We start from the raw sequence: 72089 nt of genomic DNA on the forward strand, positions 1-72089 counted from the left end.
CGCTTCAGGCTCGGCAAGCAAGCCCAGTACCAGCCTGGAGGGCCCGGGGGTGCCAGCCCCTCCCCCGCAGCTGCCCTGCAGGAACTGGCCCTGCCTGCCCGTCCCGCCGCAGGCCCCGGGCCGAGCCTGCCGCCTGCAAACACCAGCGCAGGACGGACACAGACGCCTCCCGCCTCAGGGGTCCACCCTGTTTCCAGGGGCCCTCAGGGAGGCCAGGGCAGGCGAAGCTCTCAGCCTTCATCCCAGCCAGAACATCACAGGCATGTCACACGGAGTGCAGTGTGACACGCAAGGTGTCTGCTTGGGGACCACCCACTGAGGAGAGCCCTCCACCTCCGGCCCCAGGGGAGGGTGGCCGTCCTGCTTGCCAGAGGAGACACCTCCAAGACAGCGCGGTCTCCCCTTCGGGGACTCACAGACTCTGCTGCAGACGTGTGACACAGAGCAGCAAATCCTACACCAGAAATCCGTGTGAGTGGGGCTGCTTCCAAACAATGAGGTCAGGGAGGTGGTACTCCATAGAGACTTGTTTTATAAGTTATAGAAACCTTGTCTTACTCTGTGAGTCACAATTTTAAAATGTAAAAAAAAAATCATTTAAGGGCGCAAACTATATAAATCCTTGAAAAACTGCTTTACTTAACAATAGTACTTGAAAAAGCTATTAAAAACATTTTTCTGTTACTTTTTATGTACATCTAAGTGTATATGTGTTTTAATTCTCCATGATACATCTGTTTCTCAATGCCTCCTTTTGGTGACTACCCCACCCAGCAGTTCATGGGGATTTCTTCTGTGTATCAATCTCTTTGGACTTGTGAGGACAGCATATTTTAAAATGACTTGGGACACACTGATGACCCTGAGGGATGGGATGGGAGGGAGGTGGGAGGGGGATTCAGAATGGGGGACACTTGTACACCCGTGGCTGATTCATGTCAATGGATGGAAAAACCCACTGCAATTGTAAAGTAATCAGCCTCCAATTAAAATAAATAAATTAAAAAAAAAAGCTTTGGGATTGTGAACCCAATTACAGGGAAGGAGGAAAAAATGATACAATTTAAAAGAAAGCTTGAAAAGAAGAAGCAGTGTTCATTTACGTCAAATTATTTTCCCACCTTCTCATTTTCATTCTTTCACTTTTTTGGCAACCGAAGATTTATGTTTTCTCTCAGTAAATTCTTTTCTCTTTTCTTGATTTCTACCAAGAATTTTCTCTTTTGTGGCTAAAACAGATAGGACTACTCATGATTTCTTTTCAAAGTACACACGATTTTGACTTTTAAAGGTAAACAGGCTGGAAAGAAAGCCTTTCCACCATCAGGCAGCTGAGCGGAACCGAGGCGCTTGTGGTCCCCTGGGACCCCTGACTCGTTCAAGCTGGGGGTGCGTGTGCACTGGAATCTGCTCCAGGAAGTATCACTCGACTTGCTCACAGTGTCCTTTAACCACCACCGAGTTATTTCTGTGCATTTTTAATGCCATTGCCTTGGGGACCACTCTAACAGCGGCTCGGAGCTCCGTGGGCCCAGGGGGCTTAAGCACCGGGTTCACTCACTCAACCCATTTCCCACCAGCCAAACCCCAAGGAAATAAGGCCACACTGGACCAGCTCCTGGAGCTGGGACGCCTGCTCTGTCCACGCTGTAGGAACAAGTCCCTGCCAACTCACTGTCCTCAAGTTCAGGGGGAAACTTGGGGCTGGGAGGGCTCCTCCACGAGAGTCAGTTGTGGTGCCCCAGTTCACTCACTCACTCACTCACTCAATCGTTAATTCACTCACTCACTCACTCATTAATTCACTCACTCAATCATTAATTCACTCACTCACGCAACCATTAATTCACTCACTCACTCAATCGTTAATTCACTCACTCACTCACTCACTCATTAATTCACTCACTCACTCATTCACTCACTCACGCAATCATTAATTCACTCAATCACTCAATCATTAATTCACTCACTCACTCATTCACTCACTCAATCAATCGTTAATTCACTCACTCACTCACTCAATCATTAATTGACTCACTCAATTGTTAATTCACTTACTCACTCACTCAATCATTAATTCACTCACTCACTCACTCATTCACTCACTCACGCAATCGTTAATTCACTCACTCACTCACTCAATCATTAATTCACTCACTCACTCATTCACTCACTCAATCGTTAATTCACTCACTCAATCATTAATTCACTCACTCAATTGTTAATTCACTCACTCACTCAATCATTAATTCACTCACTCACTCATTCACTCACTCACGCAATCATTAATTCACTCACTCACTCACTCATTCACTCACTCACGCAATCATTAATTCACTCAATCACTCAATCATTAATTCACTCACTCACTCACTCACTCAATCGCTAATTCACTCACTCACTCATTAATTCGCTCAATCATTAAGTCACTCAATCATTCATTCACTCACTCATTCAATCATTAATTCACTCATTCAATCATTCATTCACTCACTCAATCATTCATTCACTCACTCAATCAGTAATTCACTCAATCAGTAATTCACTCACTCACTCAATCGTTAATTCACTCACTCACTCAATCGTTAATTCACTCACTCACTCCCTCATTAATTCACTCCCTCCCTCACTCAATCATTAATTCACTCATTCACTCACTCACCCAATCATTAATTCACTCACTCACTCACTCATTTATTCACTCATTCACTCATTCATTCACTCACTCACTCATTCAGTCACTCACTCATTATCTTTCACTCATTCATTCATTCATTCACACACCCATTCATACATTCGCACAGCCATTCATTCACTCACCAACTCATTCATTCTAAGCATGTGTCAAACCCTACTTTGTTTAAGCTGTTGTAAATTCTGACTAGAAAACATTTTTCTTATCCTCCTAAGAGCTTAAATTCATTCAATAACTCTTAAGAGAACTTTTTTCTGGGGTGAGAATAAACATGTTGCAGGACCAAGGAGAACATATTTTGTAATGATTCAGGTTTTCTCTCACCATTGCTTTGTGGTCTGCCCACGTAGATACCTGTAGCTCTAGTTCATTCATTAGCAGCTGAATGCTGCAAGTTCAGCACCGTTTAGGTTATTTCTGTTATCTCACTGCAATCAACTGTGTAAGTACTGACTGGGGAGTGCATGAAAAGTGCACTGTTAATAAAAATGATCACAGTCTCTTAATTAGGAGCAACCCATGAGCAAAGCGAGTAGCAGGAAGATGTGCAGCAGCAAGAACGTTGCAGGAGGAGCCGGAATGAAGCCCTGCAGCCCCGGGCAGCGTGAGAGGCATGGACGTCGGCCCAGCGGGCTCACCTGTCTCCCTGCACGAGCCGGGCAGTGATGCTGTTCGTCAGGGAGGGGGCCCGCAGCACAGACCCTTAGGGCATGGGGTGAGGTCGGCTCCGAAGGAGGGCAGGAGCCCCTCGACCCTGAATGCAGAGTGTGGGTCGGGCCCCAGTGTCACAGGCTTCTTGGGAGAGAACATGCTTGTCAAGATAAAGTGCCTACTGAGGTGTTTCCACTGTTATTCCACCCAGGGAGAACTCAGGTTACTTGCCCAAATCGCGTGGATACACACGTGGGTGGCGGTAGCCCGTGCAGGGATGGGCTGGATGTTGGCAATGAGCCGCAGGATGAAGGCCTCATCACAGTCTTGTGCAGGTAAACCACATGGTCTAATGGGGGTCTGTGCCCTCAGAGCCCAGAGCAGACATCAGAGAGGATGTAACGTTGCTTCAGCCCCATTTTCAGAACTGTGTTTCGTGTCAGGAGAAACAGACTGGACGAAGGCAGAAGAGCCAAAATGGGATCACCTCCTCACTGAGGCCACAAAGCTGCATGTGTTTTGTGCCTGGAGAGTTAGGATTAATGGGATTCTTATGAGAGTGGCTGGTTCTCGCTGAGAACTTGGCAGCCGATGCAAAGTCTTTCTACAGTCAGTTCCTTTCTTTGTGTAGGTCTGTGGGGTGAGACCTGTAGGAATTGCTGATTTTGGGCTCCAGTTTGATAACTAAGCAGGTGACTTGAAGGAATAGCCCTAATTCACTGAGGCCTCTGGCTTTCATCCAAATTCTGAGTATCATCTGCTGTGTAACAAATATTTCATTTCCCGTTTCTTCTTCCCATTGAAAGAAAACTCAGAAATTACATTAATTCATTGTGACAATTTTTTAATGAAAGGAAAAAAGCCTTTAGTAGAAAATAAAATTATTCATATAAACGAGGCTGGTATGACCTGGGAAAATAAGCTAAAGAATTAGCCAGACAGATGCCTTCCAAAAACTCATGCACTTTCCCTGAGAGTGAGCCATCAGCTGGAAGCAGCATAGACACAGAGGGGCGGGGTGGCCTCCTGCTGGTCCTGGGGCTCGTGGAGGGGGCTGACCCACAGAGATGCCGCTATTTACAGGGCAAACACCTCACACAGGGGCCAGACAACCCAAACTGCAGAACCAGGCAGGTCTCAGGAGAACACTTTTTTTAAAGGTTTTTAAAGTATATTTTGGCCATGCTGGGTCTTTGTTGCTGTGTGCGGGCTTTCTCTAGTTGTGGTAAGTGGGCTTCTCATTGCGGTGGCTTCTCCTGCTGCAGAGCACAGGCCCCAGACCACAGGCTTCAGCAGTTGGAGCTCAGGCTCAGTAGTCATGGCTCCCAGGCTCTAAAGCACGGGTTCAGCAGTTGTGATGCCTGGTCTTAGCTGCCCCATGCACATGGCATCTTCCTAGACCAGGAGTCAAACTGGTGTCCCCTGCATCAGCAAGTGGATTCTTAACCACTGGGCCACCAGGGAAGCCCCAGGAGGAGATTTTAAACTTGACTCTGAGGAATCCCTCTGCGTAACTTCAGTGCAAATGTGTGTGTCGACTGTTATATTTGGAAAGACCCCTCCAGGTGGGAGAATGACATGTTTGGGCACCCCAGCGTCATTACTTTAAGAAAATCAGGCAGGACAAACACTAAGGCAAGCTGATGGCAGCGTGTGTTGGACAAAGCGGATGTGCAGTCAAAACGCGCTGCTGTGACTGGCTGAAAACACGGTGTCCAGTAAGTAAAGTGACCTGTGCGAAACAGAAATGTGACTGAGTCCATACTAGAAAGCAGAATTTGGGCAAAAACAGGAACAAGGCAAAAATGTAGGAAATTAGCATGAACAGGTTTCGCTAGGAAATAAGCCACTCCGGGAAGTGTCCCTGCCCCTAAATCTATGCCAAGCCCTGCTCCCCAGCCACTCAGGATATCCCCCACCCCGAGTGTGTTTCACACAATCACACAGAGACATGTCTTCTCCCCACCCCCTCCTTTTTTTTTTAACACATTTTGGCCCACTTAGTGACACTCCCTTTCTGTCTCATAACTCAGAGTATCCTCCTATGTGGACACAATTTGTTGGACTTGCCTCCGATATACGGACACGCAGGTTACTGTCAGTATTATGTGGATTCAGCGAGACAGTCAGTAACTCCACGTGTTTGCATTCTCTGTCATTGGAGAGTCATCCTCAGGGGAAGTTCCCGAAAGAGGGATTGTCCAATCGGAACACAAATGCACATGTAATGTTGACAAATGTTGCTGAACGCTACTTTGAAAGGGGGTAGCAGCTTTCTTTCCGCGGGTCTCTTCCCCATGGCCTCACACATCGGGGCAGCCGAGACAGGAGACCAGCGGCAGCCCCCCTCGCACGACCCTCATTTCTCAGTGATGAGCAGCCTCGTATCCTGTGTCTTCAGTGCCACGTCCTCTTGTTAATAGCAGCTTTGTTGAGATACAACTCACACACCACGAAATCCACCCTTTGGGCTGCTCGATCCAGCTGTGGGGTTCTGTTTGCTTTGAGTGTGCTCACGGCTGTGCCTCCCTCACTGGTGAGGGTGTGTCCATCACCCCACCAGCAAGCACTCCTTACCCCCGCCCTGCCAAGGTCCCAGCCACACCGAGGCACCTCTCTGTCTACGGAGGGGCCTGATCTGATGGTTAACATCAGTGGGCTCATACATCTCTGTGACAGGCCTCTTTGCATGGTTCATCCATGCTGTAGCTGGCAGGAACACTCCATGCTTTTTATTGTGGGATGATGCCCCCTTGGACAGAATAACGCAGGAACACTCCATGCTTTTTATTGTGGGATGATGCCCCCTTGGACAGAATAACGCAGGAACACTCCATGCTTTTTATTGTGGGATGATGCCCCCTTGGACAGAATAATGGAGGAGCACTCCATGCTTTTTATTGTGGGATGAAACCCCCGTGGACAGAATAACACAGGAACACTCCGTGCTTTTTATTGTGGGATGATGCCCCCTTGGACAGAACAGCATGTGTTACTGGCCGTTAGTCGTCTGTTGAGCATTTAGGCTGTTTTCCCGTTTTAGGTGCTCTGAATAATGCTTGTGTGCTTTTGTGGACATGTGATTTTAATTCTCTTGAACATACACCTAGGAACGGAATTATTGAATCATACGGCAACAAGTTGACGGTTTTTAGAAAAAGCCAAAGCTGAGCTGTTTTTCCAAACTGGCTGCCTTTCGCATCCTCACGAGCAGGGATGAGGAGTCCAGTCTCTCTGCATCTTTGCCGGCGGGCACTTTCGTCTTTTTGTTTTAGCCTCCTAGTGTTCTGATGTGCATTCCCCTGATGCCTGATAACATTGAGCAGCTCTTCATATGTTCACCGAATAGTTATACATCATCTTTGGAGCAATGTCCACTCACATCCTTTGCCCATTTTAAAGAAAATGTATTACTTGTTTTTTCATTTTTATTTGCAGCTGTTATTCATGTATCCTGGATAAAATCCCCTTATTAACTATGTACTCTGCAAATATGTTGTCTCATTCTCTAAATTTTTACTTTTTTAGGTGAAGAACAGATTTTAAGTTTTTTTAAATTAATTAATTTTAATTGGAGGCTAATTACTTTACAACATTGTAGTGGTTTTTGCCATACATTGACATGAATCAGCCATGGGTATCCATATGTCCCCAGTCCTGAACCCCCCTCCCACCTCCCTCCCCATCCCATCCCTCAGGGTCGTCCCAGCGCACCAGCCCTGAGCACCCTGTCTCATGCATCAGCCCTGGACTGGCAATTCGTTTCACAAATGATAATATACATGTTTCAATGCTATTCTCCCAAATCATCCCACCCTCACCTTCTCCCACAGAGTCCAGAAGTCTGTTCTTTACTTCTGTGTCTCTTTTGCTGTCTCGCATACAGGTCAATGTTACCATCTTTCTAAATTCCATGTATATGCATTATTATACTGTATTGGTGTTTTTCTTTCTGGCTTACTTCACTCTGTATAATAGGTTCCAGTTTCATCCACCTCATTAGAACTGATTCAAATGTATTCTTTTTAATGGCTGAGTAATACTCCATTGTGTATATGTACCACTGCTTTCTTATCCATTCGTCTGCTGATGGACATCTAGGTTGCTTCCGTGTCCTGGCTATTATAAACAGTGCTGCGATGAACATTGGGGTACACGTGTCTCTTTCAATTCTGGTTTCCTCCGTGTGTATGCCCAGCAGTGGGATTGCTGGATCATAAGGCAGTTCTATTTCCAGTTTTTTAAGGAATCTCCACACTGTTCTCCATAGTGGCTGTACTAGTTTGCATTCCCACCAACAGTGTAAGAGGGTTCCCTTTTCTCCACACCCTCTCCAGCATTTATTGCTTGTAGACTTTTGGATCGCAGCCATTCTGACCTGCGTGAGATGGTACCTCATAGTGGTTTTGATTTGCATTTCTCTGATACTGAGTGATGTTGAGCATCTTTTCATGTGTCTGTTAGCCATCTGTATGTCTTCTTTGGAGAAATGTCTGTTTAGTTCTTTGGCCCATTTTTTGATTGGGTCGTTTATTTTTCTGGAATTGAGCTGCAGGAGCTGCTTGTATATTTTTGAGATTAATTCTTTGTCAGTTGCTTCATTTGCTATTATTTTCTCCCATTCTGAAGGCTGTCTTTTCACCTTGCTTATAGTTTCCTTTGTTGTGCAAAAGCTTTTAATTTTAATTGGGTCCCATTTGTTTATTTTTGCTTTTATTTCCATTACTCTGGGAGGTGGGTCATAGAAGATACTGCTATGATTTATGTCAGAGAGTGTTTTGCCTATGTTTTCCTCTAGGAGTTTTAGATTTTTAAGTTTTTCATGAAATTCTGTTTAAAGGCCACAAAAGCCACTCAGCCTTTTAAATCTTTTCTTTGTGTATATACGGTGTATTATATATTGTTATTGTTTAGTTCCTAAGTTGTGCCCAAGTCTTTGTGACCCCACGGGTGGTAACCTACCAGGTCCCTCTGTCCGTGGCATTCTCCAGGCAAGAGTACTGGAGTGGGCTGTCATTTCCTTCTCCAGGGGACCTTCCTGACCCAGGGATGGAACCTGAGTCCTCTGCATTGGCAGGAGGATTCTTTACCACTGAACCACCTGGGAAGCCCTACATTATATATTATATTATCATATATATATCTGTGGCCTTCCCTGGTGGCTCAGATGGTAAAGCGCCTGCCTACAATGTGGGGGGCCCGGGTTCGATCCCTGGGTCAGGAAGATCCCTTGGAGAAGGTAATGGCAACCCACTCCAGTATTCTTGCCTGGAAAATCCCATGGACGGGGGAGCTTGGCTGGCTACTGTCCATGGGGTCGCAAAGAGTTGGACACGACTGAGCAACTTCACTGTACGTATCTGTGCATGGATTCTGGCTTTTTCGTCGGCTCACAGTGCAGACCTCTCCTTCCTCCCGTGTGCCCAGGTTTGATGCCCTTCCCTTCCTTCCTCCTTCCTTCCTTCTTTCTTTCATGGTATGAGGGGTACTCTGGGGACACAGTCTCCAGTCTTCTCACATTTCTAGGACTTGTCCTCTCAGATATCAGCATGTTCAGGGTGAGGGGCCTTCTTGTTGGCGATCATTGTTTATCTGGGTTTAAGGGAAATGGATGTGGACAGGCGTGAGTCACCTGTTTGCTGTGCCCCTGACGCCACGAGCGTTTCCCTCACCCCCGAGGCTCCCGTCTGCACTGGCGGCAGAGGCATCGCGTCTGGAGGGACCCAGTAGACGCTGCTGTTAGTGCAAATGTCTGCTGGCGTGAGGGTGGCATTTGCTCGCCCTCACTGAGCAGCTCCTGACGGGCCGTGGGTGCACGGGCTGCCAGCTTTGTCCCTGGATGCTCCAGAACTGGGTTCAGCATCTCTGGAGACAGCCAATGGCCACAGACCAACAGTTGCTCCTGTGAGCAGCTTCGATCACCACACATCCTGAATTCAAGCAAGGAGATTCACCTTGAGCCCCACAGACATGGCCCAAGGCTCCTTTGAGGGAGACTCCAACCCCAGTCCATAAATGCAGTTACTGAAATTCATGGCACAGGCAGCTAAGTCTGCAGCAGAGTCTCAGGAAGGCTCAGCAAGTGCAGCATTAAGGGGGCTCTCCTGCAGCAGCAGCAAAGCTGGAGAGGCTTTGTTTTTCATCCACTGAAAAGACCATGTCTTCTGTACTGTACTCAGCCCCTACAGTATGCTATGCTGATTGAGTCTGGGGTGTTAAACCAAACTTGCATTCCTGGAATAAATCCCACTTAGATATTGCGTTTAATTATTTTCATGTAACTTATTAAATTGCAATACAAATTGAATATTTTTAGTTGTAAAAAATTGTCAAAGAGATAAAGAGACCCTTCATCAAAGAAGAAATACAAATAACCAGTAAGCATGAAAACTGCATTATCATAAGTAACCTCTGATATCAGATACAATGGCAGAACATTATACATATTTATAAAGTTCTTAAAAAATACATATAATCACTGTTGATCAATGGCTGTTGGTAGACGCAGTCCTAGGTACACTGCTGAAAGTTTTACTATATATTACAAATGTAAAAATATTCTCATTTTTCATTAATAAATTATACAATATATGTATCATCAGTTCAGTTCAGTCACTCAGTCATGTTTGACTCTTTGCAACCGCATGAATCACAGCACGCCAGGCCTCCCTGTCGATCACCAACTCCCGGAGTCCACCCAAACCCATGTCCATCGAGCTGGTGATGCCATCTAGCCATCTTATCCTCTGTCATCCCCTTCTCCTCCTTGCCCCCAATCCTTCCCAGCATCAGGGTCTTTTCAAATGAGTCAGTTCTCATCAGGTGGCCAAAGTATTGGAGTTTCAGCTTTAGCATCAGTTCTTCCAACGAACACCCTGGACTGATCTCCTTAAGGATGGACTGGTTGAATCTCCTTGCAGTCAAGGGACTCTCAAGAGTCTTCTCCAACACCACAGTTCAAAAGCATTGATTCTTCTGTGCTCAGCTTTCTTTATAGTCCAAGTCTCACATCCATACACGACCACTGGAAAGACCATAGCCTTGACTAGATGGACCTTTGTTGCCAAAGTGATGTCTCTGCTTTTTAATATGCTGTCTAGGTTGGTCATAGCTTTTCTTCCAAGGAGCAAGCATTAATGTGTAATACTGAATAATAATAATGGCTGAGTAATAAATGATAAACAGAAAGATTTATCTATAACAATGCTCTGAAATATTGTGTTTATTTGAAAAACATAGTTGGAAATAATGAGTTAGTTAAATACATTATGTTTCATACACAGCAACACCAGGTAGTCACTACAAATGATATGGTTTCATGACATGTAGCCACCCACTCCAGTACTCTTGCCTGGAAAATCCCATGGACGGAGGAGCCTGGTAGGCTGCAGTACATGGGGTCGCAAAGAGTTGGACACGACTGAGAGACTTCTTTCACTTTTCACTTTCATACATTGGAGAAGGAAATGGTGGCCCACTCCAGCGTTCTTGCCTGGAGAATCCCAGGGACGGGGGAGCCTGGTGGGCTGCCGTCTATGGGGTCACACGGAGTCAGACACGACTGAAGCGACTTAGCAGCACAGCAGCAGCAGTGTCATTCACATTATACTGCTAAGACATCACTTATAAAACAGTATGTATGACATTGTAGAGCGGATGTGACCCCAAACCCTTTGTTGAAGCCTTGAGCCCCAGGTCCCTGAACGTGCATGGGGGCCCATGAGCAGGCGGTGAAGGTTAAGTGAGGTCACAAGGGCAGAGGAGACCCAGCTGCCCTCACCCGTGTGAGGACACGGCGAGAAGATGGAAACCGCCGCCCTGCCTGACGGGGAACCAGCCTGGCTGGCACCTTGATCTTGGGCATCCAGTCTCCAGAACTGGGAGAAGTGAGTGTTGCTTGGTCTGTGGAGTTTCGTTAAGGAAGCCCAAGTGGATTGACCATATGGTGCCGTCCACGTTCCATCTTTCTAAAGTGAAATCTGTGTGTAGGAGAGGGAACAAGTGCTACCTGAAATTTTCTCACAGTTGTGGGATTCTTGCTAAGTTTTGTTTCAATGTTTCTCTTTATTTTAAATTGGATGCACAAATTTTTCAATGAAAGCACAATAGTTTTTAAACTAGAAGCATGGAATAAAAAAAAAATCAAAACTTGGCCAGTCATGAGTTCTGAATAAAAGAATCAAAGAATGCTCCTTCACAGTGTTCCTCAGTTCAGTTCAGTCGCTCAGTCGTGTCCAACTCTTTGCAACCCCATGAATAGCAGCACACCAGGCCTCCCTGTCCGTTACCAACTCTCAGAGTTCACTCAGACTCACATCCATCGAGTCAGTGATGCCATCCAGCCATCTCATCCTCTGTCGTCCCCTTCTCCTCCTGCCCCCAATCCCTCCCAGCATCAGAGTCTTTTCCAATGAGTCAACTCTTCGCCAAAGGTGAAGCCAAAGTACTGGAGTTTAGTGCTCTTGGGGACCGTATAAATCAGTTTCTGGGCCTCTGCAATCTAAATATTATAAAAGTAAATGTAACATTAATTTATTGGTGCCAGAATAAATATTAGAAAATTTAAATTTTATAGTATTTTATTTTTTTAAGACATATACACAAATATAGACATAATTAATAGAGGATTCTGAGAAAGTATTTTGTGAAGAGCAACAAAGAAATAAAACACTGTTAGAATCAGATTCTTAAAACATCTGATAAATCACTTGCATGTAAATTTCATCTGGTGAATTTCATTCTGGTGAATGGTGATACTGTAACTGAAAGGAAACATGAAAACACAGGGTTACAACCAAGAAAAATCTTCTGCTGCAATATTATAACCGCTGCTGAGTCGTTTCAGTCGTGTCCGACTCTGTGTGACCCCACAGACGGCAGCCACCAGGCTCCCCCGTCCCTGGGATTCTCCAGGCAAGAACACTGGAGTGGGTTGCCATTGCCTTCTCCATATATTATAACTACAGATATGTATTTACACGTATGCTTTTAAAGGGCTTCCCGGGCTGTGCTAGTGGTAAAGAACCCTCTTACCAAAGCAGGAGACGTGGAAACAGAAGTTCGGTCCCTGGGTCCCGGAGATCCTCTGGAGGAGGGTGTGGCAACCACCCCAGTATTCCTGCCTGGAGAATCCCGTGGACAGAGGGGCCTGGTGGGCTGCAGTCCATGGGGTTGCAAAGAGGCGGACACGACTGAAGCGACTTAGCATGTACACGTGTGCATTTGAAACTTACACGTACATTTCTATTTAGTGTTATTGCACAACATTAACCCTTCAGAAACAGCAGGACCGATGCTGCCGGTGACCCCAGAGGTGCCCCCGGGATGGAGGCTGCACACACAGGGTCATTGGGCTGGGGTCTCTCTTTCAACAGAGAAACACGGGTCATCAGCCGGAGCGAGATGCAAACGGCCATGAGAATGTTGCGTGTCCTGCAAGCTGCAGTGACTTTCAGTGTGTAGTCATGTTTCAATTGAAAAAACTTTCTGGTGGGCTCTTCCATTGATTTTTAAGGCAGAACAATGCAGATAATAACTGAGTTTTCACTTTTGTATTTTTAGCCAGGAAGTCCATACAGCAATCTCACAGCATTTAAAAATAATTTCCACATATTTCTGTAAAATGGAAGGTAGATGTAAAGCAAGTCATGTCTGCAGTCTGTCAACTGTTGTACGATGATTTCTGTGTCATTTTAGTCATAACATTTGCGCAAAAATCACTTAAGCTGCACAAACCACATGCTTCTGATGAATAAAGGCGTATTTGCCAAAATGCAAGTGAACTAATTAGGAATCCTTTACGTCCTGCTCTTCCAACCCAGCAGAGCCTACACATCACCTGTGGATCTTTTCAAACCACACCCCAGTGCCCCGCGCCTCCCGAGGCCCTCGGGGTGTGTTTTACGCTCTTCACCCACTCCCTGTCCTGGGCTCACCTCGCCACCTCTGCTGAGGGGTGCCCTCCCCATAGCTGCCGAGAGTCTGGGCCTCTGCTCACGCCTGCCTGGCCTGGTGGGGTTCTCCGGGCTGGGACAGCCCCACCTGCACAACACGCTTCCAGAAGCTTCCTTCTCTCTTCTGGAATTGGGGACTGAGTTGCTGAGCCCTCACTCTGGGGCTAAGCCGGTTCCCCATCCTCATCGCCCTGCTTTCTAGGTCCCCGGGGTGTGGCCGTCCTGGTTACAGAAATCAGACTTCACTGTAGCAGCTTAGGGGGCGTGCACCCGCCCGAGTCCCCCTCAGCCCGAGTCTGTCCGTCCGTCCGTCTGCACTTCCCTGTTTTAGCCCGGCTCCTGCCTCAGGGTGCTGGTGGCCTCAGGCGGTTCGATTAGACTCACCCTGTGCTCACCCAAAGCCTGCTCCCTCCTGCCTCTGTGTGACCTTGTTTAGTGTGCTGGCAGGGATTTCAGCGCCTCAACACAGGTAGGACTTTTCAAAAGGCATAAACTTGGCCAGTTAGCAGGAGGGGCACATGCAGATTCAGAATAAAGTAAAATACATCAGTTAGACAAGCGTAGAGCTGCTGGAAGAAACTAGAGGATCCCTCTATATCTAGAACACTGCTGCTGCTAAGTCACTTCAGTCGTGTCCGACTCTGTGCGACCCCATAGACGGCAGCCCACCAGGCTCCCCCGTGCCTGGGATTCTCCAAGCAAGAACACTGGAGTGGGTTGCCATTTCCTTCTCCAATGCATGAAAGTGGAAAGTGAAAGTGAAAATGAAGTCATTCAGTTGTGTCCAACCCTCAGCAACCCCATGGACTGCAGCTTTCCAGGCTCCTCCGTCCATGGGATTTTCCAGGCAAGAGTACTGGAGTGGGGTGCCATTGCCTTCTCCACTATACATCTATTTTCTCTGCTCAGGGGTTTATTACCACTTTGAAGAGTACAGGAAATAAATTAATACTCAAATGTCACTTCTTAGAAAAAGTCCGTAGCCAATGTGAAAAAATTCTAACACAGATGCAGCAGTTCTCTCAGATGCAACAAGGAGTGTGACCCTGAGCGCGGTTCCCCTGCCACCATGGCCTCCTGGGCTCCCCACGTCGGCTCAGCCCAGTCCGCAGCATCCTGTGCAGCTTTCCCTTCACTTTCTCTGTGGCTTAGTTCCATCATCTGCAAAATAATAACAATAGTATTTACCGCCCTGGAATTCTGGAAGAATTAAGCATCCCTGTGTGCCTGGAACAGAGACTGCACTGAATGCCCGTCACCATCTCTGCTCACCGCCCCCCTCAGACCCCTGACCCACTGCCCCCTGAACTCTCCGCCATCCTCTCAGCGGACAGTCTGCCTCCTCACGTGCAGACTAATCGGCTGGGCACCTTGGTGACCGGCTCCAGGCCTCCCACCCTCCCAGGTGAGGGACTGCCTAAGCTGAGTCTCATTGCCGTGGCTTTGCCTGCAGTTTCGCTCCGTCGGGCCCATGTCTGTTTTCTGTACGCCCCACTCTGTGGACAGACGCTCTTCCACGGCTGCAGGTCTGACCAAAGCTATTCTCCACGTTTCCTTCTCTGGACTTATCACAGGCCCCTGAGCATGTGGGGACCACGTGTCTCTTCGACTCCGGCTCCCAGGAGGATGAAGTGCAGGTTCTTTGTGGGACATCCCACATCTTTTCAGTATGTTCCTGACACTTAGGCCTGCAAAGCTTTTGTCGTCATAACTCTCAAAAGTCACACCACTAACTGAGTGAAAATCTCCCAGCTCTTGCCACGTGTCTTTAGGGATTAACAGAAATTCTATGTTACTTACCCGTGCATCAGTTCATTTCAGTTCAGTTTAGTCGCTCAGTTGTGTCCAACTCTTTGTGACTCCATGAACCGCAGCACGCCAGGCCTCCCTGTCCATCACCAACTCCCGGAGTTTACACAAACTCATGTCCATCGAGTTGGTGATGCCATCCAGCCGTCTCATCCTCTGTCATCCCCTTCTCCTCCTGCCCCCAATCCCTCCCAGCATCAGGGTCTTTTCCAATGAGTCAACTCTTGACTTGAGGTGGCCAAAGTATTGGAGTTTCAGCTTCAGCATCAGTCTTTCCAATGAACACCCAGGACTGATCTCCTTTAGGATGGCCTGGTTGGATCTCCTTGTATAACAGATAGCAAAATTGATACATAAAAAGAAACAGAATGCATTTCAACTAGCAATGAAGTGGGGGACAGCTGCAGACCTGGGTCGGGGCAGCCTCATCTCCCACTGCACCAGTGGGCTGTCCGCTGGCTTGTCCCTGCTCTGGGCTCCTGATCCAGGGCCTGTGTTCCTGGCGGCAACCAGTGGGCAATCCTGAGACACTTAGTCTGGGATCTTCCTGTCAGGGGCGTTGTCTGCTTGAAAATATCCCTCATTTGTTTTGGTAGTGTCAATTCAGGCAACGCCAACTTTTGGGGAACAAAATATTAGTTTTAACGTTGGTTTTAAAAATGCAGCTGCCACCTTTATTAGACAGTAATCAATTAGTAAGCTGAGGATTACCAGCTTGGCGGGTTTTATCTCCCTTAATTTTCTGAAACAGCAGCGGGTGGTGTGGAGTAGCAGCTGCACTGTGCTTCCAAGAGTCCAGGGGTGGTGCCGGGGGAGAAGCCCAGAAGGAAGGGGACACACAGGACATGCTCCAGGTTACAGCCACCGATTGAAATAATACTGCAGTTACTCAAGCATTTTATTTTGACCAAAACTGTCTTCTCCTAAGGTAAGAAAACAGGGAAAATAATTTAGGATAATTTTGTATGAAAAATGCTTAATACAAGAAGGTGATTATACTTAGAGTATTGCAATCATTCGAAGACTCTGCCCACCAGAAGCACTTTATCATGAATGATACGAGGTCAGGGTCTTGCTGTGCTTGGGCGCCTATTCTCAGAAGTGGGAGGCCAGTGGGCAGGTTCTGTTCCGAGCAAGTCTTTCTCTGCTTGCAAGACAGGTCATTCCTTTCAAGTGCACTTGGTGACTGTCATGTATTTTCACAAAGAAACACAAAAGTCTTTGAGAACTGGAAGAGTGTGCATCTATTCACAGCCGCATGCCCATAGAACCGAAAATACCCACAGTATCAACTTGATTAAGAAAGTGGAGCAGAAGCAAAACAACTTTAAACAGAATCATTTGACGCAGGAAGTCCCAGCTCGTGAGGCCTCTAATCAGTCTCCTGATTGAGCTTCTGCGTCGAGGCTCCAAGCTGCAACAGGAGCCAGAGTTAGACGTGGCAGCTGCTCCCGCTACACTCCATTCACGGGAAACCACACTTGGGCTGATTTTCGCTCTCGGTAACTGTGAGATCACTGTGGAACCAGCTTGAAAAAAATAGCAAAGGGAAATTTAGAAAAACTGTGCAGTAGCTATGGTATGCATTTTGGAGAAATTGTATACTATAACTAGAAATTTCACTATACCTATTAATAAGCCAAAAGCTAGAGATGCAAGCATAGCTTTTAAGAGACATTTAAATCCTGAAAGATGGACTACCGCTTTATTTTCTACTCTTTTAACTTCTTGAAAGATTTCATGGAAACTATTCATGCTTCTTATAAAAAGGAAAGAAAGTTAGAGTTCTTAGAAATCAAGTTTGAAATAGGACAAATGGGGTAATTAAAGACAGAGAAGAGAGTAATATTGATGTGGACTCATCACACAGAACGGAGAAGGCAATGGCACCCCACTCCAGTCCTCTTGCCTGGAAATCCCATGGACGGAGGAGCCTGGTGGGCTGCAGTCCATGGGGTCGCACAGAGTGGGACATGACTGAAGCGACTTAGCAGCAGCAGCAGCAGCAGCAGCAGCATCACACAGAAAAACGATAATTACGTGCGGACATGACAAGATGATTAGCTTGACTGTTGGAACTATCTCTCCATCAAATCTTCATATTGTACACCTTAAATACACACAATTTTTATTCAAAATCATACAAATACAGTTTTTAAAGCAAAAGAAGAGTGAACGTGTCAGAGAAAGACTGGGATTCATATCTGTCTACCCTACACAATTCACTTCTCTTGTGGTCAGATTCATTTCCTAATAAGAAAAATTTCACTCAGTAAATATATTAGCCATAGAATAAACATAGAGCAAAACCACCTATTTCTTACAGAGAATTCACTAAACACATTTTGAATATGTTATCCATTGACTATGCTGTGGTACCATTCTAATAAAGAGCACAGACATTACTTTGCAAACAAAGGCCCATCTAGTCAAAGCTATGGTTTTTCCAGTGGTCATATATGGGTGTGAGAGTTGGACCATAAGAAAGCTGAGCACCAAAGAATTGATGCTTTTGAACTGTGGTGTTGGAAGAGACTCTTGAGAGTCCCTTGGACTGCAAGGAGATCCAACCAGTCCATCCTAAAGGAAATCAATCCTGAATATTCATTGGTAGGACTGATGCTGAAACTGAAACTCTAATATTTTGGCCACCTGATGTGATAAGCTGACTCACTAGAAAAGACCCTGATGCTGGGAAAGATTGAGGGCAGGAGGAGAAGGGGATGACAGAGGATGAGATGGTTGGATAGCATCATTGACTCAATGGACATGAGTTTGAGTAAGCTCCAGGAGTTGGTGATGGACAGGGAAGCCTGGTGTGCTGCAGTCCATGGGGTCACAAAGAGTCCGACCCAACTGAGCAACTGAACAACAATAAGCATACTAACAGAGAACTGATACAGTATTATTAGCATCAGTCAGGGTTCTCCAGAGAAACAGAATCAATAGGATATATGCACATACCTATGTGTGCACATGTGTGTGCACACATATGCAACTGCATGTGGTATGGAGTCTGAGCATCCCCAGGTATTCAGTCTGCAGGCCTGAGAACCAGGAGAGTCGTGTTGGCTGCTGCCCAAGCCTGGAGCCGGAGAAGACCAAGTTGCAGCTCAGAGAGCATCGGGCCTCAGCACAGCATATCCTCACTTGCCTGTCTTCTGTCCCGTCAGGCAGCCATGAGGCTGGGGGATGCCACCGGCACAGTGGATGGCAGCATGCCCTACTTAGTCCACTGACGACACCCTCCCAGACGCACCCACAGTAGTACTGACCAAGTATCTTGGTGCCCTGGAGCCCAGTCAAGTTGACACGTAAATACTAACCATCACAGTCAACATGTAAGTTAGTACCTTCAACCAAAATTGCTAGTAAGTAATTTCCTTGGTTTTCCAAGCCTGCCGCTCTCTGCTCCATCACCCAGGCTGCTGTCCACCGACTGCCCCGACCTCCAGCAACACAGGCCACAGCAGGAGTCAGAGCACAGCTCCAGATGTGGCCGGTCAGACCCGAGGCCCTGCACTGGGCGCGGGCGCCCTCCCAGGAGGCAGAGGCTGGGAGGAGGAGCCCTGGCCCGCAGAGGGTGCACCCCAGCTGGCCAAAGCTGGGCGCTCTTCCCACCACAAATTCCTCACTTGCGTTGGGGTGGTAATAAGATGACCCCTAGGTTCCTTAAAACTTCACTATTTTAGTCTATTGGCTTTCTCATTACAGTCCTGGAATTGGGATCTTTTGTTATCTATACGGAAGGTCTTTTCCTCCCAGAGGGGCCTTGATTGACAGGCCATTCTTCTTCATGCTGGAGAATCACCAGGTGTCAGAAATCATACTTCCACTATTCCAGCAGATAGTGTGTTCCTTGAAAGCCACAGACAGATTCTACTCACCTCCACGTGTCCCGCTCTTGCATAGGTTCCTGGGAAGTAATGCATGTTTATCACATTTATTGCACTTATTACAAGTAATACATGTTTATTACATATATTATATTAATATAAATATAACATTTATATTGAGTTAATATGTGCTCCTTTGTCATTGAAACATTTTATATGTTTCAATATTTTCTAAATAGATATCATTTTTATTCAATGCAAATTAAATGCCAATATTTTCATAGAAGGTATATACTTTTGTCTTTCTTTGGGAGTATCTACAAGAGAGTCATGAAGAAGAATGTTTGAAATGGATAATCTGGCTTCTACAGATGTGGGAAGGACTGCTCAGAAGAGAATGAGTCCAACTTTTATCCTCTTCATTATTATTAGACTCAAAAGTCAGATTACCATGTGAAGATGCTTTTAGATGTCTGGGGCTTCCCTGGTGGCTCAGATAGTAAAGAGTCTGCCTGCAATACTGGGGACCTGGGTTTGATCCCCAGATGGGGAAGATCCCCTGGAGGAGGAAATGGCAATCCACTCCAGTAATCTTGCCTAGGAAATCGCATGGGCAGAGGAGCCTGATGGGCTACAGTCCACGAGGTCTCAAAGAGTCAGACACGACTGGGTAACTTAGACTAGAAATGTTTGGCAATATTAAGATTGTCACTGTAAGTTAGAACAAACAAACCAAAACATAGTAAATATACATGAAAATGGTTATGATCTTTCAGTTCAGTTCAGTTCAGTCACTCAGTCATGTCCGACTCTTTGTGACCCCATGGACTGCAATACACTAGGTCTCCCTGTTCATCACCAACTCCCGGAGTTTACTCAAACTCATGTCTGTTGAGTCAGTGATGATGTACAACCATCTCATCCTCTGTTGTCCCCTTCTCCTCCCACCTTCAATCTTTCCCAACATCAGGGTCTTTTCCATTGAGTCAGTTCTTCCCATCAGGTGGCCAAAGTATTGGAGTTTCAGCTTTAGCATCAGTCCTTCCAATGGATATTCAGGACTGATTTCCTTTAGGATGGACTGGTTTGATCTCCTTGCAGTCGAAGGGACTCTCAAGAGTCTTCTCTACAGTTCAAAAGCATCAATTCTTTGGTGCTCAGCTTTCTTTATAATCCAGCTCTCACATCCATACATGACTACTGGAAAAACCATAGCTTTGACTAGATGAACCTTTGTTGGCAAAGCAATGTCTGTTTTTTAATATGCCATCTAGGTTGGTCATAACTTTCCTTCCAAGGAATAAACATCTTTTAATTTCATGGCTGCAATCACCATCTGCAGTGATTTTGGAGCCCCCAAAACTAAAGTGTGTCACTGTTTCCACTGTTTCCCCATCTATTTCCCATGAAGTGATGGGACTGGATGCCATGATCTTAGTTTTCTGAATGTTGAGTTTTAAGCCAACTTTTTCACTCTCTTCTTTCACTTTCATCAAGAGGCTCTTTAGTTCTTCTTCGCTTTCTGCCGAAAGGGTGGTGTCATCTGCATATCTGAGTTATTGATATTTCTCACAGCAATCTTGATTCCAGCTTATGCTTCCTCCAGCCCAGCGTTTCTCATGATGTACTCTGCATATAAGTTAAACAAGCAGGGTGACAATATACAGCCTTGACGTACTCCTTTTCCTATTTGGAACCAGTCTGTTGTTCCATGTCCGGTTCTAACTGTTGCTTCCTGACCTGCATACAGATTTCTCAAAGAGGCAGGTCAGGTGGTCTGATATTTCCATGTCTTTCAGAATTTTCCACAGTTTGTTGTGATCCACATAGTCAAAGACTTTGACATAGTCAATAAAGCAAAAGTAGATGTTTTTCTGGGACTATCTTGCTTTTTCGATGATCCAACGGATGTTGGCAATTTGATCTCTGGTTCCTCTGCCTTTTCTAAATCCAGCTTGCTCTTTAGGATAATGCAAGTATTTATAAAAATAATGTCGACACAAGAAAACTACTATTTATTACAAAGCAAAGGTCAACAATGAACGAAACCACTTAAAATATCTTTAAAAATTGGAAAGTGGATAGACTAGTACTAGGAAATTTTGAAATGCTGGCCCTAGAGGAAAAGAAAATGGCATATCCTGGTGTCAAGCTGAACATGTGAAGAGCTTGGCCATTATCAGTCCCATCCTCACAATAAGAAAACAGCTGAACAACTTGAAAATCAACAACTATTTAGACTCATTGGAGAATTGAGGTTGCATGGCAAACAGTCACCCTGAAATCTGAAGAGACAGACAGGTGAGTGCAGAGAATCACAGCGTAGACAGAAGCCTTGGGCCACCAGCCCGCAGGAACACTGAACAGTTGGCTGATTAATTTCCGGAGCTTGAGTGTGGACACACTTGAGAGACAAAAAAGGGTTCTTTTGGGCCAAGCCATTGGAAGGTCCCCAACTTTTGTGAGTTTTACCTCCAGGAACTCTACCAGGTCCTTAGAGTGAAGATCAGAGAACATCCCCTCATGCTTTGGGGAAAGCAGCCGTTTTGAAATGTGCCCAGAGTACTCCCTCCTACTTACGAGACTTGCCTTCAGGGGAAACCATGTTACCAGAGACTAACCATCTGAGGGTTTATCAGAGCCTAACTCAGCAAAATTATTCTTCAGAAGTGAAGGAAAAGTAAAGACTTTCTCGGACAAAGAAAAATAGATTTGTAGCCAGTAGATCTGCCTTGTGAAAAATATTAAAAGAATTTCTGCAGAGAGAAGGAAGGAGATACAGGCCTGAGGCTCAGACCTACATAGAGAAAGGAAGACTATTAGAGAAGGAATAAATGAAGATAGATTGAGGGTCTTGAAACTAATCTGCATGACACTGTAATGATGGATACATGACACTGTGTGTATGCCAAAACTCATAAAACTACACGGCACAAAGAGTGACCATAATAGAAACCATGGACTTTGCTTAATAAAAAAGTGTCAACAAAGAGTCATCAACTGCAACAAACATGCCTCACTAACGCAAGACGTTGCTGATAGGGAAACAGTCGGCGGGGGCGAGAGGGATGCACTGGGGGCTCCTATCACCTTCTGCTCAAGTTTTCTGTGAACATAACAGTGTTTTAAAAAGTAAAGTCCCTTATTTAAAAGAAAAAAAAGGACACATAAATGGCAACAAATAAAGGGCATCTCCACAATCCCCAGCCTAATTTTTCTCAGATTTATCCACCCAGCAATTACCATCCCAGACAATACAAATACAACTGCAGCTTCAAGAGAATGAGCTTGTGTTATCATCCTGCCTGTTAATGCTCGTCATGCACCTGCAGGTCTGTGTCTAGGCTGATGTAGACATGCAAATGTGTGCGATGGATGCAGAGTCAGCATACGGGGGAAAGTGAATCGTGTGATCTTTAAGTGATCTCTCTGGAGGATAAAGAGACAGAGAGGACTGATTTTACGGCTGTGAAACCCTCATTTTTCTCAGTTGAATTACACTTGCGTGTTTCTGTCGTCAGGGGACTTGCCAAGGGGGTCTGGTGGAACATTTGGAGATTATTAGACTTTAGAAACTAAACTATAAATTTGGCCTCATCACTTGCTGAGATGACAGATGGGGCTCAGACACACACATCATTCTCCCTGCATCAGACTACTGCTGCCCCTCTTTATTATTCTATGAACTTCAAAAAGTGCTTTTAAGAGCATGAAGCCTGGTTACACTCACAAAAGCCTCCAAGCTGCTTCATCGTCGACTTTGAGCCAAGGGCAAGTGAGGATAGAGAATCTCTCTGTGTGGAAACAAGAACGTCTGAGTTGGGGGCCTGTTAAGGCTGTGAGGTGATCCCTCACAGTGAAGGGAAGAACTTGAAGCACAGTGACACTTCCACAGCATTCCCTCCATTCATGCAAACAACGCCCAGGCATTTCAGGAGCATGCCCACAAGTACTGAACTCTGTAACGGTGGCACAGAGTAGCACGAGGGCCTCCAGCCCAAAGAAAGGTCAAAGGTTCACTCATCACAGTCGATCTTTTCAGATTAAACTGGAAGAAAGGCAGCAGTAGTCTCTGACACACGGTTCTTTGTTGCCAAGACGTCAAGCTTTATTACAGAAGCACGTGGACCACAGAACCACAGGAACCACAGGACCCAAGGGCGACGTGGAGCACAGGCTGCAGGACCACAGAGACCGCAAGACCGCAGCTCGCTGCCTGTGACCAGGAGGGAGACAGGGGGTTCAGATGTTTCACTTTTTCTTTCTATCTCCATTCTTGTTTAACTTTTAAGTGCAACATTCCAGTATCTTTCTAGTAATGAGTTTCCAGGATGGAACGGACGGCCTTGTGCTATCTTTCCTTTGGGCCACAGAAGACTCTCCTGATTAAATGCAGATGATCAAGTGTCTAAGTTAGTTGAACAGGGGTGCAGACATAGAATGTGCATTTTGGCAAGATCACAGGCGATCCTCAAGCAGGTGGGTCAAGGGTCCTGTGTTGAGAAAGTCTCCATGGGAAGCAACCAGACTTCACGCAGGTGCCCAGCCTCAGGGTGAGGCTGGCTGTCCATACCGTCCCTTCTATCACCAGATTCTAGGGTTCATTGCTCAAATCTCTTCTTTGGGAAGACGAATCTGTAATACAGTGCAAAATAGAGACGGTCAGAACTCACAGGAAATGGAAAGACGACTTAGAAATCTTTGAACTCTTCCAAGTAAAACATCATGTGCCCCTGGGCTGGTCCAGGGGGATAAAACTATGTTTGTCTCCTCCCTTTCAGCCGCGTCTGAACGCATCACACCAAATGTTAAGTAATTGACATTATTGTCAAGCCTTGTCCAGACTTCCCACAATTACTAGATTGTCACATGGTGTTCTTTGCTATAATTACCCAGGAAAAAATTTAATTCAAACTGAAAAAATAATTAGTCTACTATTTTTCCCCAGAAACTAATCAAAGCTCAGTGATAAAATAATGAAACACAGGATTGTAGGACTTGGACTGAAACTCAGTGACAGAAAAGATTAACAACTCACTCTTGAGTGCTTAGATGACCAGCAACATATCCACTGTAACCCCGTTCAGATGGAATGCCTATTGAAATTATAAAGTATAATAAGGAAGACAGAGTAGGCTCCATGCTACTCGGGAAGAGCCTGAGGGTGGTCCCGGGCCAGGGGCTGCTCTGACGGAGGCGGCTCAGCTTTCCAGCCACTCTGCCTCCTTGGAGGAGGAAGTCCTTACCTGTTGCTCTTTCCAGGAAAGCAGCACAGCCCGACCGGCAGCATCCTGTCCTCATCCCCATCCTGTCCCCAACCAGAACCAGGTTGTTATGACATATAGAGTCAACAAATTTGATCATGTTAAGTCGTCAGTATATTTTTGGAATGTCCAACTACGCTTACTGCTGGCTTGGTCTCCCAGGAGAGCTTCACGGCTGCTCACTTTGAGCCTGGACGACTCAGAGCATCATCTGTAAGCACAGCACACCTGTGGGCATGGCAGTGCCCGCTGCCAGCATGCCCGTTGCCTGTCTGCACTCATGCACCTCTCCAGGGTCTCCAGCAAAGACTGAGCTTCTCGGCTTCAGTTTCGAAGCACCATGTGGTCCTGTGCTGGCCCCAGGGGAATTCCTGCTGGGAAACTCCTTTAATTTTCCAGGGTCAGTCTTGTCCCCTGGACATTGGCCACAGGTCATCTCAACTATTCCAAAGAGTCTAAAAATTGGAGGCTTCTTGAGAGAGTCAAGACCTTCCAATCATATTCTGACTCTAATTGCTCTGGAAAATCTCCCATTTCCCTACAAAGACAGCATGTGGAATGTGGATGATCTGCCATCCCTTCGAGCAAAACTGGAATTAAACAGCAGATTTATCTTTGCCATTTTCTAAAGTATCATATTAAGCTTATGAAAATCGACATTGAAAAATGACACACGTTCAGTAAACACGCTAAGAGCAGAGACAGAAATACGGGTGCACAATCGTACAGCCAACGGTGCAAGCGGGGAGCTGGGCACCGGCCTTTCCAGCCGGAATGACGTCAGGGCTGTGGGAAGTCATTTTGATCTTCTGGCCGTTAAAATAAAACACAACAAAACTTCTCCTAACATTTCTTTCTTCAGCTCATGCCAGTGACCTGACCTACTAATGTGGTTATTGCTCAGAGTGGTTGAGACAGCGCTCATTTTGCAATTGTTCTGGGGACTGCTGTGTGTCAGGCATTGTACTGAATGCTGGAGAAATGAGAAACATCATTAACCTCAGAAACCTGCTTTCCTCTTGAGGAGGAGACTGAAGGTTAGTCCAGAGTTGAGAGCACCTGTGGGTGATGCCATGAAAATGATTCACATCATCTATCATAATGGCAAAATTTAGAGGTAAGGAGCATTGGCTGTGCTTTGCTGGAGCAGCCGTGAAGAGATACCCCACGCCCAAGGTAAGAGAAACCCAAGTAAGATGGTAGGTGTTGCAAGAGGGCATCAGAGGGCAGACACACTGAAACCATACTCACAGAAAACTAGTCAATCTAATCACACTAGGACCACAGCCTTGACTAACTCAATGAAACTAAGCCATGCCCATGGGGCAACCCAAGGTGGGCGGGTCATGGTGGGGAGATCTGACAGAATGTGGACCACTGGAGAAGGGAATGGCAAACCACTTCAGTATTCTTGCCTTGAGAACCCATGAACAGTATGAAAAGGCAAAATGATAGGATACTGAAAGAGAAACTCCCCAGGTCAGTAGGTGCCCAATATGCTACTGGAGATCAGTGGAGAAATAACTCCAGACAGAATGAAGGGATGGAGCCAAAGCATAAAGAATACCCAGCTGTGGATGTGACTGGTGATAGAAGTAAGGTCCAATGCTGTAAAGAGCAATATTGCATAGGAACCTGGAATGTCAGGTCCATGAATCAAGGCAAATTGGAAGTGGTCAACCAGGATACGGCAAGAGTGAATGTTGACATTCTAGGAATCAGCAAACTAAAATGGACTGGAATGGGTGAATTTAACTCAGATGACCATTATATCTACTACTGCGGGCAGGAATCCCTCAGAAGAAATGGAGTAGCCATCATGGTCAACAAAAGAGTTCAAAATACAGTACTTGGATGCAATCTCAAAAACGACAGAATGATCTCTGTTCGTTTCCAAGGCAAACCATTCAATATCACAGTAATCCAAGTCTATGCCCCAACCAGTAACGCTGAAGAAGCTGAAGTTGAACGGTTCTATGAAGATCTATAAGACCTTTTAGAACTAACACCCAAAAAAGATGTCCTTTTCATTATAGGGGACTGGAACGCAAAAATAGGAAGTCAAGAAACACCTGGAGTAACAGGCAAATTTGGCCTTGGAATACGGAATGAAGCAGGGCAAAGACTAATAGAGTTTTGCCAAGAAAATGCACTGGTCATAACAAACACCCTCTTCCAACAACACAAGAGAAGACTCTATACATGGACATCACCAGATGGTCAACACCGAAATCAGATTGATTATGTTCTTTGCAGCCAAAGATGGAGAAGCTCTATACAGTCAGCAAAAACAAGACCAGGAGCTGACTGTGGCTCAGACCATGAACTCCTTATTGCCAAATTCAGACTTAAATTGAATAAAGTAGGGAAAATCACTAGACCATTCAGGTATGACCTAAATCAAATCCCTTATGATTATACAGTGGAAGTGAGAAATAGATTTAAGGGCCTAGATCTGATAGACAGAGTGCCTGATGAGCTACGGAATGAGGTTCATGACATCGTACAGGAGACAGGGATCAAGACCATTCCCATAGAAAAGAAATGCAAAAAAGCAAAATGGCTGTCTGGGGAGGCCTTACAAATAGCTGTGAAAAGAAGAGAAGCGAAAAGCAAAGGAGAAAAGGAAAGATATAAACATCTGAATGCAGAGCTCCAAAGAATAGCAAGAAGAGATAAGAAAGCCTTCTTCAGCGATCAATGCAAAGAAATAGAGGAAAACAACAGAATGGGAAAGACTAGAGATCTCTTCAAGAAAATCAGAGGTACCAAAGGAACATTTCATGCAAAGATGGGCTTGATAAAGGACAGAAATGGTATGGACCTAACAGAAGCAGAAGATATTCAGAAGAGATGGCAAGAATACACAGAAGAACTGTACAAAAAAAGATCTTCATGACCCAGATAATCACGATGGTCTGATCACTGACCTAGAGCCAGACATCCTGGAATGTGAAGTCAAGTGGGCCTTAGGAAGCATCACTACGAACAAAGCTGGTGGAGGTGATGGAATTCCAGTTCAGCTATTTCAAATCCTGAAAGATGATGCTGTGAAAGTGCTGCACTCAATATGCCAGCACATTTGGAAAACTCAGCAGTGGCCACAGGACTGAAAAAGGTCATTTTTCATTCCAATCCCAAAGAAAGGCAATGCCAAAGAATGTTCAAACTACTGCACAATTGCACTCATCTCACATGTTAGCAAAGTAATGATCAAAATTCTCCAAGCCAGGCTCCAACAGTATGTGAACCATGAACTTCCAGATGTTCAAGCTGGTTTTAGAAAAGGCAGAGGAACCAGAGATCAAATTGCCAACATCCATTGGATCATCGAAAAAGCAAGAGAGTTCCAGAAAAACATCTATTTCTGCTTTATTGACTATGCCAAAGCCTTTGACTTTGTGGATCACAATAAACTGTGGAAAATTCTGAAAGAGATGGGAATACCAGACCACCTGATCTGCCTCTTGAGAAATTTGTATGCAGGTCAGGAAGCAACAGTTAGAACTGGACATGGAACAACAGACTGGTTCCAAATAGGAAAAGGAGTTCGTCAAGGCTGTATATTGTCACCCTGCTTATTTAACTTCCATGCAGAGTACATCATGAGAAACGCTGGACTGGAAGAAACACAAGCTGGAATCAAGATTGCCGGGAGAAATATCAATAACCTCAGATATGCAGATGACACCACCCTTATGGCAGAAAGGGAAGAGGGACTAAAAAGTCTCTTGATGAAAGTGAAAGAGGAGAGTGAAAAAGTTGGCTTAAAGCTCAACATTCAGAAAACGAAGATCATGGCATCTGGTCCCATCACTTCATGGGAAATAGATGGGGAAACAGTGGAAACGGTGTCAGACTTTATTTTTTGGGCTCCAAAATCACTGCAGATGGTGACTGCAGCCATGAAATTAAAAGACGCTTACTCCTTGGAAGGACAGTTATGACCAATCTAGATAGCATATTCAAAAGCAGAGACATTACTTTGCCAACAAAGGTCCGTCTAGTCAAGGCTATGGTTTTTCCTGTGGTCATGTATGGATGTGAGAGTTGGACTGTGAAGAAGGCTGAGCGCCAAAGAATTGATGCTTTTGTACTGTGGTGTTGGAGAAGACTCTTGAGAGTCCCTTGGACTGCAAGGAGAACCAACCAGTCCATTCTAAAGGAGATCAGCCCTGGGATTTCTTTGGAAGGAATAATGCTAAAGCTGAAACTCCAGTACTTTGGCCACCTCATGCGAAGAGTTGACTCATTGGAAAAGACTCTGATACTGGGAGGGATTGGGGGCAGGAGGAGAAGGGGACGACAGAGGATGAGATGGCTGGATGGCGATTCATCGGGTTGCAAAGAGTCGGACACGACTGAGTGACTGATCTGATCTGATCTAATATAATTCAGTTCAGTTGATAAGTCGTGTCTGACTCCTTGCGACCCCATGAATTGCAGCATGCCAGGATTCCCTGTCCATCACCACCTCCTGGAGTTCACTGTAACTCATGTCCATCGAGTCGGTGATGCCATCCAGCCATCTCATCCTCTGTCGTCCCCTTCTCCTCCTGCCCCCAATCCCTCCCAGTATCAGAGTCTTTTCCAATGAGTCAACTCTTCGCATGAGGTGGCCAAAGTACTGGAGTTTCAGCTTTAGCATCATTCCTTCCAAAGAAATCCCAGGGCTGATCTCATTTAGAATGGACTGGTTGGTTCTCCTTGCAGTCCAAGGGACTCTCAAGAGTCTTCTCCAACACCACAGTTCAAAAGCATCAATTCTTCGGCGCTCAGCCTTCTTCACAGTCCAACTCTCACATCCATACATGACCACAGGAAAAACCATAGCCTTGACTAGACGGACCTTTGTTGGCAAAGTAATGTCTCTGCTTTTGAATATGCTATCTAGGTTGGTCATAACTGTCCTTCCAAGGAGTAGGCGTCTTAATTTCATGGCTGCAGTCACCATCTGCAGTGATTTTGGAGCCCAAAAAATAAAGTCTGACACCGTTTCCACTGTTTCCCCATCTATTTCCCATGAAGTGATGGGACCAGATGCCATGATCTTCGTTTTCTGAATGTTGAGCTTTAAGCCAACTTTTTCACTCTCCTCTTTCACTTTCATCAAGAGACTTTTTAGTCCCTCTTCCCTTTCTGCCATAAGGGTGGTGTCATCTGCATATCTGAGGTTACTGATATTTCTCCCAGCAATCTTGATTCCAGCTTGTGTTTCTTCCAGTCCAGCGTTTCTCATGATGTACTCTGCATGGAAGTTAAATAAGCAGGGTGACAGTATACAGCCTTGACGAACTCCTTTTCCTATTTGGAACCAGTCTGTTGTTCCATGTCCAGTTCTAACTGTTGCTTCCTGACCTGCATACAGATTTCTCAAGAGGCAGATCTGGTGGTCTGGTATTCCCAGGTCTTGAAGAATTTTCCACAGTTTGTTGTGATCCACACAGTCAAAGGCTTTGGCGTAGTCAATAAAGTAGAAGTAGATGTTTTTCTGAAACTCTCTTGGTTTTACTCTGGTCAAACAGATGTTGGCAGTTTGATCTCTGGTTCCTCGTCTTTTTCTAAATCCACCTTGAACATCTGGAAGTTCATGGTTCACATGCTGTTGGAGTCTGGCTTGGAGAATTTTGAGCATTACTTTGCTAGTAGGTAAAATGAGTGCAATTGTGTGTTAGTTTGAACATTCTTTGGCATTGCCTTTCTTCGGGATTGGAATGAAAATGGACCTTTTCCAGTCCTGTGGCCACTGCTGAGTTTTCCAAATTTGCTGGCATATTGAGTGTATCACTTTCACAGCATCATCTTTTAAGATTTGAAGTAGCTCAACTGGAATTCCATTACCTCCACTAGCTTTGTTTGTAGTGATGCTTCCTAAGACCCACTTGATTTTGGACTCCAGCATGTCTGGTTCTAGGTGAGTGATCACACCATCGTGGTTATCTGAGTCATGAAGATCTTTTAAAACAGTTCTTCTGTGTATTCTTGCTACCTCTTCTTAATTTCTTCTGTTTCTGTTAGGTCCATACTATTTCTGTCCTTTTTCGAGCCCATCTTTGCAAGAAATATTCCCTTGGTATCTCTAATCTTCTTGAAGAGATCTCTAGTCTTTCTGATTCTTTTGTTTTCCCTTGTTTCTTTGCATTGATTGCTGAGGAAGTCTTTCTTATCTCTCCTTGCTATTCTTTGGAACTCTGCATTCATGTGGGTATATCTTTCCTTTTCTCCTTAGCTTTTCACCTCTCATCTTTTCACGGCTACTTGTGAGGCCTCCTCAGACAACCTTTTTGCCTTTTTGCATTTCTTTTTCTTGGGGATGGTCTTGATCACTGCCTCCTATACAATGTCATGACCCTCTACATGGCGTATAAATAAAAGTGTTGGGTTTAACAACTGTCTCATATACCCATACCAGATGATCATTATGAGTAAGTTGTTGCCATGGAGAGAAGGATGGGAGAAAGCCCCTTGTCTCCCGACCAAGGACTTTACCTGGTGAGTGTGTACATTGTGGTCACACCCTTTGCTCACGTAAGCAGGAGGCGGGGGTCAAGGATCTCTGGGTCACAGGAAACCAGGCTGCCCTGGCATGACTGTTGTGTGTTACTAAGGGCCCCTCTCTTTAGTGAAGCCCAGAGTGTCCTGACTTCAGATCAGGAGACATAATATTCATTGGGTACAATTTTAAATCATTTCATGGAAATCATGACTTTTGAACTGAAAATAAATTGAGGAATTTAGAGGCAAAAGAGTGAGCTCAGAACTCTCGGTCCTCATTGCTCTGTGGGGTCTTGGCTGTCACGCACCTGCGCTGTGGCTGCACCAGTCCTGTTGTTTCTTTCTGTGGTTGCAGACGCCTTCAGCAGTAACCATGGGGGGACTTTGAGAACAGAGGTTCTCTACCAACAGGACCTGGAAATTACACAGCAGACCTGGTCACACGGCAAGACCAGGGTCGCCGGCAGAGAGAGAGGGGACCTGGGGTCCTGTGTTCTCTGAGGTGGGAAGGGGCTTGGGTTTCCAGGGATCCCTCTTTGTTGGTGAATTTAAACACAAGAGCAGGAACTTAAAGCTCAGGAAGAGCAAAAACAAGTGGCCCCAATGATCAGTTACTGAAATCAACCCAGATCTCTCCAACATCGGAGCCGGCGAGGGGTGGGTGTAGGGGGTTCCTGGCTCTGCCTCATGTGTGGACGACAAAGTGTTGCTACCAGCTGGGCCCTCAGAGGGGGTCCCTGGGCGAGCAGAGCCAAAACCAGGCACTTGCATTAAAGAAAAGACAGCTGTCAGCGCTTACACTGCAAGCATGAGTATTGATAAAGCATGATGGTATGGTATACTCGATGGTGGTAATACTCCACACATCACTTACTGAACCTGTGGGAGAACTCTGTGAGGTTCTTGCACGGTAAGGTTTGCAAATCCTTAATAGAAGAAGTTGGCTTAGGAAGCTGAGACTTTCCCAGAGTCAGTGATTATAAACCTAGACCTTCTTCCCTGAAGGCAAGTGATTTCTGTACAGGACGGTCTCCTGTGGGACAGAGGAAGAAAGCAACTTTTGTCAGAAAAGGAGCACAGCACTTCCAAGACACGCGCGAGAGATGCACAGATGGAGAGGAGGCAGGAGAGGGCGAGGCTGAGGGTTCAGGGAGATCCGCCCGGCGCTCTGCAGCCCCCAGGCCACGGAGGTCGGTCCAGAGAGTGGGCAGGGGCTCGACACCCTCCAGCTGCCTGGGGCTCCTCGCCTTACTTCCAGAATTCGCAGGGCGGCAAGTTGAATAGTTCAATGAAGACACAAATTCATCTACTTGATGAGTTAATAACGGCAAATTATTAGTGTCACAGACATGGGGCGTTGGCATTTGAGCAAAACACTTGTACTGCGATTGTGTCTCATCACAGACACCAGAGTAACTGAAAAGTCAATTGAACATGCTCAGATGAGAAGGAAGGGAAGGGGGTTGGGGAGAGGGCAGACCGATTTGAGCTCAGCCGCACCGGGCAGTTCTGTCTTCCATTCCAATCAATCAACTCGTTTTTCGGAGTGTGTCGTAGGGAAAGACATCTGTGATACACATGATGGAAAATGTAAGACTAAGAGACTAATGCAGATGAGACAAATGCAGAGAGTTAGTTACAGAAAACGCTCTGTTAAAGTTAGAATCTGCCAGAGGTTGTTGAGGCCCAAGTTCGGTGTGGATGTGTGGGGTGAGGGACTGCCTTATTTGGTTGTAACCTAAAATCTCCCGAACCTCCCAGGGGAGGTTCCTGGGAGGTGTTTGATAAGAATTTTGTATTTGAATTTTGTTTTTGTTTGGTTCTTGGTTTATTTTGGTTAGTAATTGGCCCCTGATGTTTGCAATTGCCGCCATCCCTAATTCATCCTTACTTTTCTTTTTCTAATTCCTTGTCTTTTAGTTGAAGTATAATTAATTACAATGCTGTGTGAGTATCGGGTGTATATCACAGGGATTCGGTTACCGTGCTTTAGTCGCTGAGTCACGTCCGACTCTTGTGACGGTATAGACCATCGCCCGCCAGGCTCCTCTGTCGTGGGATTCTCCAGGCAGGAATACTGGAGTGAGTTGCCATTTCCTTCTCCAGGGGATCTTCCTGACCCAGGAATTGAACTGGGGTCTCTTGTATTGCAGGCAGATTCTTTACCCACTGAGCTACAAGGGAAGCCTCTAAACTCTTGTCCTTCGAGCTGTATTCAGTTACACATATATATATATATATTATTTTTCTGATTCTTTCCCCTTATAGGTTATTACAAGATAACGAGTTCTCTTGTGATATACAGTAGGTCCTTGTTATCTATTTGTATATAGTAGTGTGTATATTAATCCCAAGATCTTAATTTACTTGCTTTTCAAGGGAGCAAAGAAAACCCCATAGGCTGAAGCTGCGTCCACGAGGCTCCAGCAAGGTGGCTGTCTCAGGTGTTGACCTTGAACCCAGAGCTTTTGGGAGCTGCTGAGTCCTGGTAGGTTTCTGCGAGGTCATGTCTTTTGTGCTGTTGACCGAAGACCAGACAGGTCACAGGCCAAGTATGTGGCGGTGCATACGCTTGCAGCCCAGCAACCATGTCTTCTTCCCTGTTTTGACAGAAAGTGCTTTTCCCTTTTTTGCAGGAGGAGCACAGCTGGCACACATGCACACATACACGCATGCACATACACATACACACACATGCACTCATACACACACACACACGCATGTGTGCATACGCACTCATACACACACACCGCACACCACACACACGCATCCATGTACACACACACCACACACACACACATGCACACATATACACACACCACACTCACACTGCGTGCCACACACCACACACACACACGCGCGCGCGCACGTGTGCACACACACACTCATACACACACACCGCACACCATACACACACACACCCCCCCCAGACTACAAGGAGCCCCTCAAAGCAGGGGGCTTTAACCTTAAAAGCTGCCCTGGGAACCACAGTGCCCTTTGTACCCCAGCCCGTCTGTGGTTGAGCGCTGACAGAGGGTGCGCAGTAATCAGGATGTTTGCTGAGAGACCAGACTCTCTGATCGTCTGTGAACTGAGTACGTGACTCAGAGAGGTCCTCTGCGCTCTCCCCAGTGTGCATGTGGCTTGTGGAGGAACCAAGTTCGATTCCCGAGTTCTTGGTTTCCGTCAGGATGGTCGTTTAACCAGCTTTCTCTGGGTGACCTGTGGCTCAGCATCTGGTGCGTGGGGGGAGCTCTTGCCGAGCTTTCACAGGGGCCGTCGAGCTGAGGAGTCGCGCGGCTGCTGCTCTGAGCGTGACCGTGATCTGCTCCAGACCTGGAGAGCTGCTCCAGAAAGACCCTGGAGCTCAAACAGCTCAGGGAGAAGCAAGCAAGCCAAGCAGGCCAGGAGGCCGCCTTCCACCGGCCCAGTCACCGGAAGACGGGAAAAACAGAAACAAAGCAAATCTCGTTTCTTAGCATGTAGCTCTCTTCTAACTGCACTTTACTGAAGACATCCAAACATCTGGTTTTAACCTTCCTCAATTTTTCCAACTTATTTTCTGTTAAAAGTATGGAATACTTTGAAAGACAAAAAAAGGTTAAGCTGACCAATGAAATAAATGATATGGAAACTAATTGGCTATTTAGACTATTTCAACTATTGACACACGGATTTCCTCATGGCATTTTGAATACATGTCCAAAGCAAAGACAGAGGATAATAAACCCTATGTCTCCACAGAGGAGAAACGAGGTGACTGAGGGTGAGCGCTCTGGGCCTGAGCGGTAACACTGCTGGTCGTCAGTCACGCCTCGGGGTGCTGGAGAAAAGGAGGTGTCCTCGGGCCTCAGACTGCTCTTCCGGGGGCACCTGGGTGCGGTGCCCCAGGCCCGCACCCACATAGAGTGCGCAACACAGAGAGACACACAGAGACACACACAGCGTGCACACAGACACACAGTAACACACGGAGAGACACACACAGTGTGCACACAGACACACACACAATACACACAGAAGTACACACACAAAAACACAGAGAGAGACACACAGAGACACAGCATGCACACAGACACACAGTAACACACGGAGAGACACACACAGAGACACACAGTAACACACGGAGAGACACACACAGAGACACACACAGTGTGTACACAGACACACAGTAACACACGGAGAGACACACACAGACACACAGTAACACACGGAGAGACACACACAGACACACAGTAACACACGGAGAGACACACACAGAGACACACACAGTGTGCACACAGACACACAGTAACACACGGAGAGACACACAGAGACACACAGTAACACACGGAGAGACACACACAGAGACACACACAGTGTGCACACAGACACACAGTAACACACGGAGAGACACACAGAGACACACAGTAACACATGGAGAGACACACTCAGACACACAGTAACACACGGAGAGACACACTCAGACACACAGTAACACACGGAGAGACACACACAGAGACACACACAGCGTGCACACAGACACACAGTAACACACGGAGAGACACACACAGACACACAGTAACACACGGAGAGACACACACAGAGACACACACAGTGTGCACACAGACACACAGTAACACACGGAGAGACACACACAGACACACAGTAACACACAGAGAGACACACACAGAGACACACACAGTGTGCACACAGACACACAGTAACACACGGAGAGACACACACAGAGACACATACAGCGTGCACACAAACAGACACACATACGCAAACACACAGAGGTACACAATATACATACAGAGACACACGCACAACACACACACAGAAGTACACACACAAAAACACACAGAGATACATACAGAGAGACACAAAGATACACAGTAATACACACAGATACACATACAATATACACCCAGAGACACATGCACTGGGTACACACACAGAGAGACACACACAATAACATATACACAACAGATAGACAATAGACACCCAGAGACGCACACAGATATACGCACACACAGAGACACACACAGAGACACACACACAACACACGCGTGCGGATCCTCTACACGCCCCAGCGCCGGACACCAGAGACGTGTGGGTGGGCTGAGCCCTGCTCCAGGTCAGCTCAGACCCCCAGGTACCAGGGATGTGCGCCTGATGGGGTCTCCCGTGGACACGAGAGGCCTCGCCTGGCTGACCTGTCAGGCTCGTTCCAAAGGCTGAGCAGGAATCCACGTTTCGGCCCCCGGATGCTGCTCCGGGCCGGCGGGTCTGCCCATGTGGTGACCGGAGGCCCCGCAGGGCTAGGGGCAGGCAGGCTCCTCACTGCAGATCCCGCCCTGCCTGGGCAACCTGCCTGTGCCCGCTCCAGAGACATGGGGCACTTGGTGCCCAGATGTTTGCCTGTTTTTCTATTTTCAAGAAAAAAAGGGAAACAGAAGCCTCTCCAAGGAATGTCGAACCTAGTTAGAGAAAAGATGGGCCGATTCTCAGAAAGTTGGTCATCAGGAAGATGTTGAAAGCGGTCCCGTGTCCGCAGGACGGGCAGTGTTTCTTCAGAGGCGCAGCAGGGCTGGAGACCAGCCTGCAGAGGCCAAGGCCAGACGCCCAGCCCTGCTGCTCGCAAGTCACAGGTGGCACTGCGGCATTGAGCTGGGTCGTCTCCTACCAAACCTTTGCTTATTTCCTGTCCTCAGGCTTACTTCTGAGATTTCAACGCAGGTGCAAGGAAAAATTTTGAGATTCCACTGAGAAACATGACGAAATATCGAAACTAACAAGTGTTATAAAGCAAAAAGTGAGGGATTTCAAACAGTAGCAGGAGGCCAATAACTCCTGTGCAGCAAGCGTTCTCCCATCAGCCTCCTTCATTGAAACAGGCTGGATTCGGAAGCCCAGGAAATGCGGGGTGTCGTCGTGATATTACCCCTTATTAAAATGAGACTCCCCTGCCCCATAAAAAGGCGTTTGTCTGTTTCTTTCTATCAAAGGTAAAAGGTCAACTCGTGGAATTGTCCAATAGTTGGCAAACACTGAAGTTGCAGCTTCGGCTTCAGATGTCCTCCGTCCTGCCACCTTCCCCCCGGGCCTTCCCGGGTCTATCCTGAACGCGTCTCTCCTCAAGCCCCCCTTGCTCTGGCGGCAGCAATTTATCTGATATTTCTCTTAATTCTTCACCTTGAGAAGTATGTTAGCAAATGTTCTGTGCCAGATGCGGTTCTAAGAACTAGAAACACCCGTGTGAACAGGGAACAGCCTTGCCCTCCGTGAACTGGCGCTTGAGGATGTTCAATTGCCATGAGGGGCGACGACGGATACAGACCAGCAAACAGAGGACGCGGGCGGAGGCAACTCCAGACATGTCCGTTAGGGTGGCGAGACGGTGAGGCTGGGCAGCGTCAGGACCACGGTTTTAGAAAGACTGCGTGAGAGAGGGCTCCTGGCACCCAGGGTCGAGGTTGCGGAGTGGGAGCCGGCCTGTGTGTTCAGCGAGGAGGGAGGCGAGGTCCTCGGCAGACGGAGGCCAGGCCTCGGGGTGAGAGAATCACAGGTGAGGGGGTGAAGGGGTCTGCAGGCCACCCTGGGGAGAGGTGGGGTCCAAGGGGCAGAATGGCCTCAAACGGGGCAGGCTGGTGCAGGCTGGCCGGCCGGGTTTGAGGCAGGTGTGTGCGCGGTGAGGTAAGGGTCGAAAAGTACCCACTGTCAGGGGGCAGAGAGGGGCGCCGTCACCCCAGCCGTCCCGTGACAAAGAAGGGCAGGAGGTCTTAGGGAGGCTGCAAGAGTGTGTGTGATTAAGAAGATGCTTTAAGGGCAGGAGAAAGTAAACGTTTTCCTTTTTTGTTGATGAGAATTGTCCAATAAAAAGAAAACATATGATTCAGGGAGTGGAAGGGGTGTTCCGTGGAGTGATGCCCTTGAGTAGAGTAAACAAGTGGGTTCACTGCACACGCGCAGACTCTGCCCTGAGCCTGGATGAGACACAACCAGGATACCGGGAAGTGAGGCAGCAGCAGGCGAGGGTGGAGGCTTCTTCAGTGAGGAGGGACGTGTGCTCATCCACCAAGAGCGAGGAGGCCTGCAGAGAGAAGGGGAGCGGACATGGTCTCGGGAGGGTCGTGGCAACCACCCATCAGGAAGACGAACGACCCCAGAGCAGGGCTCTCGGTCCTTCAGCGCTGTCTGCCCAGCCGTCTGCAAGCCCGCCAGCCCGGGCGCGGCTTCTCGCCTTGTTCGGGAGCTGAGAGCAGAAGTGAAGTGGGGAGATTTGCCCATCACCCAGGGGCAGCTTAGCCCTCCGATGCCTGGTGGGAAGAGGCGGGAGCGGGCAGGCTGCAGAAAAGGAAACAGAGACAGGAGAAGCCCGCGGCTGAGATGCAGGAAGACACAAGGGTGCTGTGTCAGGCCAGGCTGGACCACCGGAAGCGCATCTTCATTTGCTCTGTATCCTCTCATCTTCTACTCGGAACAGAACAAGGCCGCTGAGTTTTCGGCTCCTCCTTTGAGATCTGCTTTACACCACTTTCTCATAGTCGTTTTTTAAACTTTCGGTTGTATCTGGGCTGGATGTTATATTTCATTTTCCAGCTTTTTTATGGATGGCACTCTCACCCCTTGCTTTTTCTACATGAAAACTCTCCTAAACTGCATATTTAACCAATTTTAACATTCGCTACATTTCATTTATCTAAAACACGATCATTGCCCTAGGGTTTCTTGAGGCCTAGGAGTGAAATATCAGCATTTCAAATTCCACTAAGAAAGATAAGAACTCCCCTGCCCTGAGAAAGAGGGAGAAGGGTGAGAGAGGGGAGGGAGGAGGAGAAGGCAATTCTAAGGGAGGAGGGCAGGAAGGGGCCAGAAAGAAGCCGGATGCTGGTCCATCCAGCTGTCACATAAACAGCGAAATTCTTCATTCATCCAGTTAATTGGAAACACAACGGTTGTCAGGGGTAAATTATCATTACACCTTCCTTTCAGATGTATTTATTTTACAAAGAAACTTCTTGAATCAAGAAACACACCATTTCACCAACATAATGTTCCAGAGAAAATCGTGTTGTACCAACACTAGATGATATTCAGGCAGAGAAAAGTTAACCGTAAGACAATCCCTGAGAAGGTAGCCCAGCACGACCACCAGAACTTCTTTCACTGAAGAAACAACGACTCTGTAAATTCAAGACCTCCCGTGTCAGACACTCGCCAGGTGAGGGCGAGGCCTGATGCTGTCCTGCCCTCAGAAAGCACAACATGAGACTCTTGAGTAAATTTCTTATTAATTTCCAGTTACTGCGAACTTCAGAGAAGGCGATGGCACCCCACTCCAGTACTCTTGCCTGGAGAATCCCAGGGACGGGGGAGCCTGGTGGGCTGCCGTCTATGGGGTCGCACAGAGTTGGACATGACTGAAGGGACTTAGCAGCAGCAGCAGCAGCAGCAGCAGTGAACTTAGTCCAAGGTAAGAGCGTGCTTGTCATTAAGGGAAGCACTGAGGTCATGCCTGCAAAATTCAAACGGGAAACATCCCATTTCTTCACATGTCCCCACAGCTCCTGTTCAGCTGATTTCTAGTTGTTTGACAGGACGCTATAGAAAACATTCTTTCTAGCCTGTGTGATTGCAAACGGAGCGTCAATTGCCTGCCTTTCACTTCCTTGCCCTGCGCGTCAGCGGAGGAACTCGTCGCCTGAGCAGGGAGGGCTCGAGTATTAGTTTCTGGAGTTCTTTCCTTTGCGCAAGTCTCCCCAGCAGAGGTCAGGTGAACTTCTGGCTGGAAGCCGAGCTGGGGAGAGGCTGGACCCTCACCTCTCCGTGTAGGGACGCTCCTTCTCCACTTGGGTTTGGAACTCTCGCTTCAGCTGTAGGAGGGTCCCTGCCTCCGGGGTCTCTGCTGGGGGAGGCAGCAGTGCTGAGACCACACGCACACCTGTTGGGGGACCCCCAGATGGGGCTCCCACCCCGGCATCATGCAGGGCTCCCAGGAGACCAAGTCTGGGAGTGCGTTCTGCTCTTGACTCTAGGGTGGTCCTGCTCCCCCGCGGGAGCTTATTAAACTCGCATCATCCCCCGTCCCAGCCCAGACCTCCTGGACCACCATCTGTTTGATGGAATCTGACGGCACATTCTGGCCTGAGAAGCACAGCTCCAGGAACTGGAGTCCCAGGGCCCTGCGTCTCCAGGCTTCTGCCAAGGAGGGGAGGTGAGGTCCAGGCTCGTGGGCGGCAGGGGCTCCAGAGTCTGAGCTTCTCACGCAGCAGCAGGCTCCCCGCGCCTCAGAAGCACATGCACAGCCTGACTTCTATGCCCAGGAGTCTCAATTCAGGGGTCTAAGGGCTGAGAATGTGCACTTCTAACGATTTCCAGGTGATGCCCACACAGCTGGCTGTGGACCACACTTGGAGACGCAGTATTCCATAGAAAAGCTATGATAAACCTAGACAGGGAGTGTTAAAAAGCACAGACATTACTTTGCCAACAAAGGTCCCTCTAGTCAAGGCTATGGTTTTTCCAGTACTTATGTACGGATGTGAGAGTTGGACCATAAAGAAGGCTGAGGGCTGAAGAATTGATGCTTTTGAACTGTGGTGTTGGAGAAGACTCTTGAGAGTCCCTTGGACTGCAAGGAGATCCAACCAGTCACTCCTTCAGGAAATCAACCCAGAATATTTATTGGAAGGACTGATGTTGAAGCTGAAGCTCCAATACTTTGGCCACCTGATGTGAAGAGCTGACTCATTGGAAAAAACCCTGATGCTGGGAGGGATTGTGGGCAGGAGGAGAAGGGGACGACAGAGGATGAGATGGTTGGATGGCATCACCGACTCGATGGGCATGAGTTTGAGCAAACTCCGGGAGACGGTGAAGGACAGGGAAGCCTGGTGTGGTGCTGTTCATGGGGTCACAAAGTCAGATGTGACTTAGCGGCTGAGCAGCGTTCCACAGGCTCAAAGGTGCTCACGCCTTCAGCCCTTTGCCTGGACTCTCAGATTGAGCGCCTGCAGCCCGCAGCTCCCACAACTCCCTGGGGGTTTATTCGAGGCGGGGGGTTGATCGCAGGCCCTGCTGTGCCCCGGGCCCACTCGGCTTCCTGTTTCCTGTGTCTTGTTCACACTTCACTTCCATCTTTTTTCTCAACCTGAGTTTCCCCCTTATTTCTTGGTATTTTTCATCAGCCCTTTGTTTTCTTGTTTTCTCTGTGTTTTCCTGCATTTAGTTTCACAGTTTTCTATTCTTGTCTGTTATTTCCTACCTACTGTTTGCTTCAAGTTTATTTTTCTCTTCTTTTTCTAGTTTCTTGAGGTAAGAACTTGGATTATTGATTTGAAATCATCCCTCTTTTCTAAAGCAAGCATTTAGTGCTACAAATTTTCCTCTCAACACGGACTTACCTGCCTCCCACAGTTTGACATGCTGTACGTTAATTTTCATTTATTTTTATTTCCTTTGAGATTTTATCTTCCACCCATGGGTTGTTTAACACATGTGGCTTCCACAGAGCTGACCACCCCCACCTCATAAAATCTGGTTAAATCTCACTTTGCCCAGTAAGGATGGACCCCACTGGTACTCTCCTGGTTGGAGACTCAAGGCCCTGCCTGCCTTTGCTCTGGTGGAGTGGAAGAAGACAACCTTCCTTTCGTCTCATTGAGACCATGGTGGGGAGCACCTTCTGGAATAAGGCAAATGTTATCTTTTGTCTTCTGTGGCTGGATCCCCACGCCCAGACCTGTGGCCAAGGAAGGAGGCTTTCCTTGGAGCTTTGTGTTTGTGACCATCAGTAGCTCTGCTCGGAGGTTACCTAGCACCCGTCTAGGATATGTGGGAGACCCACCTGCCCAGGAGTACTGGGGCCACAGGACTCCTGGGGACTCACCTGTCCAAAACGAACAGGAACTCCAAGGACTCCTGGGGACTCACCTGTCTAGGATGTCCTGGGTCTGTGAGGAAACTGGCACCCAGATGTGTGTGGTTCCTCCGTCCCACAGTCCAAGGCCGCCTCCTTCTCTCACCTGTTTGCTGTGCTGTGTCTAAGGTGTTTCAATTGTAAGGGAAGGGCCTGGGAGGAACGCGTCTCCTCCATCTCAGACAATGCGGAGTCCCGACTCGTCCGAGCGTCAGCTTTCTCAAACGTCTGCTCTGTGCTTGGAATTCCCGGTGCCCACATGCAGGTACAGGTTTCCAGCATGAGGGCTCACTTTCCCAGTCGTGGGCTCTGTTGATCTGGGGGTGCTCTCAGCCAGACTGGACCATGTGTGACCCCCAGGCTCCTGGCTGGTGGCCTCACTGCTCACCTTCTGCTGGTGGCCTTGCAGAATCTGGGGAAAGAGCCGGAGGCCTGGCTTGGCACGTGCCATGCGCACAGAAAAGGCCATCTTCGTCCCCCTTCCATCTGGCTCCCTGACAGCGGTGTGAGTGAGACAGGAAAACATGGGGACCATGTCTCTCCTCAAATGTCCACCAGCTCATGCCAGCAGAAAACATCAGAGCAGCAGCTGGGGCTGAGGATGGACCAGAGTGAGCGCAGACGCCGCGGGCACCACACGCTCAGAGGGCTGAGCTGTAAAGCTGGGCTCCATGTCCACCGGAGCGACGCGGCACGTTCCTCCAGCCCTGAGCTCACACTGAACTTGGCAACACGGCCTTGCCCCATCCCTCATGACGGGCTCCGGTCAGCATTGCCAGAGGAGACTCACAGGTGCTGTAGGCAAAGCGCTGCAAGCCTCGCGTGAGCTCTGCCTCCCCAGGGGCAGCGCGTTGCTACCGCACCTAGAGACTCACGCACGCACGCACGCACGCGGGGCGGGATTGATGCTCAAAACTGCTAACACCTGGAGACTCGTGCATGCACGCGGGGCGGGATTGATGCTCACAGCTGCTAACACAGGGCAGCAGCTGTTGTGAGAGCGGTCCGGTCACTACAGTGAAAATTTACACCTGATTTTCTCTTGTGGAAAATAGAAATGTATGAGGGTTCGCATACCACTACGGTTTACACTTGTATTAAAAAAAAAAATCTACCCTAGTTTTAAAGCACCCCTCCCCCCAAAAAAACAAACAAAAAACTGCTCTCAAGATAGTCACCTCACCCAAAGTGATAGTGACCTGCAGTCTGAGGTCAGCAGCTTAGTTAAAGCCTCAGGATCTGAGCTAACTCCCAGCACAACCAAAGGGGCCCGTGTCTGTGGGGCACTGACCAGGAGGCACACGGTGGGGTCCAGGTGGGGGTACATGGGGAGGCCTCGGACACCGTGACTGCTGCTCCAGGCGCGGGCGCTGCTCTGTGCAGGCCGAGGAGGTCCCCGCGGGGCAGGCCTGTCCCGAGCCGACGGACAGCCCCCCTCCTCCCAGGCTCTGAGGACCAGGCCCAGGTCAGCTCACGCCCCTCGGGGCCCAAGGACAGTGTCTTGGCGTTCCACCTTCCTGCCTAATGGGCTTGCTGCACAAATTGGACTTCCCGGGCCTTATTGTCCCCTAAGGGGAGTACTGCTGGATGGCGTTCATTTATTCTTTTTCATTCTTTATCTATTATTTACAGCAGGAAATATCCCTGTTTTCTTTCTGAAAATCTGCAGTTATTCCTGGCATTAGCAGAGCATTTTTGTCAGTTTCATAAATTACCTATTACTGTAGTTTCCTGATCCGCTCACTGCCCAGGAAGCCAAGACGGAGGGTGCATCGTCGCTGAGGCTGAGGTGGGGACAAGGACGCAGGGGTCATCTTCGTTTCCCCGGTTACCATCCTGCAGGCTGGGGGGCAGGGCAGCCCGGGGTCCTCCCGAGGGTCATGTGCCTGCCTCGTGGGGACCCCCGGGCAAGGGGCTTGGAGCACCAATGCTTCCTCCCTGCGCTGTGGGTCAGCCCAGAGCGTCCCTCTCGGGGCAGCTCGGGCTCTGCTTCCCAGGCCAAGTGTTGGGGGCCCTGCTGCCCCCAGTCCAGCCCTGAGTCACGGCCTCACATCCCCCTCCTCTCCTGAAGTTGTCCCACAGCCCCCTCCCAGGTCCCCAGTCCAGGCGGATGCTCCTCCCGTTGTGTCTACCCTGCTCAGACAGGAGCCCTGCCCACCCCTCCGTCACACCCCCTCCAGCAGGGACCGCATGGACTTGGTCAGGCTCAGTAGCTGCTCTGACTTGGCTTCCTCCATCCTGACATTCAGTTAGTAAGTGGCCGCTTATGAGGCCAGCATGAGCGGCTGAAGACACTTGTCCTTCTCTTCTGTCCTCTGCAGGGATGGGTCCTCTGAGCCGGCCCCGTCAGGCTCACATCTGACTTCCCTGTGAAACGTCTGGTTTGTGACCTTGTAAACAATCGATCCAAGACTTTCAGGGCCGTGTTTATTCTGGTCATCGCTGAACTGAGAACACACGACCTACGTTATTTGGAAACTGTATAAAATAGTCTACTCTCTGTATCAGCAGACGTTACAAATCTCTAAACTGGATTCTTTCTATAAACTATACTTTACTCCTAAACACTTTAGAGAAATCTGAGTTTTTTTCACTCACACATTGGCAGGGCTTCTTTGTGGAGACCCCACCCCGACTCCTGCTGGATGGACGGGACCATGGCCGAGAGCCTGGTGACCCCAGAGGACAGCACCCGGAGGGGTCCCCTGACCCTGCGCTGCCCCAGGGAGGGTGGGAGCACGCTAACCCCGCCAGGTCCCAGGCTGAGAGACAGGTAGGGCCAGGCAGCCATCTCCCACCTGCAGGGCAGGCTTCAGGGAAAACTGAGTTCAAGGTCAGGCTGTCCCAGAGGGAAAAAGGGAGCTGGCTGTGCCGGGAGCAGCCCTTGCCTGTTGAAGGAACTTTCTGCTCATGAAGTAGGAGAGTGAGCTGTCGAGGGACTCTGACACCAAACCCCTGACTCACACACAGGCCCGGCCGTGGCCAGCAGAGCAAGCTCGGCCGAGTCACACGAGCCCCAGGGTTGTAGCCCTGGTTCTGGGGCTGAGAGACGGCGGGACCCCGTCAGGGGGTCAGGGGGTCATGGTGATCACAGCAGAGACACGCTCACGGGGGCCTGCCGACTCGCGATCTGAGCTCATCAGAGGCTCTCATCACTGTCTTGATCCTGTGTTAGTATTTTAAGTAAGACACTCCATCTAAATCTTAGGCTTTTATGGTGTGAGTGAGGGGTCCAACAGCCTGTGAAAACACTGAAATTCCAGAAGAAGAGAAAAGGAAGTGTGAGACCTCACAGGACGCAGTAGCTGTGTGACCCCACGCAAGGGGACGAAAGCACAGGGTGCTCCGTGAACGTCCAGAGACGCGTGCAGGGCGAGGTGGCTCTTGGTCTTTAACAGGCGGGGCTGGGGAGACTCCGAGGCACGAGGCACCGAAGCTGACCCAACCAGGCAGGTGCAGGGGGGCAGGCACGGGCCGCAGCTCCCTGGCCCTGGGGACCATCGCATCACCTCAAGCCTGACTTGGCCCTTCGGGTTTCTGCTGGACACGTCAGCAGGACTGATGATCCATTCTGCAGGAAACTTCGAGGACCTCCTGAAATAGCCGGAGCAAGCCATCTGCCAACGCCCATGCAGACCACAGACATTCGAGCTATTTTTCAACCTGGACCAGTACACAGGTGTTCTGCCCATCTCCTACCTTTCATGGAATGAATATAGCAGTTGTTTGTTAAAAACATGAAAGCTCAGGATTAAGTAAGATGCTTCTCTCCATCCTGGGAACAGGGAGCATGTATCCCACCGGTCCTCCATGCAGTGTGTGTGTGTGTGTGTGTGTGTGTGGGTGGGTGTGTGTGGGTGTGGGTGTGCATGCACACCTACAGTGTGGCGTCCTTTTAAAGACCTAAATTTTACTCATAGGAAATACAAGTGCGGAATGCCTTTCATCATATATAACACAAGTACAATACTCCTTATTTCAGACACAGTTTAAAGGTACCCTCTTTCTCAAATGTTCTTCCTTAAAACCACAAACCTGACACCAAGCAGATGTGTAAGTGGACCCTGAGCTGGGTCAGGACCTACGTGCTGGGAAACTCAGGTTTCCGAAGGATGTGACTTTTTCTGCTCTAAGTGTCAAAACTGCTATGGGAGAACTCCAAGCCTCTAATGAATATACAGATGGCTAAGAAAAATAAGCAGAGCCCAGATTTTGCGAGTGGAAATAGTAACCGGCACCGGCAAACCCTATTCCACTGTTTATACACAGAATTAGTCAAATAATTTCAGCTGAGTTTCTAGTCAAGTGTATTTCATCTGAACAGCATCATCTCGGACACTACCGGTAGGAATAGTATTTGTCATCAGGTGGAAAGGAATCACCCCTTTTATGAAGCTGGCACCGGTTAAGGAGGGCTCTAAGAAGGCAGAGCTGCGGCCCCTCACGTGATGATGTGTGCGTGGAGGTGGGCGCCCGTCTGCTTCTTCTGGGGTCTTGCCGAGGCGGAGCACCCCTGGGTGGGCCTTCCAGCTGTGGTTCCAGGAGACCCTCCCGTTTTCTGCACAAAGTGAAGGGAGCAGCTGCCTCGGCTGGAGGTTGCCTTGGAAACCGGTCTGCAGCAGCAGCCTGGCCTCTCCGGGCTCCAGGGACCATGGAAGCACCCCCATGCTGGCCAGGGGCCCCAGCTTTGACCCCACAGTAGTGGGGAAGCCCCGACAGGCAGGCTCAGCGGACCGCACAGCAGCACGCCCCAGAGCAGAGCGCCCTTCAGCAGGTGCTCTCAGACACATCGGGCGGAGGGATCCCCGGATGTGAACAAGAGCTCGGCCACCAAGCGCTTCAGGAGGGGCAGACCGTCTCATCTCTGACAAGGAATTTCTGGGACGAAAATGCTGTTCATGCAAAGTTAGACAAATATGTACGAATAAGAAAAAAAAAATTGCAAATGATGGACTCCGTACTAATTTAGAGTCGCAGATTCCTGGACCTGGAACTTAGAGTTGAGGTGGCCAGATCTCAACAATTTGCTGAGCAAGACTGTCCAAGGGAAGTGGCCTCTGAAGACACGGGCACCGGGTCAGACGCTCAGCTTCTGGGATCTGACGCCCGGATCTCCCTTCGGGTCCTGTCATAGCACCGAGAGCCCAGCGTCCCTCATTGAGGCTTATTCTATTTTGCAGGCTAAGGACACTTTTGTGTTACTTATGATTTACCATGACTGTTCTGTAACTTAAATGTTCAAGGGATTTTAGTGATACCTGTGTGAGAGAGATAATTAGTTATCCTATCAAATAATGAAAGCAATTTTATTGGAAGTAAGTTTTTAAAGCTAGAGAATTGCATTAGCCTACATTTGGCAAAGTAGATGAGCAAATGTTGATGCACATTTTCACTTAATTGAACCCTATCTCATATTTCTACAAAGGCACGTTCCCAGGCGAAACGGGAACTTTAGGCTAGAAGAGGAAGTACAGGACTCACTCGACACCGTGGACATCCTGTCGCCAAGTCCCTTCCCCCATCACTGGAACCGCCGCTGCTAAGGAGCTCATGTAATTTACATGAGGAAATAACTTTAGGTATGAAGCTTTCTCATTTTAACTGGCTCATTTATAAACAAACTCATGACCCTTTCTTTGAGACCATAAACTAGGGGATTTTTTTCATTATTGCCTTTACAACCTTTGAAAGTGGTCTGAAAAAAAAAGTGGTCCGAACACATTTGGGGGAACAATTTTGGGCACTGAGATTTTAATTTGTAAAAAATCACTCATTCATTAAAATGTTAACATAAAAAACCCTTTTCTCCATAAAACTAAAAGAATGAGTGCATTACATTAAACATTAAAGAAAATACATGAAGCCATTTGAAAGAAAACAGTGGTTTTTCAATTCACTGCCTGTCCCAGAAGGAACATATCTTTCTGAGCACCTGGAAAGTGCTGGGTAATGATGTGCTGTGTTTGCCAAAACAGCTCCTACCGTCCTGGTGTCAAGGGACTTGCTTCTTCCACAATAAATGCTGGGTTTATTAAAGCTCAAACTAAATTCAAGGGGAGCGCTACTAACTGAGACAGGAAAGGAAGGGAATTTAATAAATAACATGGAAGATACACATAGATCCAGATATCTGTAAAACTGATGTAATCAATGTGGCATTTGATTCAATTGGTTTTAATAAATTATAATATGTATAGATATGACCATATATTCATAGATAAAATATTAATAATTATTTGACTGTTATGAAACACTATTAAAATTCCTTCAAAAGTCAATCTTATAAGAACATCTCAATAAACCAGTACTAAGTAAATGAGAATCACAAATAGTTGGAGTTGCTGCCATTTTCTGCTGGAAAAATAGCAACAGCAAACGCACCACATCAGATAATTCGGCGTAGATCATCCAACCAAGCTTGTTAATTACACTTACCGCAATTTGAAACACCTATGACAGGTGCGGGAAGAACTATGGACGAAGGTTCGTGACATTGTACAGAAGGCAGTGATCAAGACCATCCCCAAGAAAAAGAAAAGAAAACGGCAGAATGGCTGTCTGAGCAGGCCTTACAAATAGCTGAGAAAAGAAGAGAAGCTAAAGGCAAAGGAGCAAAGGGAAGATATACCCATCTGAATGAAGAGTTTCAAAGAATAGCAAGGGGAAATAAGAGGCCTCAGTGATCAATGCAAAGAAATAGAGGAAAACAACAGAATGGGAAAGACTAGAGATCTCTTTAAGAAAATTAGAGATGCCAAGGGGACATTTCATGCAAAGATGGGCTCAATAAAGGACAGAAATGGTATGGACCTAACAGAAGCAGAAGATATTAAGAAGAGGTGGCAAGAATACACAGAAGAACTGTACAAAAAAGATCTTCATGACCCAGATAATCACGATGGTGTGATCACTCACCTAGAGCCGGACATCCTGGAGTCCAAAGTCAACTGGATCTTAGGAAGCATCCCTATGAACAAAGCTAGTGAAGGTGATGGAATTCCAGCTGAGTTATTTCAAATCCTAGAAGATGATGCTATGAAAGTGATACACTCAATATGCCAGCAAACTTGGAAAATTCAGCAGTGGCCACAGGACTGGAAAAGGTCGGTTTTCATTCCAGTCCCAAAGAAGGACAATGCCAAAGAATGTTCAAACTACTTCACAATTGCACTCATCTCACAGTAAAGTAATGCTCAAAATTCTCCAAGCCAGGTTTCAACAGTATGTGAATTGAGAACTTCCAGATGTTGTTCAAGCTGGATTTAGAAAAGGCAGAGGAACCAGAGATCAAATTGCCAACATACATTGGATCATAGAAAAATCAAGAGAATTCCAGAAAAACATCTACTTATGCTTTATTGACTATGCCAAAGCCTTTGACCACGTGGATCACAACAAACTGTGGAAAACTCTTCAAGATCTGAGAATACCAGGCCACCCTACCTGCCTCCTGAGAAATCTGTATGCAGGTCAAAAAACAACAGTTAGAACCAGACATGGAATGACGGACTGGTTCCAGATTGGGAAAGGAGTCCATCAAGGCTGTATATTGTCTTCCTGCTTATTTAACTTATATGCAGAGTACATCATGCAAAATGCTAGGCTGGATGAAGCACAAGCTGGAATCAAGATTGCTGAGAGAAATACCAGTAACCTCAGATATACAGATGTGACACCACCCTTATGGCAGAAAGTGAAGAAGAACTGAAGAGCCTCTTGATGAAAGTGAAAGAGGAGAGTGAAAAAGTTGGCTTAAAACTCAACTTTCAAAAAACGAAGCTCATGGCATCCGGTCCCACCACTTCATGGCAAATAGATGGGGAAACAGTGGAAACAGTGACAGACTTTATTTTGGGGGGCTCCAAAATCACTGTAAATGGTGATTATAGCTATGAAATTAAAAGACACTTGCCCCTTGGAAGAAAAGCTATGACCAACCTAGACAGCTTATTAAAAAGCAGAGACATTACTTTGCCAACAGAGGTCCATCTAGTCAAAGCTACGGTTTTTCCAGTAGTCATGTATGGATGTGAGAGCTGGACTATAAAGAAAGCTGAGCACTGAAAAAATGGATGGTTTTGAACTGTGGTGTTGGAGAAGAGTCTTGAGAGTCCCTTTGACTGCAAAGAGACCAACCAGTCCATCCTAAAGGAGATCAGTCCTGAATATTAATTGGAAGGACTGATGTTGAAGCTGAAACTCCAATCCCTTGGCCACCTGATGTGAAGAACTGACTGATTAGAAAAGACCCTGATGCTGGGAAGATTGAGGGCAGGAGGAGAAGGGGTTGACAGAGGATGAGATGGTTGGATGGCATTGCCGACTCGATGGACATGAGTCTGAGTAAGCTCCGGGAGTTGGTGATGGACAGGGAGGCCTGGCATGCTGCAGTCCATGGGGTCGCAAAGAGTCAGACACAACTGAGCGACTGAACTGACTGATGAACATATGTAACTGAAATCCATCTTTAATATGGAAACCTCAAGTAAACTCAAGCCATAGCTGTTGTTAAACAAGGGGCATCTTTGATTCATGGCGTCTGAGATGAACTGCGGGCTGAAGCCTCTTGGGTGAAGGAAGGTTTTGGGGACGCAGCACCTTCTACATAGACTCGTGAAAGAGGCCAAATTGTATGATTTCATTTATCCATTTTTCTTAAAAAATACGTGGAGCTAAAATATTTGTTTTTCGAGGTGAAGATTTTATAGCTGCAATAGGAAATCAAAGGAATGAACTTTTTAAAATCAAAATAAAAATATTCTGATTGTAAGTCTTAGAAAAATCATTCTCAGCACAAGGTCCTTGGACTGCCACCTCCAGAGGGACTGTGGGTGGCTGTTGCAGGTCCCTAGGGTCTGAGATCCAGGGCTTTCTGAGCCATAATTTCACAGGTAGGATCCAGGAATGTGTATCTTGACCAGTTCCCTGGGTCTGTATTAGACTCATAATTGTATAGTCTGGACTTCCCTGGTGGCTCAGGCAGTAAAACGTCTGCCTACAATGTGGGAGACCCGGGTTCAATCCCTGGGTGGGGAAGATCTCCTGGAGAAGGAAATGGCACCCCACTCCAGTACTCTTGCCTGGAAAATCCCATGGATGGAGGAGCCTGGTAGGCTACAGTCCATGGTGTCACAAAGAGTCAGACATGACTGAGCGACTTCACTTTCACTATATCGTCTGAGAGTCCTGTTTTATTTGTCCTTTTGCAGAACTATGACTGTAATATTTTATTGATACCTTAGGATAGGAGGAAATAGTGGAAACAAAATGTATCCAACCTTCTAGAGTTCAGAGCGTGAAGAACTGTCAGGAAGGTGCAGAAGAGGGTGGTGGAGGGTGACCTCAAGGAAGAGTAGGTGTATGAGCCAATGAGGGCAGAGAGCAGGCGTGCAAACCCTTCTGAGCCTGCAGGTCATCAGGTCGGAGGAGAGACGAGTGTCACAGGATCTGTTTTATGACAGAGAAATAGATTAGTGATTTTTAATGCCAAATACCACTGCTGGTGGGGGATTCCCAGGTGGTGCTCGTGGTAAAGAACCCGCCTGCCAATGAAGGAAACGTAAGAGATGAAAGTTCGATCCCTGGGTTGGGGAGATCCCCTGGAGAAGGGCGTGGCAGCCCACGCCAGTTTTCTCACCTGGAGAATCCACGGACAGAGGAGCCTGGCGGGCTACAGTCTGTGGGGTCGCAAGGAGTCAGACAGGACTGAAGTGACAGCACGCACATGATTACTGGTAGATAAGGGTTTTTCTTTAGGTTGGCACTTACTGATATTCAAGTGACTAAATTTAGTGCATCACAAGCTTTGACATGATGTGAAAAGGAATGATAAATCCCTGATTTTGAGGAGGTTTCCTGCTCTTCCTACAAAGCACAGGAAGGAAACCCTTGTTCCTAGAACTCACATCAGTGCACTTATTCTTGTCTGTCCACACCCCCGTATTTTAGGCACCTGCTCCGGCTCCCGATGTCACCTGTCACTGGTGTGAGGTCACCCACCGACAATCCCTGCCGGGGACACAGTGTGCTGGAACCTCTGGCCCTGGCTGTGTCATTATAAACAGTGACTTTGAACTTTCGGGTACAGGAGAATAATTTGACCCGTGTGATCTCGTCAGAGATTCCCTGCCCCAGTGGTTTCTGATTTTGTATGTTAACATCTTTAAATGTTGCCTTACAAATTGACACAGTGCACTTACTCTCTAAAACTTCATTTATGAGCATTTACATTTATATCCAAAGTTCTGCTTTGACAGATTCCAGGGTCGGCATGCCCACGTGCTCCATCGCGTTTCCCTCGGGGCTCCACGGGCCCCTATCGCTGTCCTTGCCTCCCTTTTTGCAGGGAAGGTTCCGGTGCCCTGGGTCGCTGGCAGAGTCAGCAGGGCCGTGAGAGCTGCCTCTGTGACTCTCAGTGTCTGACCGTTTAGTGTCACTTAGCTGTTGGTTTCCTTGGCTTTAAAGGATTTTTTCAGGAGCTGTCTTGCTTGCTTCACCTCGTTCCTCAGAGCTGAGATCCCTGTCCTCTTCTGCTCCGTGTCCCAAACGGTGAACGGATGGTGGCGGGCAGGGTGCAGGCTGCCTCCTCCCTGGTGGAAGAGGGCGGGGCTGCTGGCTGGGCTGCGAGGAGGATGCGCACAGTCAGCCTGCTGCTGTTTCTGTTTCTCTCCACCGTGCTGCTCCAGAACATTCCTAGGCGTTGGAGCCCCTTTCTCCTTAGTTCAGCTGATGTCTGTGCTATGCCCCTTTTCATTTGCTTAGTTTTTCTCACACTGTCCACACTCCTCATGTCTGCAGAAATTTTCTTTAATGAGCAGTTTTAGAACCACACCAAGCAATCACACTTGGTTTTTCTTCTGATGTAAATTTGTATTGGTCTTTTGTGTTTTGTGCTACAATCCTTCTGCTTTTATTTTGGTCCTTTCTGCTTCCTGCTTCCTGTCTCAGAGATACCACTCCTGGCTCAGCTGTTTGGAAGGCTGAGGGATGGCAGTGGGACAGCGCCGTGGTTTCTGCGGGTGGGGACTGGATCAGGTGCAGGGTCCTAACCCTAACCTGGCGAGCTCTCTGAGACTTCTACCTGTCTACCTTTCTGCACTGCTGTGGAGAAGCTCCCACTTTTGCCACACTGCGTGCTCTGCTTCCCACAAGAGCCTCGAGTCACGGGAAGGGACCCGAAGCAAGAGCCCCTGCTCCCCGGGGCTGTCGCCCGAGATGCCTGCGGCTTCACAAGCCTCGGCTCCTCTCTGCCCCCGAGAGACAGCATGACCGGCCCTGCCCGCCCTCTGGAACCGGGCTCAGCTCCGTCCTGCTCCGAGCAACGCTTCTGACAACTTGGGGCGGCCTGCACCCCAAGCTTGTCTCTGAATTACTGTATGTGGGTTAGTAGATGTCTCATGATTCCTCCTGGCTGTGATTTTCTCTGCATTTTCTTTCTGTGGTTCTCGGGACAGTGAGGGGAGGACTGTAATCTCCAGTCGGCTACGTGGCTTCTGGACTCGCATGCACTGCGTCTCCTCCAAGATTTTAACACATATTTATGAAGGACATCAAAGATCTGTACACAGAGCTCTTTTTGAATCACTGTTTAACGTTGATACTCACAGACTCCAGGCCTGGCCCTTGACTGCTTGTCAGTCACACAAAGCGCCCGAGTTTCCTGGGATGGGTTCCAACCGTTACCCCAACTTCGCTGGTGTCTCCCCCCCTCCCCAGCTCCTAGTCCCGTTCCTCCCTCAGATTCCCGGCGTCAGGAGGCACGTCTCCGCGGCAGAGAGGAGGGTGGAGAGGGCGTCCGTGCTCCTGTGGCAATAAAGGGGGTTGATTCAAGATTCCTCAGGTTATCAAAATGTTTACAAATGCACCCTTTTCCAGGGAATAGTTATCAACAATTTTGAGAAGCAGAGTAAGTTTCCACAGGGCTTAATTGGAGTTGTTCCATAATGCCACCCAAGACATTCTCTATTTGCCACTTGAAGGTTCCTGGACAGTGATTCAGGCACTACTTGGAAAGATGACAGCGGCCGTCTCAGAAATCCAACTGCTAACTTAAACCTGTGTTTACTGTATATATTAAACATCGATTAAACTGTGTTCTTTAAGTTTTTAACTATTCTGTGCTCTCTCTACTTAAAAAGTTGTAAACAAATTAATAATTTTAAGTGATTATTGATGACAGTACACCCCAGAAGTAAAATATCAAGAACATAATATTAAAACTTAAGAAGCATTAAGAGTAGAAGACATTGCAGTACATGGAAAAATTTTTCAGCTTATAATTCATTTTTCTGGAAACAATCTATAAACACATTATTCAAGGACGTTCATGGAAAATACTCTCTCCCAGGTGTTCACCTTTCCTTCCCCGTTTCCAGCCTCAGGTCCTTCTTACCATCCCCGATGGCAGCCTTGCCAGCTGTGAGCTCAGGAAGCCCAGGTGGGGACGGGCACTCACTCTTCCCAAGTGTGGCCCTGCTGGGTGGGGCTGCTCACAGGAGAGCAGGTTTCTGGGAAGCATCCGCAGGGAGGCCTTCGAGAGGCATCAGAGAGCCCATGCTCACAGCTGACCCAGGGCCAAGGGCAAAGGGCGCAGGTGCGTGTGCAGGACAGGGAGTGCCCACTGTGCCCCTCTGCCCATCAGTCATCCTTACACAAAGGACAGTTCAGCTGCATGTGCAGGAGAGGGATGCCCACTGTGCCCCTCTGCCCATCAGTCATCCTTACACAAAGGACAGTTCAGGTGCGTGTGCAGGACAGGGAGTGCCCACTGTGTCCCTCTGCCCATCAGTCATCCTTACACAAAGGACAGTTCAGGTGCGTGTGCAGGACAGGGAGTGCCCACTGTGCCCCTCTGCCCATCAGTCATCCTTACACAAAGGACAGCTCACAGGAGTAAGCCTTGAAACAGCAAAGTCACGGAGCTGAGAGAAGAGCCAGTTACTCATGTTTTTTCATTTTTATTTTTAATTAGAGGATAATTACAACATTGTGATGGTTTCCATCATGCGTCAACGTGAGTCGGCCATGGGTACACGTACGGCCCCTCCCTCCCCTCACTACCCCTCTAGGTTGTCACAAAGCCTGGCTTTGGGTTCCCTGCATCGTACATCAAACTCCCACTGGCGCTCTCTTCTGCATACGGTAAAGTGTATGTTCCAAAGCTACTCTCTCGAATCGCCCCACCCTCCCGTTTCCCTACTGTGGCCAGAAGTCTGTTCTCTGTGTCCGCGTCTCCTTTGCTGCCTTGCAAATAGGATCATTGGTACCATCGTTCAAGGTTCCATAGACATGTGTTACTGTATGATATCTGCCTTTCCCTTTCTGACTCACTTCACTCTGTATAATAGGCTCTAGGTTCATCCGTCTCATTAGCACTGACCCGGGCGCATCCCTTTTTATGGCTGAGTAATATTTCACTGTGTCTAGGCACCACAACTTCTTTATCCATTCATCTGTCGATGGATATCCAGGCTGCTCCCGTGTCGTAGCTACTGTGAATAATGCCGCAATGAACACTGGGGTGCATGCGTCTTTTTCGATTATGATTTCCTCAGGGTTCAGCCACACAGCCTGAACCACAGGGTATAGTGAAGCGAAGATGCAGAGACCCCAGCACCACATGCTGGAGTACAGGGTGAGCCCTCAGCAAACCCACTGAAAACACAGAATCTCGGAAAAGATGTGCTTTGGGTAGTGTCTACTGATTATATTGCGCTTTTCACATTTGGAACTCAGTATCGCTGGGGTCTCCATCATGTTTTAACTGGAGGCTACAGAAAGCTTTTCTAATTACAAACTAGAGTCCTGGTGAAGTGGCGCATGGAGGGAACGCGTGCCTCCTGCAGCACTCAGGCCGGGCCTGTGGGCACGACCCCGGCGGCACCTCACAGCAAACGGAAACTATAGAAGGACCTAAGGCCTCTTGGGGCAGTTAGATTTCTGTCCAAGGAAAGAACACCAACTTTATTAAAATAATGTTAAAAAAACTCTCCTTCATTTAAGTCCTTATTGAGCATGCATTGTTTTTGAATTTTTTACTTTTAAATATACTGATTTAAAAAGATTCTGAAAATATACTCATGCAATTACAGCTGTTTGTTGTATTTTACGAAATCTGTTTTTTCAAAGTCTCTCAGGAATAAATGAATAGCTTTTTTCATAATTGAAAACGCCTCTACTGACACTTCCCTGATAGCTCAGTTGGTAAAAAAATATCCACCTACAATGAGGAGAGCCGGGTTCGATTCCTTCAGCAGATTCCTGAAGATCTGCTGGAGAAGGGATAGGCTACCCAGTCCAGTATTCTTGGGCTTGCCTTGTGGCTCAGTTGGTAAATAATCTGCCTGCAATGTGGCAGACCTGGGTTCAATCCCTGGGGTGGGAAGATGCCCTGAGGAAGGGAAAGGCTCCCTACTCCAGTATTCTGGCCTGGAGAATTCCATGGACTGCATAGTCCCTGGGGTCGCAAAGAGTCGGACATGACTGAGGGACTTTCACTTTTCACTTACCTCTTAGGTAGGTTAGGATTACATAGAACATTTTGGTGTCAAGTATATGTTACTCTTAGTTATAACCATAAATTAGAACAAGATCTTAACACTTTCTTAATTTCTTTAAAACCTCTTCAATTTCCTTATTTATGAAGAAGGACAATAGAACATAGATCTCGGTCCTACTGTGAGGACTAATTAAGATCTGTGTCAAGAACTGGGATGCCAGCACGACTGGTCTTTGAACGAGTCTCCTGCAGTGGTCAGTGGTCACGTGGAGTCTATTTGTGTCTCCCACTTAGAAGAGGAGCTGACGAATAAGCAACACTCAGCAAAGGAAAGAATAAGTGAATGGCATTCAGATGATCGGCTGAATGTGTGAGCTTGACGCACGTTTACTTAACGTGTCGTTCTCGCGGTTAATTGGGGCTGGTACCGTCATCCCGATTCCCAGACAACAGGCTAAGCTCAGGTTCTATTCGTGGCTCTTCCAGGGTCCCAGGCCCTGGTCAGAGCGGCTGCCTGAAGCCGCCCCTCTGACAGCACAGCCAGCTGCCCTCCAGCCGCCTCCAGCCTCGGGCACCACACGCGATCCGATTTGGATGTTCCTGCGAACCCGAAGCGTCAGCTGAGACATCCTGTGAAGGTGACCCTAAACTGAGGTGCTCAGTGGTCTGAGGCATCCATAAGATGGTTGAAATATTTACCAAACCACATGTCTGACGGTCGGGACTCCCAACAAGTCTGTTGAGCCCCTGGCATCTGAAATGTATGAGCTTCACCGCAGTATATTTTAAAGGATTGCAGAATTGAGTACCTTCTGTCATTTAAATTTGCAGGCTGCATTTTAAGTATTTAGCTCTGCTTTACATGGCATCCTCCCAAACTGTGTCTTACTTTCCCAGGCCTCTGATCACCTCGGGTCAAGAAGTCTATTAGGAATCAGTCTTCCTCTGTAACACGTTATAACTGTGTTCCAATCCAGCGAACATCCACTGAGCCCACAGTATACAGGAGGCACCGTGACACCGATGCCTTCATCCTGACTCCCTCACGTCACAGATGGGAAATTAAAGAAGAAAACACAGCTGACTGAGCTCTTGTGTTTAAAGTATCCAGTCCTGTGACCACAGTCCTGGAGGGGAGGAGCTGGGGGCCAGGGTTGGGGCTGGAGAGGACGCTCTCGTGGCCCCGGGACAGGTGACCAGAGCTGGACTGGTACCAGCCATCTCCGGAAAGAGTTCAGGAAAAAAACAGTATAAATGATGGTTTAAAGTGATTCTTCATTTCATCCAGAAGCAGATGTTTCTTCATGGATGTTTTATAATGAAAATGATATAGGAAACCACTCCAAAATTAATATATTTAAAAATAATTAGAATGTGCCATCAAAACAATTTGGCAGCCTTGTTCTATAGGATAGAAATTAATAATAAATACCTATCCTGAGGCAACCTATCCTGCCTAATATTGCTGTTGTTCAGTCACTCTGTCATGTCCAACTCTTTGCAACTCCACAGACTGCAGCATACCAGGCTTCCCTGTCCTTCACTATCTCCCAGAGTTTGCTCAAATTCACGTCCATTGAGTCAGTGATGCTATTTAGCAATCTCATCCTCTACCACCTCCTTCTCCTCATCTCAATCTTTACCAGCATCAGGGTCTTTTTCTACGAATTGGCTCTTCACATCAGGTGGCTACAGTATTGAAGCTTCAGCTTCAACCCAGTGTTAGGATCAAGTAAATGTACATGAAACCCCACACACTGCCAAAGGTTAGACACAGAAGCGGAGGCTGTTTCACACCAAGTTCAGATACTCTGGTGGCCAGATCCAGATGCACTGGATCATTTTCCATCTCATGCTCTTTCACCTTCGACGCTGCGCTGTGTCCCTCAGGGACACTGCTCTTCCTAGAGACATGGGCAAAGTGCTTGGCCAACCTCTGTTCTGCACCCTTGACCCGCTATCTAATGAAACCAACACTCTGAACATTGCTTTTGCTGCATTTTTGCATTACTTTATGTTTACATATCTAAGTACATAAAATCAGTCATCTTGATGTGTCAAATACTAATGTACTGTATAAAATTAATTTTATAAAAGTGCAAATGTCATGTACATATATAGATACATCGAAAGAGATAAAAAGTGCCAAGATAATAAAGCGGAGTTACCTTGGGTTCATGAAGAAAGGTTTTCCTTCTGTAGTATCATTTTATTTTCAACAAATTTTAACATAAATTATCAATTTATAATCAATAACTGTAACAGTAAATATTACTTAAAAAAACAAAGCCACGAGGTCATTAAAAAAATCAGTAGAGAAGCTAGCCTTCAAGGGTCTGAAAAAGGTGCTCTAGCGAGGAACTGCTACTGCTGCTGCTAAGTCACTTCAGTCACATCCGACTCTGTGCGACCCCATAGACGGCAGCCCACTAGGCTCCTCTGTCCCCGGGATTCTCCAGGCAAGAATACTGGAGTGGGTTGCCATTTCCTTCTCCAATGCATGAAAATGAAAAGTGAAAGTGAAGTCGCTCAGTCATGCCAGACTCTTAGCGACCCCATGGACTGCAGCCTACCAGGATCCTCCGTCCATGGGATTTTCCAGGCAAGAGTACTGGAGCGGGGTGCCATTGCCTTCTCCGCTAGCGAGGAAAGTAGACACAAATTCTCACTTATTCAGACTGATTTGATAGAGTTTAATTAACATTACACTGCAGAAGTCCGAAGCCTTCCAGTGCGGGGTTGGGTGGCCCACCATGGTTGCCCTCTTTTCCCACAGGAGGAGCGTGAGGCTCAAGGTTGATGGACTCACCGTCGTGGGGTCTGTGACTGCATGACGGTGGAGCTGGGGCTCTGGGCCGCCTGTTACCACAGGCTCACTCCCTGATTCCTCCCCCAGCTGGCTGCACTCTCAGGATGGCCTATTATGCTCCAGGGGGCTTCCCTGAGTGGCCCTGGAACAGAAGCCAAGCACATGTGAGTTCCATAGGAGAGTGAGACAAAGAAGGTCCAGGAAGGAGCCAGCAAGTGCCTGCCGCCTGCCCTCCTCACAGGCTTGGCTGAAAACCGAGTATCCTTCAACCCCGACATCATCCCATCCACCCGTGTCTGCTGCCTCGCTTCAACACCCACCTTCCACCACACCTGGGCTCCTCTGTGGACTTTTTGGAGGAGAGAAGGAGGAACAGAGGCCTGAAATATTCTTTCTACTAATCATGCAGACAAACCTCCAATATTCATTTTGGAAGCCTTGAAATCACCTAGGAGCAAACATAAGTTAGCTGACTTTTTATTCCCCAATGGAACACTAGCACAGTCCCAAAACTCCTGCAATGGATTATATGCATTCATTCATTGAACAGATACTCCCTGAATGCCAAATACAAGCCCAGCCCCACAGAGAGGTGAGCAGACTACCCAGCGTGTTCCTCGCTTTGGAGGAGTCACGTTAAGAGGAGACAGCTGCATGCAGCTCGTGAACAGTGACTCCCCAGGCTGAGGGGCATACTGCGGATTATCTCACAGGTCAGTGTCCAGGGTGATGTTGAGGCTAGACTTCTGGTTCTGCACATCTGATCAAAATAGAAGTGTCAGAGGTGTCTGTGGAGGGACTGGAAATAGATGTTTCTTCACCATCAAGAACCTGGGATGAACAGCAGGAGAGCATCTGACAACCTGTACCCTCCACGGGTGAGGCTGGGTCTTTGCGAGACGGTCTCCTTCCTGATAAGAATCACCATCACTGGAAGAGCAAACCTCTTGTTACCTACGTAACACACCATGTGGTCTGTAGGTCTCGAGCTGAGACACCCAACTGCAGACTGAGATACCTGGGTGTGGGACGGTTTATCTCTGCATCACCTGGACCCACTGCGATCACTCCATAGACCAGCATTGAAACAGACATCCCTCATAGGAATGACTTGATATATGAATCTAAAATCACATTGTAATTCTGCTGGATCACCATTTAAGAGTAAAATTTATCCCCAAAGGGGATATTTCCCCACGAAGATATGTTTCCTTCTAAAAATAATGGCCAACTTTGACTTTCAACCAAGACCCATCAGAACAAATGGAGAAGAGGTGAGACGATAAACGTTTCTATCCATGTTGAAGCCCCTGGGTAACGAGCCATGGGAAAGCACAGAGAAAACCCAGGAGACAGTGTTCATGTGACGGTCACACACTCAAAATCTACATCCTGCATCCCAGAGCGGCACGCTAGGGCCACCGCTTTACTGTCAAAGGAGGGTGCACATAGGAAGAAGTCTTCCTACTAATACAAAGCCACGTTATTCTGATGCCGCTCCCGCCTCGCATCTAAGGTGTACAGCCTCTGCCGCGGATCAATAATACATCAAGTGCAAATGCGCCTTCAAGTTCCGACAGAGCACTAACACATTAAACTACTGTGTGCGTGATAATTAGAAGAAGGAGAGTCTGGGATTCATCAGAGGCAAAGGCATGAGTCATTTACAGACGCCGTGGACACAGCACAACTCTGACACACGGTCTACCCGTCCTGCGTCCGAGCTCCCAAACACCCATCTACTACCCCCGAGGTCTTTGCCATCCCCATCGGTTTTCTAGAGTTGTGATGGTAATTACACTCTGAAACAAGGCTCTGTTTCCCAACACACTTCCTTCCTGCGGTTTGTCTTACCACAGCCCGAATCTCCGGAGAGCTTTCCGGAAACTGCAAAGGACGTGCTTCAGGGTCTTACAGGCAGTGAGGTCACGCCCTGAGGAGCGAGGGCACCTTTCAGCCCAGCCTGCTCTGCTGGAAGAATGCTCTCCGCCTCTCTCTCCACCCCTCCGCACAGTTCCCCAGCATCACGGTCGGGTCTCGGATGCTGAGCCCCAAGAACCGACCAAGAGCCCAGCCCACGGGGAGACAGCTGGGCATCTTTACTTCTCTCTGCTCCTGTGTCCATCTCCTTCTCTGTCTCTAACTTTTGGACCCGGACACTCTCTTTCTGTCTTGAGAACCCGTACATAGTCTATGATAAGACTTGGGTTTGAGCTAAGATAAGACATAAAACCTTGCAGTTTCCTGGCTTGGACACTACAGGTTCAAACTCAGTTCTTAATGTTTCTTTTCTTTATGCCATTGTTCCTCTGTACACTGTCACAATCAAAAAGGAGCAGAAGTCAGGTATTCCTGGATAACATACTAATATCACCAAAGCCTATCTGTGAATTACAGTAGTCAAGAATTGGCTTGATTCTCATCAAAATAAATAAATAAATGTGTGAGGTGATGACATGTTAATTAACTATGGGATTCTCTTTCAATGTTTATGTAATAATATATTAAATCATTACTCTGTGCACTAGAAATATATTACAATCTTACCTGTCAATTATATCTCAATAAAGCAGAAGAAAGAATGGATTGTGATTGGATCAGAATGAGGATGAGAGGTGAATTATCTCATATGCAGTGAACAGTTTCAGCATTAAAATCCATCCAACCTCAGAAGATAAACATAAAACAATGCAAAGAGCAGAAGAATGAAACTGGACTCAAGCAGACAAAGCAAACTGGAAAGTGACACACCTGCCGCCGCCACTTCTGAATACGAGCAGAGACCTAATTGCGGGCCCTGGTCTAGTTTCTTAGACCCCTGGACAGGAAGTGCCTCTCTTTTCTTCACCAGAGGCATGTCATGGGCAGCCTTTGTTTCTGACAATGCAACAGAACTGTTTTCATCCAGAACATACACGGAAGAAGAAAATTTCCTTTGCAATAAAGGCATGAAGGTTATTAAGAGGACATAGATGTTCATGCTCTGTTCTGCTAAGTTAAGTTATATCCTGGGAAGTGCCACGTTTTTAAAGACAAAGTCTAAAGATGAGCTTTGGCACATGTATACACCTGGTCACAGCTCCCCAAATAAGGTTTCTTACCCTGAAAAGGTCCTGTGTCTCTTATCCCAGGCAACCCACCCTAGAGGCAACCACTGCGTCGGTTTCTGGCACCTTAGATCACATGTGTCCATACTAGTACATTTCATGTAAACAGAATTCTGAACTGTGAGGTCTTTTGGTCTGGCTTCTTTTGTTCAGAACAGGTCAGTGAGAATCACCCTGAAGCTGGGCGTCCGGATAGTTTGCTGCCTTTAGTCATGAACAGTGTTCCACTGTATGAATACATCTCCCGGAGTCTATTTATTCCCTTGGTGGTGGGATGTACGTGTGATCGAGTTTCTGGCTGTCGTGAGGGTGAATTCGCCGTAACTCTTCTTTCCGAGTCTTCTGTAGACGCGTGATTCATGTCTCTTCAGTCAAAATCTGGAAACGGGTTGGCTGGCTATAAAGCAGGTGCAAGCTAACTTTTAGGACATTACCAAACCCTCTTACCTCCCATAAGGAGGGGTGAAGGCCCATTTGCTTCACCTCCTCAACATCCTTGCTGCTTCCAAGAGGTGGGATAAAAATTCTTACTAGAAATTCATCCTAATCTCAGGGATATACTCAGGACAGCAAGCAATGGTCATGGCAGGTGACTTTCAAAGTGAATGTGAAAGTCGCTCAGTCATGGAATTCTCCAGGCCAGAATACTGGAGTGGCCTTTCTCTTCTTCAGGGGATCTTCCCAACCTAGGGATCGAACCCAGGTCTCCCACATTGCTGGCGGATTCTTTACCAGCTGAGCCACAAGAGAAGCCCAAGACTACTGGAGTGCGTAGCCTATCCCTTCTCCAGCAGATCTTCCTGACCCAGGAATCAAACTGAGGTCTCCTGCATTGCAGGCAGATTCTTTACCAACAGAGCTACCAGGGAATCCTGCTCTCAGGGAGATACTCAAGACAGCAAACACTGATCACGGCAGGTGACTCCCAAAGTCAGAGGCACAGGTGAGACTGGAGGCTCAGCTATCCACCACGCCTCGTAATGTGCCTCCCACACGACTGGTAAGTGGCGAGGGGAGGGACTTCAACCATTTAAGGGAAGGGGGAGGCAGATGGGCTTGGAGACCTAGGAGCAGCAGCATCTTGAAATCAACAAAATCCCCAAGGCTTTCCCAGCGGACCCTGTCTCTGCCCCTCGCCATGACTGCAGGACTCAGGACAGGCCGTGTCCTGCTAACAGCATGACCAGAGTCTACACAGCACGGGTGACCAAGTCACGGGGGGAGGGCTGCAGGGAGGAAAGGAGGGGCCATCCCAGCCTGAGAAGTGTGTGACCAGGTGGGGTGACCTAGCAGCTTGTCCGGGCTCTCCAGACACCAGCTCCATGCCCAGAAGGCGCTGGGCTGGCAGACCACACGCCACGGATCAGCTGCGATCGTCGTGGGTTTTTCACTAAGAAACTGCTGTGTGTTTTGTCTCCAGAAAAGCCCCGGCCCCTGTGGTTTTGGCCACCACTATGCCAGTCTTCCGAGAAACTTCATAACCCCCGTCCACCACCAGATGGAGGCTCACCCTCCCCGGGGTCGCCGCCCTTCAGCTCCCAGAGGGGACACTCCGGCCGGAAGGTCAGGGGTCAGCCCGCAGGAGCTGCCGGCGCCCAGCTCCGTGCTGACGGCTCTGCCCTGTGAACATGCTTGCTCGCTCACCAGGCTTTACTCTAAGCAGACTCATCTGTTAATAGTTTTCAGCAATTGACCCTAGAATTTTCAAGTTGATAAAAAGTTAATCTGCTCCTTTTTACATTCCAATATCATGTTTTCGATGGAGAATGTAAAGGCATCGCAGATGAGCCTGCAACACGTTACACGTGAACCCAAATCGGTGTTTTGCTCGTTTTTCTCCTGATGATCCTGCAATAGTGTCGTCAGGATGAGGGAGAAATGTGCGATTTGTATACTTTTTTTCTTGTCACACTAATTTAACTTCTTTAACTTCCTGGGCAAGTGCTCTGTGTTCAGCCGTCCACAGAGGCATCACACCAGGTCCTGGAGATTCCTGGAACTTTCCACTTGTAAAACCACCCAGAGATACGTTCACTAGATTTGTGTAGTGTTTATTATGTACTGGCGATGGGGCTTCTGTACTCACTGTATTTCTAACCCTTAAGATGCCGGAATGATGGGATCAGTCGGGGTGAGCCCAGCGGCGGCCACCGGGGAGGTGACTGCTGTGGCGGTAATAGGCTCATTGCCACCCCCTACCCCAGGGAAGCAGCCAGCAGGTAAAGTCCAGCTCGTGTGATGGTTGACCGGTCCTGGCAGCCAGAGTAGGAAGCAGGGTAACTGACTCTCCTCTGTGTCCAGGGAGATGGTCTACATGCAACTCGCGTTTGGAAATGGCACAGGCCTTCTACTGACTTGGTAACACGCAAGTGGATGGTTACTGCTTTTGCAACACAGTTAGTTAACAATTCATATTTGGTGCAATAAGCCTACGGTACAGCTACAGGAAGAGTCGTGGGACGAGAGCATTTTTAATTGTCAGATGAAACAGAAAACACACCTCCTCCCCCTCCTCCCTGTCCTCACCCTCAGAGCTGGGCACGCAGCAGCCTGCAGTAAGGATGCACTGCTGCCTGAACCAGGGTACTCATCTGGCGTTGGAACAGAGTCACTGCCCGGCTCCACAAACACTGCTCGTTTGCATGTATCTTCATCCAAAGGACGCTCCCCCGCTTGGGTCCTCTGGACCTTGTCCAAGGCAAAATTAAATTTAAAAATTTATGTCCACCAATAAACCGAACTTCTTTCTTTGGAAATAAGGCTCATCAGCCAAAGCCATGATATCTGATGAAGACGCAGAGGGTGGAGGAGGCTCCCCACGGGGCGCCTCGGTGCTTCCAGAAAATAAAACCGTCTCCGCAGGACTTTCTGAGTCTGAGGCTCTGGCTCCAAAGTCCAGACTCGATGGACACCCTGAAGGTCGCCCCGCCTGTCCAGGACTCAGGACTGGAAATGCGCAGCTTCTTGGAGGGCAAGGGCAGAAACCGCAGAGGAAACCGCAGCGTGGATGCAAACACCCAACGTGGGGACACGGTGTCTCTCGTCCTCCTTCCTGAGACGAACCTCAGTGAAGGGAAGGGGCTCCTGGGACCCAAGGAAAAGTTTGGACAGACACGCGTGGAGCGGGCAGAGGAGCTGGAGGCCCTAGTGAAAACAGGATGCCAGGGAGCAAATCCAGTGCGGGGGCCACGGGTGGAGGGCAGGGAACCGGCTGGCCAGGGCTCTGTCCCCGCTGCTGAGTGGGGGCCACAGGAAGTGAGTCACTCGCTGTCAGAGAACCGGAGGTGGGAGCAGAGTGAACTCACCCACGAAGGACCCCCTGGCCTGTGATTCCCAGCAGGAGGTTGGCACAGACGGGCCACAGCACCTCCACCTCTTAGGTGCTTAAGGTGACCTCAGCTCCTGCTGTCCTGAAAGAATCCAGCACATTTTGTAGGGACAGCGGAGCACAGAGAATGCCAGGGAGATGCTGTCAACATCCATTTAAAAACGTGTATCATGTGCTTAATTCTGAAAGGCAGAATGAAGGGTCCCTCTTCTCTGAGCAGAGAGAGGCTGGAGGGCTCAGTGGGGCTGGCAGAGGCTCCCGCTGCCCTCGCTGGTCACTGGCCACAGAGGGGCCCAGAATCCATGCTCAGACAAAGAAAAAGAGCATCTCTTGTTTGGGTTTTTAAAGCTGTTTTGCAGGTAACCATCCATTACCGTAGCTCCACTCCGGACTCTTTCCTAGAAGAATCCACTAGCCCTGAGCTGTCAAAGGCTGATGGGAAAGGCTCACCCTCTCAGCAACTGGAAGCGATTTATCCTGGTGGTTTTTCCTTGAATCACAGAAGCCGACCTCCATTAACTTTATTATGATGTGAGATCTGTTTTTGAAGGCTTCTACTACTAAAGACAGAACAATGTACATGAAGATTTTAAAATAATCTGTAGAGTTTCCTAATTACCTTCACTGTTGGTCGCCTCAATCCGTTTCTGTTATGGGAGCATTTTGAGGAAAGAAAGTTGGCTTCCTCTTTTATAATGTAAAAGATGGAGCTTTTTCAAAATAAGTCATTAGAACCGAGTATGAACTGCTGGCTGTTGTGTTCATGTCAGGAACAGGACTGTGAAGGGATTTTGTCTCCCAGGGTCTTGCATTAATGTGGGCACTGAGACTGTCACACAAGCCGTGGTTGTGAACACAGCTTCCCCCCACCCCCACCCCGCCCTGGCCCCAGGCGCAGCCAAGCAAGATTTTCCCTTTAATTGTCACCCAGTTTCCTGTGGTCTCATCATTAGGACACAGACTGATCTGTAGATCCGAGGTCCCCTCCCAAACTCCACCCCGCGGGAGACAAAGGAGCGCACACTTGGGGACAAGTCATAGGAGGTACCCTGAACGGACCAGGTGTGGGGAGCTTTACAGAGAAGCCTCCAGGGAGCTGGGAGGACACAAGAGCCTGGCTGGGGCCAGACCTCAGCTCCACTGACCTGGAGACCTTCAGGATCATCCCCAGCTCTGCCCACCTGCCGGGAGCCATTCCAGGTGACCATGTGCATCTCCCCATGAATGTCTCGGGCTCCCGCTCTGACTGGGGGTGCAGATCAGAGGCCCTCCTCCAAAGCTGCCGAGCGTTGTGCTATTGGAGTTGGTGGAGGAAGCCTGGGGGGCGATTTCTGAGGGTGAGAAAGCTTGGCCAGGACACCCTGGAAGAGTCCCCTGGAGGGCTGGTCCCGGAGACCGAGTGTGGAGGGACCTCAGCACGTTACTTTGAGTGTTCATACAGTGCTCGCCACAGATAAGGTCTGCGCGAAGGAAGCATGTCTGGGGTGGGGGGCTGGCCCGGGCACGCAGCCGTGAAGGTGAGAGGGAAACGGGCTTCAGCTTCAGAGCCTCCCCCAAAAGCCAAAGTCAGGATGTGCAGCCGGAGGGGTCTGTGTCCTCTCAGATGGTCGACTCTGCCTGTGCCCTTCTTCACGCTCCTGTGGGAGCACGGGTCCACTGGTCCAGACTGCTGGCGACCAAGGCTCTTTGAGAATTAATTCTAAGTCACTCGTGCTCTGCTGTGTTTAGTCTCTGAGTCGTGTCTGACTCTGAGACTCCGTGGACTGTAGCCCAGCAGGCTCCTCTGTCCATGGGAGTCCCCAGGCAAGAATCCTGGAGCGGGTGCCAAGCTCTCCTCGTTACTCCTCAAGTTAGAGCTACTGGGCTTCCCTCGTAGCTCAGACGGTAAGGCATCCACCTGGAATTTAGGAGACCCAGGATCCATCCCTGGGTCGGGAATATCCCCTGGAGAAGGAAATGGCAACCCACGCCAGTATCCTTGCTGTGAAAACCCCATGGACAAAGGAGCCTGGCCGGCTACAGGCTATGGGGTCGCAAAGAGTCAGACACGACTGAGTGACTAACACACACCTCGGGTCCCTCGTGGTACTTTTCAAATCCAGGAATATCTGAGCAGTCCAGAGACCATCCCTGTGTGCTGGTGGCAGGTAGAGTGATGAGAGAGCTGAGTTGACATTTAAAGAGTGATTGAATTCCAGGCTCTTCAAATGTCTTTGAGCTTTTCCCAGAGAAGTGGGCTGTAGCTGGTGACAGCTGGGATGATCCTGAAACGGCCTCAGAACCTGCAAGACTGTTGGGGGCCAGAGTGAGGTACTCCGCCCATGGCAAAGGTCATGAGGAAGGAGGCTCGACATATGCAAAGGCGGGATCGAGCCTCAGGAGTCCCCCTGGAAATCCTCGAGCGTCTACCCCCATAACCAGAGCCTGCCTACTTTACTACTTTGTGCTCTCACCTACATCTCTGACTTTACGGGGGGCTGTCCCCCACCACCTCTTTCGGAGAAGGAGTTAACCTAGAGCTCCAGTTAATAATAATTCCTGGGCGTGATAAGAGTGTTTTAACCTACAAACTCCTCTGAAGGTTCTCTGGCCTGCCTGACAGGCTTGTCCGGCCACATGTGATCGCTCACAGCCTCCCACCCATGAGAAGCACGAGATGCTTTAAACCTTCTAAAAACAGGCTCCTTAGAAAAGTTAGAAACCTATTAGTATAGGTATAATGGGCTGATTAGAAATTGTATTGGTGAAGGGTTTTTCATTTGTTGAGCCAATGTTCGTTGCTAAGTCTCCACATCCCCTGCCCTTACACACATTAATGAATATATAGAAGAAATAAGTATTAACCCTTGATATTAATCACGTTAGACCTTAGGCTAAGTAAATTCTTTCCTTAACTAAAACCCACTACACCCTCACCCTGTAGGAATGTAACTTCATTTGGGTGGCGTCTGTTTTGAGAATAATCAGCCCTGGAGAAATAAGTGTCCTGATTGACTGACCGCTGTCACAAGGAGAGGGTCGTAAATTGTCAGCAGGCCCCCCTGGCCAGAAGATGATGTAACACCCCTAAGACCTCTGTATACATTTGTGTGAAGCACCTGACTTTAATAAAAGTCAGGACTGCTGTCCCCACGTGACTTTTGTATAACATCTCAGTGTATAAAAACAGACTCTGGAAAATAAAGAATTGGGATCAGTTTCTCAAAATACTGGTCTCCCCATGTCGCTCTCTCTCTCTCACTCTGGCTGAGTCTCCATCTGGAGTGCGGAACCTGCCATGCTTACTAATTATGCCTGGGCTTCTAAGATCCGACCGGGGAGGCCTCAGTGTCTCCTCTCCTTCGGGAGAATGGAAGGACGCCTGCGGCCTACGTAAGTGGTGCAAACTTCTTGTCTTGAAGTTTTATTGGTCTCCCGCGTAAACCAAGCTACTCAGCCTCTTTTCTCCACTGAATTTTCCTACTGAGCTATCCTCATCCTATTACTCTTTATATCTTTGATAAAATATTTAAATAAATAGGTCGCTGACGCCGTCCCCGCTTCGAATACCCTGGATCAGCCGGGGCAGGACCCCGGCACAAGACAGTCTTTGCCTGTTGGTTACCTGGGGCGTTTTCCCAGGGCCTGGAACTGGTGGTGGGAGTCGTGGTCATTCAAAAAGAAAATGAAAGGCCTGGTGAGAAAGTCTATTCATGTGACATCAAACCACCAACTTCCTTGTTTTCAGGCCTCTGTTCCCTTGTCTACAAAACTGGTTTCATGCAAACTAACTCACAGAAGTCTCGAGAATGGTGCCTGGCACAGGGCACGTGCTTAATAACTGTCCGTTCCTTCCTTCCTCGTTGCTCCCAGGTCTACCCTGCCTCCCGCCTGTGCCAGGCACTAGTAGGTGCTCAGCAAAATATGCCAGAGGGTCAGTGGGCAGAATCTGACTGGACAAGAAAACCAGTTAGTCCATCTCGAGGAGCAGAAGAGCCAAGTAACCCTGGGTGCGGAGCAGTCTTGTAACTGTAAACAGATAATATAGGGAACATTTAGAAGAAATTATGTTTACTTTACTGAAAAATAGTCTTACAAAAATAGATGGGATGCTTAAAATTAGCACTAAATAACAAGAATTAGCTAATTACCGACATGAAATATTAAGTGGTCTGAAAGAACAATGGGAAGGAAATTGCAGAGCAGAAATCGCACTAATGTCCAGAGGAGACACATTAATAGAATTGCACTTTCCTATTAAAATGAGTCACTGATTGAGAAGAGGCTATAAGCGATGCAGACGTCTGAGCGCTGACAGCTAAGGCAGGGCCTAGGAAACCCAAGCTCATTGAGAGACTAGCCGCGTGGCCTGTGTTACTACACAGCTTCCTACACCTTCTTGTGAAGAAGCACAGTCTGGTCTAAATCTCTCAGGTTTAGGGTGAAGGATATCAATTTTTCTATAAAGTGGGATGGTATGAACCAGAATTCAAAAAGTAATAAGGCACAGGAAATTAATAAAACCAACTTTCACACTCGTGGGTGAAGGCACGTTAACCCAGGCCGGTGGCTGTGCAGAGGTCCTGAGCTTCTGAAAAGCAGTTCTGTCAGCTTTCAGAAAACGTCCACTCTGGCCACTGTTTCCACTCCTGGGAATAATTATAAGGAAGCAGTCAGCGACTTGTAGATCCAGGTCCCCTCACACTCTCCAGTGATACTGTGCCGTCCTGCCGGCGAGGGTGCGTGCTGTCTGTGCTCTCTCTGTGGACAGTTTGATAATAATCAAACCGACAAAGGCAGCAGCAGGGTCTTACCGCTATGCACTGGAATGTTAAATGATGCTGAGAATGAAATACCCCTGTCCTAAACTGCTTTGTGCTAATCTAAGCTCTAAATAATTGCTAAGGTTCCTATTGCATTTTAATAGTATATGTTAACTTCAAATTATCATGTTCTATTGTGCATTCTTTCATAACTTGACGTTCCTGCTGAACGCTGGATCTCAGACATGTCACACACACCTCTCCCACTCCAGCAGCATGCCCCTTCAGGGCTGGTGCACCTGGCTTTTAAACAGCAGACTCGTACTGAACACAGTGACGCTGAGATTATAAACACGAAGTAACATGGAGCGTGCGAACAGGCAACAGTCACTCGGAGTGTTTGTGTTTAAAATTTTAAACCGTGAAAAAAGTTAAAATGATGGGACAGTGTGAACTTTGAGGCATAATGTCATTGTTTGGGAATTTTAATCAAGCACTGAAACCCTTACTGAACTTGAACAGTATCGTGGAAACTGACCTCATCCTATACAAGCAGTTGTTGCTGCTTTCAAATAAAAGAACAATTCAGGAAACAGCATTTTCAGCCCCAGCACAGGCAGCCCAGAAGCCAGGAGGCCTGGGCAAGACGGAAGGGGGCTGAGGAGGGTGCTCGGCCGTGAGGGACCCCAGAACAGGAGAGGATGAGGAAGAAGTGCAAATGGGACAAAAACCAGCCTCTGCTGCTGAGGAGAAGCGAAGACACAACTAAGCAGGAGCGGGTATGTGGCTGTGAGCCACACGCACACAGGTGGACACGTGTGTGCACGCACATACACGTGCACACGGAGACACAACTGTGGGTGACTCTAGGCGTGCACGCTGCCGTAAAGTAGACACAACTGTGGGTGACTCTAGGCGTGCACGCTGCCGTAAAGCTAAATTAATTGTAGGCATTTCACTAAGAGCAAACATGGATGGATGGATTGTAACCTATGATGCAAAACACAGAAACATGAGGGGAGATGTGGCGGGTCTCCTGGTATTGAAGCTATTCTCATGGTCGTCATGTACATGTAGGCAGAGGTCTGCTCCAGCACTGCCTGTAAAACCCATTCAAGTAAACAGGCACACAGACAGACAGACTGGGAAAACAGCCTAGATGTCCATCAAGAGGGTTCTTGTTGAAAAATAAGTGTGTTATTTTTATACAATAAATAGTATGCAGTTTAAAAATGAATGAGAAATATCTCTAGTACACATATTAAGGGAAAAAGCAAGAAGAAAAAAAATACTTATTTGCTTGTATTGAAAAAATGATAAATTATATATGGCATTCCCTATAACCTACCATCCAGTTATAAATTCATAACTCACCTTGTCTCATCTATAACACCTCCCTTCCCAATTTTTTTGAAGAAAAATGTCAGCCATCGTTTAGTTTCCAAGAGCTGCCATAAGAAATCATCACCAACCAGACAGGTTCAAATGAGAGAAATCTACTCTCCCAAGTTCTGGGGGCTGGAAGTCAGAGATCTCCTATCCGGCTACTTCTATTATCACACTTCTCTCTTTTCTAATTAAACTTTATTGCAGTGTAGTTGCTTTACACTGTTATGCTAGTTTCTCTGTATAACAAAAGAAATTAGCTATAGATATACACACATCCCCTCGTTTTTGGATTTCCTTCCCATTTCGGTCACCACAGAGTGCTGAGTACGGTTCGCTTTGCTATACAGTAAGTTCTCATGAGTTATCTATTTTATACACAGTCTGAATTTGGCAATAAGGAGTTCATGATCTGAGCCCCAGTCAGCTCCCAGTCTTGTTTTTGCTGACTGTATAGAGCTTCTCCATCTTTGGCTGCAAAGAATATATCTTCCCCATCTTTGGCTGCAAATCAACATGATTTCAGTATTGACCATTTGGTGATGTCCATGTGTAGAGTCTTCTCTTGTGTTGCTGGAAGAGGGTGTTTGCTATGACCAATGTGTTCTCTTGGC

The sequence above is a fragment of the Bos javanicus genome, chromosome 8, assembly GCF_032452875.1.
Source record: "Bos javanicus breed banteng chromosome 8, ARS-OSU_banteng_1.0, whole genome shotgun sequence".
In the NCBI taxonomy this organism is placed as follows: Eukaryota; Metazoa; Chordata; class Mammalia; order Artiodactyla; family Bovidae; genus Bos; species Bos javanicus.